General features: G+C 28.9%; 3 protein-coding genes and 1 long non-coding RNA gene across 4 annotated transcripts; 3 read left to right on the top strand and 1 right to left on the bottom strand.

Moving 5' to 3' along the window:
• Positions 1–31,973: 31,973 nt before the first annotated feature.
• LOC131180623 (uncharacterized) lies at positions 31,974–33,290 on the top strand. The gene has a single exon (XM_058147973.1). The coding sequence runs from the start codon at positions 31,974–31,976 to the stop codon at positions 33,288–33,290; it is 1,317 nt and encodes a 438-aa protein (XP_058003956.1).
• Positions 33,291–43,540: 10,250 nt separating this feature from the next.
• Positions 43,541–48,336, top strand: LOC110644490 (uncharacterized). Its single transcript, XM_058148529.1, has 8 exons — positions 43,541–43,703; positions 44,321–44,500; positions 44,663–44,725; positions 44,962–45,028; positions 45,254–45,354; positions 46,176–46,220; positions 46,875–47,345; positions 48,015–48,336. Exons 2-8 carry the CDS (start codon positions 44,366–44,368, stop codon positions 48,183–48,185), a joined length of 1,053 nt encoding a protein of 350 aa, XP_058004512.1. The 5' UTR covers positions 43,541–43,703; positions 44,321–44,365; the 3' UTR covers positions 48,186–48,336.
• Positions 48,337–56,006: 7,670 nt separating this feature from the next.
• On the bottom strand, positions 56,007–60,031 carry LOC131180970 (uncharacterized). The gene is made up of 3 exons (XR_009149618.1): positions 59,776–60,031; positions 58,789–59,361; positions 56,007–56,497 (listed from the first exon to the last, which is right to left on the bottom strand). It is a non-coding gene; the product is annotated as an uncharacterized LOC131180970 (long non-coding RNA).
• A 6,579-nt stretch (positions 60,032–66,610) lies between these two features.
• Positions 66,611–69,865, top strand: LOC110657017 (protein farnesyltransferase/geranylgeranyltransferase type-1 subunit alpha). The gene is made up of 5 exons (XM_058148528.1): positions 66,611–66,930; positions 67,024–67,133; positions 68,568–68,688; positions 68,839–68,934; positions 69,206–69,865. Exons 1-5 carry the CDS (start codon positions 66,688–66,690, stop codon positions 69,635–69,637), a joined length of 1,002 nt encoding a protein of 333 aa, XP_058004511.1. The 5' UTR covers positions 66,611–66,687; the 3' UTR covers positions 69,638–69,865.
• Positions 69,866–72,089: the final 2,224 nt, after the last annotated feature.

The following is a 72,089-nucleotide window of genomic DNA, read 5'->3' as shown; positions in this document are numbered from 1 at the left end:
TTGAAGAGAGAAATGATTAGGCATTCTTTGATTTAAACCTTCTCATTTTAAACCTTTGGTCCTTTTTCCCAATTAAAATTTACCCTTGTAAACCCCTTTGAGCCTTTTTATCCCTAATTTTTCTTGACATCCTTATTGTTACCTAGCCAATGAACCAAACACTCTAACCCTTTTCATGAGAATAATTATTACAACATTAGGTACATATATATAAAAAAAAAAAGAAAAAAATATACAACAAAAGGGAGAAGAAATGCTTATCATCTTGTAAAAGTGCTAGTATATGTGTTTTCACCATTGTCATTCAAAATGAAAGAAATCCACCCAAAGTATTAAAGAAATGAGTTTGGGGGTGACAAATTTTAGGGACAATCATCAAAGAAAATGCAAAATACAAGTTAAAGTATCAAATTGTCCCTCCATCTTTATGTGTTTTGTAAAATATACTAGCATGACAACTCTCATTGTGTATTTCTCTCCTCTATAAATAAATATATATATATAAATATAAATATATATATATATATATATAGATATATATATATAAAGAGAAAAAGAAGAAAAAAATAAGAAGTGTGCCTTATGTTTCAAAATTGAAAATATACTCATGCTTTGAATCATTTTTAAACATATTACTTCTTAGCCTCATTTTGAACCCCCATGGCCCCATTACATCCCTAAAAGACCTTTGATCTCTTGATAGTACTTGCTACATTAGTGGAGATGGGAGTAGGGAATTTGCCTATGGGATTAGAAAACTATTCATTCATTCATTCAATTCCGTCATTCCATATAGAGGCACTTTGACTATTGATTGTTCTAGAATTCCTTTTGAGCATGACTCTCTCTTTTGATTGGTTGGTTTGGGATTTTGAATGATAATTGACTTGATGGCTAAGCAGTGAAAGCTTGGATAAGCATTAAATTCTTTGCACCTTGAAGGATGGGTATATGGATTGTTGGTATGGCTAAAGGTGTGTTAAATTACTTTAATAAGTAATTTTCATAGCTCTTTGGATAAGGCACCTAAAAGTTTTGCATCACATTTTAAAGTTTGCTTGAGGATAAGCAAAGCTTGAGTTTGGGAGTATTTGATGCATACATTTTGCATAGTCATTTAGGTCTAATTTCATAACCATTTTATTTGATTATTAGTCATTTTAGCTAATTTCATTAGTTAATTAGTTAGTTTTTCATAATTGTCGATTTTGGATTAATTTGTAATTTTACTTTGTTTTGTAGGAAAAATGGTGTTTTGAAGGAAGAGAAATTTTGCCATTGAGGAGTGACTTCTACGGCTAAAGATGTCAAAACAAGTTTTCAAGCTGAAATATACATTGACTAAATTGTGCATAACTTGTCATAAGCTATGCACGATCTGCATAAGGAGAAAAATCATTGTTCAGAACTAGCGAAATGTGCATAAGGAAGTGCATAGCTTATGCACATTCACGCCTCCCTTATGCACTCTCACGGAATTGTGCATAACCTATGCACCAAGTCATGCAATTTCGCATAAGTGAACGAGAACAGTAAAGCGCATAAGGAATTTGCATAACTTATCTGATCCACTTATGCGATCCATAAAGGTTTCATTAATGGTGTGAAGATTCCCTCGAAAATTTCTCCTAGAACACACCATTTTAGGGCTCCATGTCGAGAAAATGCTATAAATAGTCTCATTTCCCATTTTAGGGAGACAAGAAGGGGACAAGGAAGCGAGAAAAGGAAAGGAAGAGGAAAGGCAGAATTTGAAGAGTCACTTTCACCTTCTACACCATTTTCAACCAAGATTTGCATATTTCTTTCTTTCCTTATATTTTTCCTACATTTCTAGTATTTAATTTCTTGTTTCTTAGCTTAGATTAAAGCTTGATTTTCATATAAACTCAGAATTTCTTGTAAGCATTATGGATAGTGAGTAGTTTACTTTTGATTATTGAGTAATGGTTGTAATATTTTAGATATTTTGTGGATTTTGATTGGGTAATCCATATTTTGTGGTCTTAATGAGTTTTATTCATTTCTTGTGTGTAATGACATGCTTAGTGTAGGATCCCATTAAGTGATGTTCTTAATCCATGGTTGAGGCACCGAAAGGAGAAGGCCTTGTGATAGATAATCAAGGAATTGGACTTAATTAACTTAGATCTAGAAATAGACTAAGGATTAAGAGGATTCACAGATTAATTAAAAGAACTTAATGGGTCTTAATTAATTCTAACTCCACGAAAGTAGGATTAGTTTGATTAAGGCACTCTTTGTCTCACTCGAAAGGGTATTCAAAGGATTTAAGAATTAATCTCCTTAAAACCCGTAAGTTTCACAAGATTGGATAACCAATTTAAAAATCTCAAAATAGCTCGAATATGAAATCCGAACTCAGAATAGCCTTTTTATCATTGTTAATTTCAATCAAATTTAATTGCTTGCCATTTTAAATTTTGCCATACTTGAACTTGCTTATTTCAATTTGATGCAATTTTAGTTTAATTAATACATTGTTGGATAGATTATTAATTTTACACAAATAGATTTCATACTCAATACCCATCAATTTATTACTTTAATTTCAAAAATAGTCCAAATTAGTTAGAACTTTTATATCAAAAATTCAATCATTAACACAACTCCTCGTGAGCGATATCTTTTCTATATTACTTATGCGACCGTGCACTTGCGGTTGGGCCACATCATGCACCTTATGGAGTTATTGCAGGAGAAGAGGAAGCAAAAGCCTCTAGGATAGTCGATCATGTGTTGAAATACCTCCATAGATTTATCTCTTACACTATTTTAGGAAGGGGACACGATACTTGACATTGTGGGTCTTTGGAGATTTATTTTTCTTGTGGTGCATGAAGGAGAGAAAACAAGTGAGCACAACCCATTTCCTAGCTACTCATTGGCACCAAATTGTCACAAAGCATACCAAAGGTAGTATAGTCTTTGGAGGATATATAACTGCCATAGCCAATTCATTTAGCTTTGATGCTAGTCTGTATAAGCTACTGCCAGTGTCTGGTGAATCATATATAGACAGCACAATGTTGCTACACATGGATGTTTGTGAGAAAGTAGGACATACCTATGCTTTGTTACAGACATCCTGAAGCTTGGTGGTCCGGACCCAACTACCTTTGCACTAGCAGAACCCCAAACAACCACTGCCCCGCAGTTTTCAGCAGATATTTTGTCCCTCTTAAGATCCTTGGAATCCAAAGTAGCCAGTTTCACTGTCCAACCATCTGTTCCCTCACCTGACACCATAGATATCCTTGCTACCTTGAAGAGCTTAGAAGTCAAAATTGATACCATGGGTCAACGAGTTAACCAAAGAAGAAGCTAGAAAAGAAACTTAAAAGAGATTTTCATCTCTTAAAAAGAAGCAAAAGCAGCAATAACTTCAAATGTTGGAGCTCTACAACAAATTGGCCCAATCTTATAACAATTTATATCATTGGGGCCAAGACATGCTTCAGGAAATGAAAGACCCCACAGAAAATTTGGAAACCTTACGAGCTTCTTGAGATCACAATGAACCTACCGCGGAACTGAAGCGGACCACGATCGACAACCAAGCCTTGACAGTGAGTTTAAGCGATGGATGGTTTAGTACTAGTTTATTTTAGTTTTGTTTTAGGTTTATTTTGTAATCTGTTTATTTTAATCTTCAAACTTTAGTAATAGTTGTAATACTTTGGTAATTAGTTTTTATGATTATCTTTGCATCCATTTCCTTTAGTTTAGTTTATTTTATTTTATCTTGATATGGATATAGTTATTCTATGAATGCTCTTTGGTTTAATTCTTGATTTAACTGTTAGATCTTATTTCTTTACACTTTTCATTATTTTTATTATTTTTGCACTTTATCTTTTCTTCAATCCTAATTTTGTTGACATTGATGAGTTGCAAAATTTACTTTGAGTTGCATATATTTAACATCATTTGGAGGTAACAGTTTACCCTTTTACTATTTATGCTTATGGTATCTTTGCCGATTACTTATGCCAATGCTTATGTTTTTGCTTACCCTACGCAACAGGTTAAGCAACATCTTAAGCAGTGTAAATTCATACATTTGGGATACTTTTTCACATTTTTCTCCCTAAAGCTTCATTGTTAATATCATTTTGAGCTAATTTTGTAATTCTTGAGCTTATATTGATTTAATCCCCAATTGTATATATTTCATTAATTGATTAGTTCACACAATTTTGCCCATCTTTGCATTCATTTTAGACCACAGAGGACAATGTTTCATTTGAGTTTGGGGGTGAGGCAAAATTTTTGCAAAATCTTTAAAATTCTCATTCATTCATTTATTGCATTTCATTCATCCATAAATAGATAATCCATACACTTTTACATATACCACACACATGTTTATACCCATATACATACATTTGTATATAGTTTTCATATCGATTACACTTATTTTTAATTTTATTTAAGCATTCATTTGAGGATCATGCATATCATAAAAATAATTTTTTACCTTGTCCTTAGAGGATTGAGAATTGCTTTGAAGAGCAATTAAGCTTACTTTTAGAAGGGTTTGATGGATTAAAAGTTCTAGATAGGTGCAAAGTCATTAGATTCTTGCTTTAGTTTATATCTTCTTAGCCAAGGGCCACCCAATCAATTACATTGACTTTGAGTGCTTAGAGAAAACTTTAGGGTGAGAAGTAGCTAATTGATGTCTCACCAATCCTAGAACAATCTTTCTAAACCTTTCAAGGAGAAATCATAGCATGCACTTGAGAAAGAAATGATCTAGGCATTCTTTGAATTTTAAACCCATATTTTAGCCTTAGCCAACCTCACTTAAAAGTTTCCCTTTGGAACCAATTTGAGCCTACATTTATCTCTCTTATTCCTTTGGAACCCACATTAATGCCTAGCCATAAACCCAAACACTTACCTACCCTCCATGAGAATAATTCTTTGAGTGATAGATAAACTTAAAAAAATAATAATAATAATAATAATTAGTTGGGAGAAGTAATTCACAGTAAAAAAAAAAAAGAAAAAAAAAAGCTAGCAAATTCAATTATGGTATGTAAAGTAATTCACCACCCAAGTACACAAAGAAATGAGTTTGGGGGTGAATTGAAAGGGACAATTATAATTCAAAGTCAATGTTATTTATGTAGTCTCTCTGAAAGCTTCAAAATTATATGCTAGCATTGGTGAATAGTTGTAAAGTTCCTTCTCATTTAATTATTATTATTATTATTATTAAAAAAAAAATTTGTGTCTTGATCTTTTAATAATTTGACTATTCTCATATTTTGTTACCTTTATCCTTTCCTTGTTAGCCACATTATCACCCCCTTAGCCCCATTACAACCCTTGAAAGTCCTTTTGATCTTTTGATGGTGTTTTGCTACATTAGTGGAGATTGGAATAGGAGAATTGCCTATGGGATTGTGATATCATTAACCCATTCATTTACTTCCATCATTATTTGAGACACTTTAGTTTGTGGATTACCCTATAGTCTATTTAGGCATGATTATTCTTTGTGATTGATTGGTTTGGGCTTGATGATATGAATAATTGACCCAAGGCTAAGCGGTGATAACTTTGGTCAGGATTGAATTCTTTGCATCTTGAAAGTGGGTATATGGTTTGTTGATGGCTAAAAGTAAGTTTGAGAGTTTGGATAAGTAATTTTCATAAATTTAAGGTAAGGTGCCCCAAATTGCATTAATTGTTTTTAATTTGCTTGAGGACAAGCAAAGATTTGAGTTTAGGGGAATTTGTTATACTCATTTCATGTAGGTATTTTAGGGTAGTTTTGCATCCATTTTGCCCTTATATTTTAGTATATTTTATGTTTTTAGCTTTATTTTAGCTTATTTGTTAACTTTAGATACTTTATATTTGATTTTTGTAATTTTGTTGTTTTTGATAGGATTTTGTGGCAAATCGAAGATCAATGAGTGCATTAGGAAGTGATTTGAAGAAATTTGGAGTTCTTTAAGCATAGAGGAAAGTTGAAGAAATCAAGCCTTGAAAGAGCAAGTTAGCCGAAATTTGCTTGAGACTTTGCTTAAGATCCTGCTTAGGGTAAAGCGGCAGTGCTTAAGGTGCAGCACAAGTCAAGCATGAGCAGAAAAGTCTATTTTACTCTAAGTCTGCCGAGATTTGCTGAGGGTCTACTTAACCTTAAGCAGACAGTGCGACCAGAAGCTGAAATTTGCTAAGAAGCTGCTTAGGGTTAAGCCGAACCCTAAGCAGACTGCCCAGAACGTGAATAATGCTGCTGACTTGGATAATTTTACACCTCATTTCCTATCCACTCCTTGGCTCTTATTTACTTTTTAGGCAACTTTTTGGGACCATATAAATTCATCATTTCCTAGTTTTTTCCATAAGAGGAAAAGGAAGGAAAAATAAAAAGGAAAGAAAATTTAATAGAGAGAGAGGAGGAGACGCCATTTCTTTTGGGGAGGAGCTGCTGCAACCATTTTTGGAGCTCCAGAAACCAGAGTTTTGGGTTCTTCTACCTGGGTTTTTCTATTTTAGTCCTCTTATCATGTTTTTCTTTACTTTTCCATCAATCTTTCTTGTAAATACCATCATGAGTGAGTAAACTCTTTAGATTTCAGAGTTGGGAAATATGTTTTAGATTAATTTGTGTATTTGGATTGGGTATTTCCTTATTTTACATAAATATGAGTTTTGATTCCTTCTTTGTGTGCTTGATTTACTTGCCTAATGTTGGTACCCATTGGGTATTGTGATAATCTTTTATTGAAGGACCGAAAAGTGAAAGTCATTGATAAATAATCAAGGATTGGAACTTAAAATAACCTAGATTTAGAAATAAACTAGGATTTTAAGAGGAATTAATGATTGGTTACAAAACTTAATGGGTTTTAAAGTAATCAAATAACATATGAAAGTGGGTTTGGTTATTTTAGAACACACTTTGGTTTGCTTGAAAAAGATATCAAAGGAATTTAGAATCAATTTCCTTCAAAATCTATTTTTCCCTAAAAATTGGAATGCCCAAGACAAATCCCAATTAATTTATGCATAAACCCCAACTCTGGAATCACTTTTAACATAATTAGACTTTTATTTAAATTACTCATTATTAATTTAGTTTAATTACAAACTAGATTTAGAATTTATTTGCTCTTTACATATTCCAATTAGATTAATCAATTTACTTCGCTCATTTACACTTACCATTCATTCATTAATCATTAGCCCAAATAATCGTTTCATTCATAGTTTGGTACTCAAGCGCAAATCCTCGTGGGAGCGATACTTGATTCATCACTTTATTACTTGAGGCGACCGTATACTTGCGGATTTGCCACATTAGTATTTTAATTACTACTTACCTCATAAACAGGATGCCAAGCATAGTTTTAAATTGGAAAACTCCATATGAAGTTTTGTTTAACAAAGTACCAAATTATGATCATCTCAGAATTTTTGGTACGCCTATGTTATGCAACTAACATTAAACCAAAAAAACATAAGTTTGAGCAAAGGGCTTTAAAATGTGTTTTCATTGGATATGCTTCTGGTTTCAAGGGCTATAAATTATATGATTTGCAAAACAAGGCAATTATTATTTCAAGGGATGTGGTATTTTATGAAAATTGCTATCCATATTCAAGTGGAAATTCTGATGAGCAACTTGATGATCGTGTCACCCCTCTGTCATTTTAAATCAATCACCACCACCAACATATTTTGACCTACTTACGGTCAAACACCTAACCTACATGAGTCACCAATTACCTCTACTACATCACTTATTACGACATTGATTCACTTCCTTCCCTACCACTAATAACCCTCCCTTAGATTTAGAATCCACTACTATTATACATCGGAAGGAGTACAAGGACTACTACAAGTCCAAGTTGGCTTAATGATTTTGTTGCTCACATTAAAAATGGAAACTCAAGTGCTGCCCCACGTGCTAACACTTCCAATGATCCTACTGGTACAATTTCTTTACGCACTATCCCTCATTTTATTTCTAACCCTTAATATAGTCATGACTTTATAAACTTCATAGCAAATGTTTCTACTATACATGAGCCATAGACTTACCACCAAGCTAGGGAGGGCGACAGCTGGATGCTTGCAATGCAAAGTGAATTAGAGCCTTTGGAGAAGAACAATACATGCGTACTTACCACCCTTCCACAAGGGAAAAAGGCCATAGCATCCAAATGGGTATACAAAGTAAAGTACAAACCAGATGGGACAGTTGATAAATATAAGGCCAGGTTGGTTGCCAAAGGATATAACTAATTGGCAGGGATTGATTATCATGACAGCTTCTCTCCCGTGGCTAAATTAGTCACTGTGAGTTTATTTTTTGCTGTAGCTACAAAGTTCAACTAGCCTATACATCAACTTGATATCAACAATGCATACTTACATGGATATCTAGATGAAGATGTGTACATGCAACCCCCAGAAGGATACACTAAAGCTGCTAAGGGACAAGTATGTAAGCTCATGAAAAGTCTCTATGGCCTTAAGCAGGTAGCGAAACAATGGAATAAAGAACTGACTGCCAAATTATAGAGTTTTGGATTCCACCAATCTGCATTTGATCATTGCCTATTTACTATGGGTTCTGGAAATGATTTTCTAGCCTTAATTGTCTATGTAGATGATTTGTTGATTACAGGAGCAAATGAGTAAAGAATTATAGCAGTTAAGCAATTTCTGGATAAACAATTCACAATTAAGGACCTGGGGTATGCGAAGTACTTTCTGGGGCTTGAAATTGCCGGTCGAGAAAGGATGTTTCTAAATCAAAAAAAATATATCCTGGATATTCTTTAGGATACAGGTTTACAGAATGCCAAGATAGCTACCTACCCCTTGCCCAAGGGATTAAAATTAGACAATGAAGTAGGAGAATTGCTACAAGACCTCGATAAATACAGAAGGCTAGTGAAGATTATTGTACCTGGGGCTTTCAAGGCCTGATATCTCTTATGCAACTCAGCAGCTAAGTCAATTTATGCAAGCCCCTCAAAGAACTCATTGGGATGCTGCCATTCATGTGTTAAAATACTTGAACGAATGTCCATCAAAGAGCTTGTTCTATCCATTAAATAATGATTAAACCTTAGAGCCTTCTGTGATGCAGATTGGGCATCTTGCCCCATGTCCAGGAAATCGATAACTGGGTTTTGTATCTTCCTTGGGCCTTCCTTAATCTCATGGAAAGCTAAAAAGCAATCCACCATTAGTCGATCCTCAACTGAAGCACAGTATAGGAGCATGGCGATGACGGTTTGCGAATTACAATGGATCAGCTATCTTGTGGGTGAATTTGGTTTACAGTTGCCCCTTCCAATTGCTTTGCATTGTGATAATAAAGTGGCAGAACATATTGCTGCTAACCCAATCTTCCATGAGCGGATTAAACACCTTGAAATCGATTGTCATGTGGTCCGAGATCAGCTGACTAAAGGTTTTATCAACACCTTGCATGTACTGTCCCAGCACCAACTCGCCAATATCTTCACAAAGCCTCTGGCTTCAGTTTTATTCAACGAGCACCTCTTCAAGATGGGAGTACATGACATCCATGTGTCTCCATCTTGAGGGGGGGCCCGATGGGATTAAAGTGATGTGTATGAGATGGGTGAAAGTGGACTAGCTGTTATTTTTACAAGCCCATCTAGCTTTGGCTTGGGTCTAGTTCAGTTCTACAACTCCATTCTTCCTTAGGCCCAATTTAGCTCTGCAATTTCTCTCAAAGCATCGAAGTAGCAAAGAATCAATCACTCCGACATGCTGCTCATTTCAGCTATTCCAGCTAGTCATTCCAGCTAAGAATGGCGATACAAGTTGTTGTAAATTAGCTAGAATCACCCGTAAATATGGGAGAGTAGTATAGAGATTTTTTCTAAAATAGCTTCGAGAGCATTCTTTTACTTTTATATGAACATGCCATTATTCAATGAAACAACATAGCTTTTGCTCATTTACAAAATTTATTAGCTAAATTCTTCACTTAGGCAGCCCTTAAATGAAGTCCATAGCAATATCAGTGAATAACCCTTGCAGCAGGGGTAAGGGCTGCAAAGCTCCATGAATAGCTATAGTCTCGTATTTATTCTTCTAGCATGCAGGACAATGCCGAATGTAGTTTCGGACATCTTTTCCAAAGTCCCTTCCAGTAGACAATAAAAGACAACCTTCTGCTAGTAACTGCAAACCCTGAGTGCCATCCTAATGCAGAATCATGATAAAGCTACAACAATTTTAATTTTAGGAAGCTAGAACTTTGGAGAAGTGCTCTAGAGTCAAAGGGTTTTAAGTTAAGTGGAACGAAGACAGAATACATGCATTGCAAGTTCAGTGAAGGCCAAACTGGTGATAAGGAAGGAGTTAGTTTGAATGGGGTGGTACTGTCCCAAAGTAATCACTTTAAATATCTAGGCTCGATCCTTCAAGTAGATGGGGATGTGAGGAGGATGTTAGTCATAGGATTAAAGCGGGATGGTTGAAGTGGAGGCGTGCCACGGGAGTTTTATGTGATCGTAAGATTCCCAATAAATTAAAAGGAAAATTTTACCGCATCGCCATACGATAGGCTATGTTATATGGTAGTGAGTGTTGGGCCTTTGAAAGAGTCGTATGCATCTAAGATAAGAGTTGCGAGAGATGAGAATGTTAAGGTGGATGAGTGGCCATACTAGACTAGATAAAGTCCGTAATGAGAGTATCAGAGAAAAGGTAGGAGTGATGCCAATTGAAGATAAGTTGAGAGAAGGGAGATTGAGGTGGTTTGGTCATGTGAAGCGTAGACATACGGAGGCTCGATTAGACAAGTAGAGCACATTAGGTTAGAGGATAGAAAGAAAAAAGGGGTAGACCTAAATTAACTTGGAGGAGAGTAGTACAACATGACTTAGAAGCATTACACATTTCTGAGGATTTAACCCAAAATCGTTCAGAGTGGAAAAAGCGAATCCATATAGCCGACCCCAAATTTTTGGGATAAAGGCTTAGTTGAGTTGAGTTGAGTTGTCATCATAATTGCCCACCACCAGCTTATCATTTCTTCTAAGCAAACCATCTTTCCAAGTATATTTAAAATGAAAAGCAGCATCTTGCTCTAATTCAGCTGTAAAATTCTGTAAAGAAGATTTAGTTTGCCAAGTGACTCGAATTGCAGCCATTAGTTTATCTAGAATAACATGAACTAAAAGAGCATAAATGCCAGTAAGAGGGACTCTAGAGAGAGCATCAGCTACATGTTCTCCTGGCCTTTCTTATACTGGATCTTATAGTTAAAATGCTGCAACTCGGTAAGCCAAGTCTATTGAGCAGAAGTGTTTAATTTCTGTTCCAGCACATCTTGCAATTTCATTTCTTGCCTCTGCTCCGATTCCAACACCAAAGTAGTAAGTTCCCTTCTCAAATCTTGACGGCGAGTTCCGTCCGCCATGGCCTAGAATCAATGAAACCACTTGATAGAACCAAAAACAGAAATGGGGGAAATCTAAAGGGAAAAGAAAAATTAAGGAGAAACCAAGAAGAAGAAAGAGGGAGAAATCTTACTCATCAGAATCAAGAATTACAGAACAGGTTTTCAACAACTCTTCCGGAATTCCCGCTTTTGTCACCGTACCCATTGGCCTGATCACAACAACTACTCTCTTGCACGCTCGGGCTCAGCGCATGCAAAATAAAACGCACCGTTCTACTAAATTCATCTCTTGCTATCACCTGAACTACGACATCGTATCAATATGATGCCAATAGATGCTATTGTTTTAAAATATTGTTTCTTCTATTGAAAAATATATTAAAAACTAATATATATAAGTAATATGTTAATTTCGCTAATTATTGAATCTATTAGTAAATTTAATATTATTAGATAACTTCAAATTTGATTAATTGAATAATTCTTTTTATCTTATTTTAATAAAATGAATATTGTAAAATTTATATGGAATTTTATTTTGAGTGGAAGTTCTTATGGAAGTTTAACTAAATATTTTTTTTATGTGCTAACATGAAAATGTAAATGTAATATTTTTATTTTACTTGATCTAGATTGAAACTTGAATTTAAAATTTTGTAGTTGTTAAAGATAATTCAAGAATTATTAAATTAAGACTCATTGATTATATAATTAATTTTATTAAAATATTGATTATATAATTAATTTTGTTAAAAGGATAAATTATTATTTAATCCTTATATTTTAACGAAACTAATTAGTTGATCCCTATATTTTGAAAAATACTATATTTAATTTCTGTATTTTGCTTTCATTAAACTGTTTAGTCTCTCTATCAATTTTTCTGTTAGTCAATTCTGGTCGGACTGCTATTTAATTTTTCTATTTTAGTAAAATTAATTAATTAATCCTTATATTTTAGAAAAATACATTAATTAGTCCCTAACTCTATTAACTACTTAGTCTCATAATTATTTTTTTATACCTAAACTATTATAATCCTCTCCTCCTTATTTTTCTTTTATTCTCTCTTATTTTCTCTCTTCTCATATTTCTTCTCCTCTACACCCACACCCTTCTCCCCCTCATTCTCTCTTTCCTTTTATCTGTTGATAAAAATTGTACAAGCTATCTACACAAAAAAGTTAATAAATTTCTTTAAACTTCTAAGTAATCAAGGAAAATTATTTTTCAGTATATAAAATACAAAAATGATATCCAAGGAAATGAAAATTTAAATATACATATATATATATAAATTCAGATTTAAGCTTGATATAGAAAAATTTTTATTTTTATCTTAGAATATATTTTCAAAATACTGTATTTTTAATATACATGGATCAACTATAACACCCTTATTCCTACTGAAAATCATTCTTCCTTTGCATTTCAGGACCATAAAGTCTAGCCAATCTGAGCATCTAAAATCTCAAACTGATAATCAACTGTTCATCCTATATCACCTGCAAAACTGGTGAGTTGGGAGAGATGAGTTTCAGAGAAAGCTTAGTGAGTTGGCATTTACAATACACATTATGCAACGGAAGGAACTAGGAAACAATAAGCTAAATAAATAAATTCAATAATAAAATTTTAAGAGCAAGCTGAATAAAATATATGATAAATTTCAACATGGGTGCTATGCAAATTCTAAAATTCCCATTTCAAACTCAAATTAAATTCTTCCTAAACTCCAATCATTCCTCACATATGTTAAAAAAAATGGCTCTTGACATCTAAGGATATGCTAAGATATCAAAATAGATATCAAAATCATATCCATACTATGTTAATCTTGTAGTGGCAGCTTCAACTCTCTATGAGCAGCCCTTTTCTACTGTAATAATTAAACTACTAACATCCCAGAGCAAATATGCTAAATACAATTCAATAGCTCATATTAATACTAAGGCATATGATTTCAACTCACAATCTCCAATAACATAATTATGCTAAACAAAAATTCATTGCTAGCCAAAGTAGCTAAATAATTAATCAGTCATCATGCTAATCTACAATCTCATAATATTTCTCATAATTCTAAAATATTAAATCATATTTGCTCAATTTTGCTACTATCGCTCCATAACATACTACTAATCTCATTACCATTTCCATTCTTGTAATCTCTTAACTCTCTTTCTAGACTTACTAATATGCATGAAATAAGATTTGAATAATAATGAACCATTATATAATAGAATCAAATTGAATCAAAATGAGAAATCAAATTATTTGAATATAGCAAATGATATCAGAAACAAATAACAACGTTTGAAGGAATAAGAATCAATTAAGAAGCAAACTCATGCTATATATTATAAAATACCACTCACTTGTATTGTAAGATACCAACTCACATATGTCACTTTTCCATCCATATAAATCATAATCCAAAAGCTCCTCCTAAACCATAACAATTTAATAATAAAAATCAACCACAAGCTTTACTTTTCATATTAATAATCTAATAAAAATTCAACATCATTTCCTCTTAAAAATAAATTTAACTCTCTGTCACAAAACTCAAATTCACAACTCTAAAATTATATCAACATATCCAAATTCCCAACTTACATCTCCATATAAATATTATTCCCAACACTTCCTACTCAAATCTCAATCAAAATATTCTACAATATATCCATAACACAAAAAATTCAACTAAACATATATAATTCTTTCTAAAAAATATTCTACAATCACTTAAGAATTCAACAACTTCATATCCCATCTCAAAATAATTTTAATTTCAACAAAATAACTTATTCAACTTAACCCAATCCTTAGTACCTAATTTAACACTTTGTACATTAAAATTTATATAAAATATGTTAATTATCGGATAAATTTCAAATTTTAACCATATGTTGACATCCAAATACAATATCAATAAAAAATTTAGCACCAAATCACTTCTACATCATGAAATATCAAAATATTCATCAAACCCTTTAAAATCTAAATTTTTCAGAAACGATTCTTACTCAGACAACTTATGCAAAACAATTTATACTACAAGTTTAAAATTCACCAAATTTTAATACAACAGCCTCAACATCCCAAAGATCATCTTTGCCAAATTTTATAATTTTCTGAGTATTCTAACTATTTATTTTTCTCAAATTTCAATAGCCAAAATTCAGAATTTCAAATGTAGATAGCCTATGTTCAACAATTTATTTCTCCAAATCCAACTATTGAAAAATTACCAAATTTTAACCATAACTTCTACACATATAGTCCTCAAACATATCCAAAAACCAATAGTGAAAGATGCACTAAACTCACCTGAATGGAAGACAAAGTTGCTGCCCCTGCTCAACCCCTGTTTCTGCTCCTATTCATCATCTTCTCTATTTCTCTCTCAAATTTCTTGGTTTACAGATCACTCTCCCTCTTTTGCCCTTGCCGACATCCATCTTTGCTAGAGAAATCTCAAAAATTTAGCCACCATCTCCGTCCTTCCCTTCTTCTTCTTCTTCTTCTTTCTTTCTCTCTTTTGCTTTCCTTTTCTCTTTCCCAATTCTTCTACACTCTGTTTCTTTTTTTTTTTTCATAATTGTTACTGGAGAAACCAACTCACGTGACAAAATATACCAGCTGTCCCACTTTTTAAACAAATTTTATTTTTGGTCCTTCAACTTTCCAAAAGTTAATTTTCCACTCAAAAGCTCATAATTTATTTATCTCTCTCTCTCTCTCTCTCTCTCTCTCTCTCTCTCTCTCTCTTTTTCTAAGCTACTAGAGAAGTCCATCATGTGACCCTCATCTACCAGCTACTCATTAAAAATTTCATGATCTGATTCTATGGGCCGGATTGACACTAGGACCTGAGCCGGTATAATGCCCCCAAGGCCTGTAATAAGCTTCACTATTCCCAAAGCCATATCCAGGACCAAAATCAAGGCCCAACATGCAACAAAAATAAAATAAAATATTATAAATTTATTTGGGGCCAACTCAACCCGATTTCTATCAGGAAACCAAAATTAGGGAAGCCGAGCTCAACCCTGATATCCATCATGTACAAACCATTTAATAACATAAATTTTTCATTAAATAATACAACATATATACATAAACTATTGTCACAGCGGAGCTCTAGTTATTAAATAAATATATAAATAAATAGACACAATAATCTATTAAACTAAAAAGCATAACCTAAAGAGGAAAATGCAAGTTAAACTCAAAAAATAAACTTGCTCCTCTTGCAATCTGGGAAAAATTTTTGAACAGGAATGAGCTTTCTACTCAAAGAGTTTAGATATTAATTATAGATGTAATTTCTATAATTATCTAAAACCGATGCAATGCTACCATGAAATGCACATCCAACACATAAAACAAATAATTCACCTAATATTCACATGAGAAATTAATTTGGAGCTACTCACACATCTAATGTATCACATCAATATATATATATGGAAGTTGATCCCCTACATAACTCTCTTAATTTAATACCTGCTAGTGAGGTCAACTCAAACTAGACTTTCGCTTAATAATCTAAGTGTGGGGGTCTGTAAAATCAACTCAAAATCATACTCACCCCGACTTATCCATATATAAGCATCGAATCCAAGTGAGTCAAATTCCAACTGCGACTACCCATCTTACCCATATCCATATCCACACCATACTCAGGCCAACACACACACAGAGAGCTCCAAATTATCTTTAGGGTGGCAATCACAACAAATAATAATAATTAAGTATGCAGTAATCAAGAATGCCTCTAATGTATTAACTATTTATATAAAAAATAATTAATTATTTATAGAATGCATGAGCATGCCAGATATATAATTAATATTAAAATTACAAAAATAATCAATATCAAACTCATAGACTGGACAACCCGATTACAATTGGTCCGGCTGGAGAGAAGAAAGGCTAATTAGCACTAATGACCTATACAAACACAACTACCTCTATCAATTTACTGATAAAATTAATCAATTAATTTAATTAAAGAAGCAAGAACAATTCCTACGGTCTTGCTAAAATTTTGACAAAGTCTCCTCTATAACTGGACCTAACCCCCTGCAAGAAAACTCACCAACAGCAACACACAGGGCCTGAGGCCCACCACAACAATTATAATGCGGATAAATTTTGATAACTGTCTCTGAACTTATCTAGTTGTAACATTATAGTCCCTCAACTTAAAAATGTAACATAAAACCCCATCAACTTTCAAATTTTGCACAGTAAAATCCCTATAATCTCCTATTACTGATTTTTCAGTTAAATGCTGACCTGGACAATTCTAGCATGAAACTTAGTCAATACTTCTCCTTTCTCTCTTAAGCCATGTGTAAATTGAATCCTTTTTTTCTCTATAAACAGAATAATTTTTCATACATAAAGAGAATAATTTTACACTTTGCATAAGAAAGGAGAGAGAAATATTGACTAAGTACCATGCAGGAGCTATTCACATCAGTTTCTAATTGAAAAATCAGTAATTGAAAGTCAAAGGAATTTTACTGTACAAAATTTGAAAGTTTATGGGGTTTTATGTTACATTTTAAAGTTAAAGGACTGTAGTGTTACAACTATATAAGTTCAGAGATAGTTGTTAAAATTTATCCATTATAATGCCCATCTGAAGCCTACAAGAAACCAAATCTAGATCCAATCAGCCAAACTCCAGTTCGAGTCCCTAACTCCTCTACAGTCTAAATAATTATGTTCAGCACTTCAAAAATTATAAAAACATTCTTGGAGGGCTTCTACATCATCCTTGTATTAATTAAATTTATTTCACTCAATTTTACTAAGTCAGGAATATTTTATAGATTTATGAGCTAGCTTAGCCAAGGTAAAAATTACACAATTTGAGTTTAAGACTACCTTTGCAAATTCTGGTACCTGAAATGCATTCGGGATGTCTGAAAATAGTAGAATCGATTGTAATATTGACTATGTTTTGGGATGAGCCGCCGGGCAGCTAGATCATGCCGAAAACTCAATCCTAGTTGCTAGTGAGCTATCATCGATCCGATCGCACCTAAACAAAGCCCATAAATTATTAATGATTATTATATAATTATATTTAATTTACAGGCATCAAAAAAGGTCAAAAATCTCATCAAGTAATCTGGATCGTCCGATGATCGCTTTTTTCAAACAGTGTTCAACCGGAGTGGGGCCAGTCCCACCTTGAAGGTTTTGTCACTCTGAATTCAACTGTAGTCTCGGATCTTCGATCCAATGGTCAGATTGCCTGGAATCTCATCGAAAAGCCTTGGAGAGACCCATTTTTCTCTTTCCTCGATTCTCTCTCCTTTGACCACCAAATCAAGCTCCGTTGATTAAAATGAAAGTTGGGAAGATAAGGAGTTGATTTCCACTGGTCTCATCGGATTTGGTTGCTGGACGACGTTGGAATATTGCTTCAAAGTCCAGCCATTTTCTTTTTTTCTCTCTCTCTCTCTCTCTCTCTCCCTTTCTCTCTCAAAAATCTAGCTGCTGCCGCCACCCTTCGCTGTCGTTCAAGTCCCTGGTGCATCGCTGGAAGGTGCTGGTGTTGACCAGTGTGCCACCGGCCGATGGACATTTTCACCGGAAAGGTGAAAGGAAGGGAAGGTTTTGTTTAGGGACCAAAAGGAAAAAAAAAAAAAAAAAAAAAAGTAAGGCGGGGGGCGGGGAGGGGAGAGGAGGGACGATGCACCTAACATTGGGAGTTTGAATTTTGTTTGTTTTTGTTTTTTTTTTAAGTCACGTTAATCAAGTCACTTTCTTTTCTACTTTATTTTATTTTTATTTTTTTAATTCAAATTATATTATATTAATATTAAATTTATATTTATATTCTACCAAAATATCTTCCCTTACTCTCTTATTTATTAATTATAATAGAATCTAATGCCTCCATATATAGGACTTATTTTTCAAATTAATGACTAAATTAAAACTCAACAAAACTTAAATAATAATAATAATAATAATAATAATAATAATAATAATAATAATAATAATAATAATAATAATAATAATAATAATCCCATTTAATAATATTAATGCTTAACAAGTTGCTTAAATTACATTAATATTACTAAAATAATATAAGGCAATATAAAAATTCAAAACTTTATATTTTTGAAATTCAGGTTGCTACAAAAAGAAAACTATCCCTTTTGGTCCTTGAATTCTCTAACCTATTTTCCACACCAAAACTTTTAAAACTTTTCTTTCAAGTCCAAGTTTAAATTAAAATTTTCTCTCTAAAACTTTATAAATTTTATTTCTATTTCTAATGACAACCATTTTTTTTTTTTTTCAAAAATTGGGGTGTTACATCAACTAATTAGTTTCACTAAAACAGAGGGACTAAATAGTAGTATTTTTTTTTAAAATATATGGATCAACTAATTAGTTTTCTTAAAATAGATATATTAAATAGTAGTTTGAATAGCATAAATAATAAAAAATTTAACGGAGGGACTAAACAGTTTAACGGAAGCAAAATATAGGGACTAACTAGTATATTTTTTAAAATACAAGGACCAAGTAGTTAATTTTATTAAAATACAAAGACTAAATATCCCTATTAAAAAATATAATTCAATATTATGTTAAAAATGGTATAAGTTACATACACAAAAAAGTGAATCAGTTTTCTTAAATTATAAATAATTAAGGAAAATTATTTCTCAGTCAAGAAAACACAAAAACAATGTCCAAGGAAATGGACATTTAAAAAAAATGTAAATTCAAATTTAGTCTTCACATAGCAAAATTTCTAATTTTATCCAAGAATATATTTTTCAAAATACTATATTTTTTCAAAATATATAGACCAACTAATTACTTTCACTAAAATAGATAGATTAAATAGTAATATTTTTCAAAATATAGAGGTCAGCTAATTAGTTTCTGTAAAATAGAGGGACTAAATAGTAGTATTTTTTAAAATATAGAGATTAAGTAATTAATTTATTTAAAATGGAGGGACTAAATAATATTTTGAATAGCATGAACAGTAGAAAATGTGACGGAGGAACTAAATAATTTAATAGAAGTAAAATACAAAGACTAAATAGTATTTTTTTTTTAAATACAGAGACCAAATAATTAATTTTATTAAAATAAAAAGACTAAATAATAATTTTTCCTTTAATATATATGTGTATACAAACTTTGAACCGCGCCATGCTTCAGATGTTGTTTTTTCTTATATTTATCATATTAATATAATTACTAAATAAAAAAATATTTAAATCAAAATATATATTTAAATCTATTTTATAACAATAAAAAATATTTTAATTACGTAAATAAAACTATTATTTATCAATAATTATCAAAATTATTTAGTCAATGCAATTGAAATTAAATTTTAATCATTCACTATATTACATATTAGTGATATGCATATAGTTTAGTTTAAGATTAATTAATATTAATAATAAAACATTAATTATTTACTATTGTAATTGATTGAATAAAATATAATTGTTTGCACTAAAATATTTAATTTTATTTGTTAATTATTTTTAGGTCTAAGATTAATTAAATTAATTTTTTTATAAAATTAATTTAATTAGCTTTATTTTGTTGATTAAATTAATTGAAGGTCTGAATATAATTTAATAGATAACTAGTAGAAGTAGTTAGGGGAAGTTGTGAGAGGTTAAGAGAGGTTACGCATAGTGGACGGGTAACCTCCATCAACTGCAAAACATGGAAGTGGGTTTTCAAGACTCTTTCAGCTACCTGCAATGAGAACTATAAATATCAGATGAGCAGCAACATAGGAAACCCCAACAACTAAGCCAACTAATTCAACAATGAACAACTCAATCAATCAACAAAAGACTCTAGCAGTCCATTAATCCAAGACTTCAGTAGTCACTTTTAATTTCCAAACATTGTCTATCTCAATCACCAATGCAATTTCAATTTCTAAGCATTATATACACTTTCAATCAAACAATACAATTTGAATTCCAATTCTTTCCAGTGTGACATCTAATATTTTAATCTACTCTCCAGTCAAAGGCAAAACTGTATTTAGTATAGCATGTTTCTACAATCATCTGATCTAGAAGTTAGAGGCTCATTCTAGTTGATACGCTCAGTATCTTGCACGCTCACAATCAGCAAGCTATGAGCAGCCAAAATTATTTTTTAAGAAAACAATAATTTAATAAAAAAAATTAATTGCACAGTTAACCCATCTAAAAAAAGTTTAACACTATCTCATCAAAAAAAAAAGTTTGACGTTATTCTTATAGTAATAAGATTAGCATATAAAAATAATGTATATGCATATTATTTTAAAATACTTTTAATTATTAAAAATAAATTTAATATATTGTAAATTATATCAGAATTTATAAGCAAAGCAAATTTAATTATTTGATACTCATAAACCAAAATTATCCATTTAATAGATGAATAACTCTGAATAGATATCATAAAAAGTCTATAATTTTTTTGATATTTTTATGATAATAATAGTAATGATTACAATATTATAATAAAGAATAATAGTGTCAATCAAAATCTTACTATTTTAAAGTAGTTTTATAACATAAAAAGGCGTAAAAAATATTAATAAAATAGATTAACAATTTATTATTATATTTGTAATGAGATGAAAGTCTGATATTTTACTAATATAATATTAGTGAATAAATTAAATTTTGTGTTATCATAAAATAAATTTATCAAAAAATTGGTTTAAGAAAATTAAAAATTATTAATGTAAAATTTTCTAAACTTTAAAGAACGCTTAAGGACTAAATTATCAATAAAATAAAATCTCATGAACTAAATTTTTTCATATCAAAAATAAAATTAAGGGCATCTTAATTATTTTTGTTAGAATTAACAATAACTTGACTAAAATTCTAACAGTGTGGACTAAGTTATGGGTTTCATTAAATCTCAGGGACTAAATTACTTAGTTTTGAAAATAAAGAAATTAAATTATAGTTTATCGAAAATTTAAAGAGGAATTGAGAGTTTAAAAAATTTGACTAATTGAAAAGAAAAAAAAATTGGGGTAATATGTCATACAATTTCAATATATATCAGATAAAAAAAAAAGAAATTTATTTTTAATAATAACATAAAGAATTTATAAATAAAAATATTAGAAATAAGAAGCCACAACAGGGTAAAATTATTATAATACTGTTATTAGAATAGTGAATTACACTTTATTACAAATAAAATTATTTCAGTAAAACAATAATGATTAAGTAGTTTAAAAAAATTAAAAAAAAATTAAAATGAAAAATTAATTTGAATATATATATATATATATATATATATATATATATATATATATATATATATATATATTAAAAAGAAAATAAAAAGGTATATAAATGAGAGATTCTGTTACTCTAACAAAAAACAACCGAGAGAAGCAGGTGCAGAGTCATTGTACAGTGAAAATTCAGGATGGTAAAAAGACGAAGCTCGCATTGGGTAAATAGAATAAGGGTAAAGAGGGGAAGATTATATGCTAAAGCTGTTGTACCGATTCGGAAATACTTGCTGGTATGACAAGCCAATTAATTTTTAACATGTGTGTTTATTTAAAAAAAAATTAAAAAAGACTGAACTATAATTTACCTGTAATATATCTCTAAATAAGGTTGTACATAAAGATCTTCTAGGAATGGGTCCTCATCAGTTATACTATGTATTTGATTTGTAATATTCTGATAAATATTTGCTGCATATATTGAATTAAATTAATAAATTGTTCTTTACCTAATGATTTAAGAAGTTTATCTATAAAAATTATTACAAAAATCATAAATTCATAGAGAAGTTTTTTTGAATCATTTGGTAGAAAATAATTTATTAATTTACTCTAGAATACAACAAATGCTTATCAGGATGTTGCAAATCAGATACGCATAACTGTTGATGTAGACCTTGTGTACTAGAAGATATTCGTTCATAGCCTTAATTACATTATTTATATTAGAGGCGAATCATAGTTTATTTTTTTTTATTTATTTTTAAAGTTAAAGGAAAATTTATCTCCAAAATTATAAAATGACTTGTTTGATCTATTTTTCAAATTTTAAGAACTTACTTAATCTTTTTTAAAAATTTGAAGGGTTAATTTAGACCCTCAAAATATTTTAAGAACTTATTTAATTATTTAACATAACTTTAATGGCCAAAATAAACCTTTTGCCCAATTTAATTGACCAAGTCAACTAATCAAATTAGGAATAATCAATAAAATACATATTTATACTGATTTATTAAAAAAATATTGATATTATTTTAATATCCAAATTTTCTAAAATCAAAATTATTTTTCTATCATTGGATTTCTTGACAAAAAAGCACTTTTCACAAAAAAAAAATTTAATGCGATTAAAAAATAATTTAAAAAATTATTTTATTATTTTAGTATTTTATTATTAAAACATTTTAAATTTTAATTAATTTTTATATCATCTAATTGGCATATTTAAAAAAAAGTATTTTTTTAACTGTAATTTTAACAATAACACCAAATATACCCTAATTCTTTGAAAATTCAATGCAGCACTTAAATTTAAAATTGGGTTGTTTATAATATAATATTTTATATAGTTTTTATTTCAAATTTTTAGTGATTAAAAGGTTATTTTAAAAAATTGAATTAAAAAGTTAATGATCAATGTGCACAAAAAAAAAATAACAGTAGATTATAAATGATAAAAAGTAGATGTTAATGAGAATTAATAGCATTAAAAATTATATTAAATATTATATAATACATAAAAATTAAAAATTATTTCAAGTATTGCACTTCATGTATTATAAAATACATGAAAATTCCACAAGTAAATAAAAAATTTTAATAGTATTATCACAAAATATTTAATAACACTAGTTTTTTTAACATACTATATCCATTACTCGTGATTTAATTTATTTTCATATAATTTTATATTTATTTTTCGCATATGACTATAAAATTAAAGATTATTACTCCTATCTTTAGTTTTATATGTTGATTTAAAATGACCTAAAAAAATCTATATAACAAATTATTAAATCAATATAATAGAATATAATATAAGCTAATTTTACAATTTAAAAGGGAAAAATTATAATTTTATTTTTTTTAGCATAATCATTTACATCATCAAAAGTCTTGAAGTTGTATAACAATATTTCTTAAAGAATTAGTATAATATATTTTTGACCACCACACCATTAGTTATGGTGTAATTTTTACCTTTTGAAAAGAATTTTCTCTCCTTCAAAAAATTCTTTAAAAATGTCAACTACATTATTAAATATAGAAATGTCAATTTTAAATTCCAATAAAAAAGTTAATTAGTTATATAGATTATAAGTGAAAAATTAAATATAAAATATAAAAAATAAAGTTTGTAATAAAGGTTAATATTTACCTTAAAATAATCTATGTTAACATAAAATTTATTTGTAGAATTAAAAATTAGAGAGAACTATTAAAATATACCTAATGATTTAAATTTTTCATACTTATAATTTCTTTTTTGATTGATATACTCATACTGTAGTTAGACATTTATAATAATATATTCTTAATTCCCCCTCTCTCTCTATATATAATAGTTTGTAGAAATAATTTCAAAAATTGTAGCATGTGATTTGAAAAAAAAAATTTATTTTTATCAAATTAATATTATGAGATTTTATGATGTTACAATATGTTTGTTTCCATTTATGTAATGCTGACATAATAATTTTTTTTTTTTTAAATTAGTTTAACGTCAAGTTAATATTTTGTTAAAAATTATTATAAAAATATATTTTTCTTAGAAATTAAGAATATATATATATATATATATATATATATATATATATATATATATATATATATATATATATATATATATATATATATATATATATATATATATAGACACATACAGATGTATGTGTGTTGACAAAAGTAGACGTATATCAATTAATTATAAATGAAAAAATTATTTTTTATAGTATTTTAAAATTTCAATATTATAAATAATATAAAAATTAAAAATATTTCAATATTTTCACAGTTTCACTTATTAATTAATTAATTAATTAAGTTTATAGCTTTTTCCGTTTCACTAAATTCTTAATTTAGTTATAATTTGGTATTAAGAATTTTAGCTTAATTATAATTTTTATTGCATTGTAATTTCTAATAATTTAGGACTAAAATTTATATTTTGTTTATTTAAACGTAAATAATTAATATTAATTTTATAAAAAAGCAACTTTATAATTATATTAAAATTATATAGATAGATAGATTATATATTATAAATCAAAATTAATATTAATTTTATAAAAAAGCAACTTTATAATTATATTAAAATTATATAGATAGATAGATTATATATTATAAATCAATTGTATTTTTTAGTTTTTACTTATTAATTTTTTTTAATTAATTACTTCTTTTAAAATTTTATATTTCGATACAAAAAATTTTAAAAATAACTACGAAAATTACTAACCACAGAATTTCGTTTGTAATTTACTGACGATTTACCGATGCTTTACCGATAAAAAAGAGAAATAAAATTTAAACCAATTTGTACCGATAAAATTACCGACCGATTACCAACGAGCCATTTACCAATGACGCAATTTCATAGGTAAAAATTATGCTTAATATTGACGCCAAAATTAGCAACCAAATAAAAAATATATAGACAAAACGATTCATTGGTAATTACTGACTAATTCATATTTAGTCGGTAATATTAAAATGAAAATTAAAAAAAATTCAAAAACTTAAAAAATTTTATCTATGAAAATTTTTCATCGGTAATCACCAACGAACTCGTTTTTTGTAGATAATATTAAGAAAAAAATAAAAAATAAAATTTTAAAATAAATACTTACGAAAATTTTTTATCAGTAATTACTAACCAGCCATATTTAATCGGTAATACTAAGAAGAAAATAGAAAAGAAAATTTTTAAAAAGTTTTAAAAATTTTACCTACGAAAATTTTTCATCGGTAATTACCAATGAACTCGTTTTTGTAAGTAATATTAAGAAAAAAAAAATTAAAATAAAATTTTAAAATAAATACATATGAAAATTTATTATTGGCAATTACCAACGAACCATATTTAGTCTGTAATACTAATAAGAAATTAGAAAAGAAAAATTTTTAAAAGGTTAAAATATTTACCGACAAAAATTTTTAGTCAGTAATTATCAACGAATTCGATTTTGTCAACAATTCATCAGTAAATCACAAAAAGTGTGAAATTCTCACATCATTTGTGAATAGACAAGAGATGAATAAGTTTCTCTCTAAAAGTAAAGCATTTGTGAACAGATAGGAGAGGAGTAAGTTTTTCTATAAAAGGAAAGTCACTCCCCAACATAAAGCAATTGTGGCATAGCTACTATGTGGGGGCATACTTTGAGCCTCACTGGTAATTTTTTTTTAAATCATTTAAATCTTAAAAAATTTAAAAATAATTTTACATTTAAATTAAAATATTTAATATTTAATTTAAAAATAATAAAAAATTTTAAAAAATAAAAATAAATTAAAAATTTAAATTAAATTAAATTGAAAATTTTAAATTAAATTCAAAAGTTAAATTAAATTAAAAAATTAAATTAAAAATATGAAATAAAATATAGCTATGAAATGTCGTTGGTAATTACGTACAATAATTTGTTGTCGTTGGTAATTACTTACAATAATTTGTTGTCGTCAATAATTATCAATAAAAAATATTGTCGGTAAATAATCAATAATTTATAATTACTTACAATAATTTGTTGTCGTCAGTAATTATCAATAAAAAATATTGTCGGTAAATAATCAATAATTTATAAGTGTACAATCTTTATGAAATTACCTATAAAAAAAAAATTCTAATTTACCTACAAAATAATTCGTTGGTAAATTCAGTAACAATATTTTTTTCGTCGGTAAAAATTACATATGCTAGAATTTGTTGACGAAAAAATTTTATCGATAATTCGTCAGTAATCCTGATTACCAATAAAATGTAGGCATTTTTAGTTGATAATTTTTGTAGCTATTTTTTTTAATTTCTATATAGTGTTTAATTGAAGTTAAATATAGGTAGGATTAAGAATTTTAAATTTATATGAATTCTAAAATTAAGATTTTTAAATTTATATGAACATTAAAATTAATTTAAATAATAAAATATAATTATAATTAATTTGAAAAATGAAAGATATTTTTAGTAAAACCAATGTTCTCCTTCTTCACACATTTATATATAATATAGATGTAAATATTAATAATCATTAATTTAATATAAAAAAATTTAATGATGTTAAAATACTACAATTTAATATTTATAATACTAAAATTTAATATTTATAACAATTTACATCTTAATTAAAATATTTAAAAAATTAATAAAGGGAACACAAATTTCAAAAGTTAAAGGTGGTATAATATAAGGAAAATGCATCGTGTACAAAAAAAAAATGCTTATAAAAGTTGTATAAATGAAATGAAATGTCCACTTTATCCTTAAGTTATTTAGGCTTCAAATTAATTTGATTTCCCACCAAAATCATTTCCCTCTAAAATTCAACAAATCATAATTCTTCTATTTTTTTATCAATTAACTCTCATTAATCTTTAACCAATCATATCTCACCAATTTTTTAATCAATCAAAAACTCTTATTAATCTCTCAACCAATCATAGCCCATCAAAAATTCAACCAATTAAGTCTAACCACACTAGAAATTTAACTAATCATAATTGATTTTATATAGTGTATTAAAATCGAACCAAATTGGATTAGTCAAATCCATTTAAATGAGAACCGCGTCAATGACTGGTTCGGTTCAAGCTTTAATCTATTTATTTAGCAAATTGAAGTTGATCCATCCAAATCGGGTGAGTAACTGATGAACCAATTAGAACATAAATTAAGCAACTATAATCAATTAGATTAATTAATCAAGTAACTATTAATAATTAGATCATGAATCAAAATAACTATGTTCAGTTACAATATAATCAATTGGATAAATAAATTAAGTAACTAATAACAATTAAATCAATTAATTAATTCGATGTTAAATAAGTAACTATGATCAATTAGATAATAATAAAGTATTATTGAGTATTTTATTAATTAATCAAGTAGATCATAAATTAAGTACTATAATCAATTAAATCATAATCAAGTACAATCGGATATTCTATCAATTAATTAAGTAGATTATAAATCAAGTAATTATAACCAATTACATCATAATCAAATATTATTAGTTATTTTATCAATTAATCAAGTATATCATAATCAATTAGATATTAAATCAAGTAATCATAATCAATTACATCATCATCAAATACTATTGAGTATTTATCAATTAATAAAATATATCATATTCAATTACCTCATAAATCAAGTAACTATAATCAATTATATCATCATCAAGTACTATAATGTATTTTATTAATTAATCAAGTAGATCATAATCAATTAGATCACAAATCAAGTAATTATGATCAATTAGATTATAAATCAAATAATTATGATTAATTACGTCATAATCAATTAATCAATTAGATAAGAGTGAGTATTATTCGGGTCAAATTGAAATAATCGATTGAACCAAATTAATTCAAAAATTGAATTAGGTTTTTATAGAAATTCGGTTCGGTTTAATTTTAATTTATGAATTTTTCGATATATTTGGTATCGTTTTGGAAACAACATAATATTTTTTTTTGTCCTCTTGTGAAAATCAAATCGCTTAATCAATTAGATCATAAATAAAGTAACTATGATCAATCAGATCATAGTTAAGTACTATTAATATTTTATTAATTAATCAATTAGATTATAAATCAATTTATTATGATTAATTATATTATAATTAAATACTATTGAGTATTTTATCAAAATATATCATAAATCAAGTAACTCTAATCAATTATGTCATAATCAATTAGATCGATTAATCAAATAACTATTAACAAAAAGATCATAATAAAGTATTAATGAATAATTAATTAATTAATTAAATAGATCATAATTAATTAGATCATTAATTAAGTAATTATGATCAATTACATCATAAATAATTAATAAGAATGAGCATTATTTGGTTCAGATTGAAATAATTGACTGATCGAACTGGATTAATTTGAAAATTCGATTATATTTTTGTTGAAATTCAGTTCGGTTCAATTTTTAGTTTTGAATTTTTTGGTTTATTCAGTTCGATTTTGAATATTACATAATATTTTTTTCTTTTTTCCTTCATTTCATAAAAATCGGACTGCCTAATCAATTAGATCATTAATCAAGTAACTATGATAAATTAGATCATAATCCCCTAGATCAATTAACAAGTAACTATTAATAATTAGATCAATTGATCAAGTAACCATTAAGCTATTAGATCATAAATCAAGTAATTATGATTAATTATACCATAATCAATTAAAACAATTAATCAAGTAATGATTAATCAATTAAATTTTAAAACGATTAATTATGATCAATTAAATTATAATAAAGTACTATCGAATATTTTATTAATTAATCAAATGCATTATAATCAATTAATTATGATCAATTACATCATGATTAAGTATTATAGGATATTTTATCAATTAATCAAGTTTATCACAATTAATTAGATCATAAATCAAGTAAATATGATCAATTATATCACAATCAATTAAATCAATTAATCAAATAATTATTAACAATTATATCAGGTACTATCAAGTATTTTATAAATTAATCAAATAGATCATATTCAATTAGTGCATAAATCAGCGATGATCAATTACAATATGATCAATTACATAGGGGTGAGTATTATTTGATTCAAAAAGAAATAACTAATTGATTGAACGTAATTAATTTGAAAATTCGGTTTAGTTTTTGTAAAAATTTAGTTCGATTCAGTTTTATATTTGAATTTTTTGGGTTATATGGTTCAATTTTAGAGATAACATCATATTTTTCCTTTTTTTTCTCTCTTTTGTGAAAATCGAATCACCTAATTAATTAGATCATAAATCAAGTAACTATGATAAAGTTGATTATAATTAATTAGATTAATTAATCAAGTAACTATTAGTCAAATAAATCATAAATCAAGCAACTATGATCAAGTACATCATAATTAATCAATTAGATAAGGGCAAGTTTTATTTAGTTCAAATTGAAATAATCAGCCAGACCAATTTAATTCGTAAATTTAGTTTAATTTTTGTAGAAATTTAGTTCAATTCATTTTTATTTTTTAATTTTTCAGATTATTTGCTCTAATTTTGGAGACAACATAATATTTTCTTTTTTTTTTTCCTCTTCTGAAAATCGAATCATCTCCCATTGTTATAGAACTTGAAAGGTGTATGAGATGAAAAATATAAATTTAGTTTGGAAAAAAATAGAAAATAGATACATGAAGAAGATACTTCAGATGAGTATAGAGTCTTTACTTGATAATAAGTTATAAAATTAGAGGTTTGAGATGTGCCAGTATTTGTTAGAGTAATGGCACACTCTGATAAGTTAAAGGAATTGTAGGTTCTCATAGGTTAAATAAATAGTGGGATATTCTCTTATTGATTGAATAATTGGTGGAACATGATAGATTAGAGAGTTGGTGGTATTTGATTGGATGATCAATAATAAAAGAGAGAGAAATTGTAAATTTTGAAATTCAAATCATAAAGGGCTAAATAGACATTACATATCAAAAAATTGCCATGAATTTACTGAATTACCCTCATTTGTATATTTTGTACACAGATTTTTGTACACCTAGTCAAGTCCATAATTTAATTCAATTTAATGATAATGAATTAATATTCAAATATGCATTAATTAGCAAATCTCATAAATATTTTTTCGAGTTTACTTAATGTTTTATTGCAAGACATTCTCTTCGGAGATTAAAAGAAAATCTCTCGCTGTCTCTATCGTTGTCTCGTCTGTCCTTGACATTAGGGTTTCCTGAGTTACTCTACATATTTTTCTCTCAGATCCATAGTGCTCCACGAGTCCAAAAGGTAATACTATTTTCTTCTCTTTATTATTTCTCTCTCCCTCTTAACATATTTTATAAAACTGATATATGATGCGTAAAGTTTTTTTTTTTTTTTTTTTTTCTGAAAGATTTGATATGTAAATCAATTCTAAGATGATGTAATTTCCTGTTTTCTTTTTATTCTGAAGCAGTGGTATTTTAATTTTATTTTTTATTTTTAACTATATTACTCATAGCGATAAAAAAAAAAAGGCTACTGAATCTCTAGGATATTATTCAAAATGTTTAATATTTTTAAAAATTTGAACATTTGTAAGTTTTAGCGTTTTAATTCAATTTTTTTAATGTTGGATTATTGACCAAATTTTAAAAATTTAGTTAAATTTTAAAATTTTAGTTAAATTTTATCAAATTTTGAAATTGTGATCAGAGGAGCCTGTCCAATCTAATGTGGCAGTGACATAGCAATCTAATAACATTTTATTCTTATGTTGTGGGACTCGACAGATTTGATGTGATGTGGCATAATAGCTTGAGATTAAAATTGGGATCACATTTAGTTAAATTTTATCCAATTTGTCCGTAACTTTATAAAGTGATCAACTTGGATTATAGCTTCAAAAATGAAGTATAATTAAGGATAAATAATTCAGAGAGCTGAAAAATATAAAAGAATTGTGAAACAGATTAATTTTTAAGCCCCCTCCTAATTGATGATTGAAACCATTTTATATTGCTTTACATTTATCCTTAACATATAATTGGCAGTGCAGTCAGGTCTCTACTGGTGTTAAAGATGTAAAATTATTCTTGTAAATTTCATTTATAAATTTATATTATTAAATTGAATGATTTATTGATATAATTTTATTAAATTGACATCTCCCTTGTAGTAATGTGTCCACAAATGATTTTCATTAGTTCTTATTTTTCAAAGGAAAGTTTCTCATTTGACCTAGTCTAGCTTAACCAATTTCTGGTTGGTTGGGTCCTTAATTCACTAATTAGCCTTGACATATTCATCCTTTATTTGAATATTAGGGTCACATTCTTGAGACCTCTCTTCTATTAACTATCTTAAATATCAACATCTTGTCAATGCCCCTTGTTTTAGTCTGTTATCTCCAAGATCTTTTAATTCTCTTGATATCAACATGAAATCATCTACTTTGATCTTCTTATAAGGAACTATATATTATTCTTTTAAATTATGCTCGGTTTGGCACTTATTTTGTCTGCTTTTTCTTGGTTTTACTTGCCTGATTTTAGTTTAATCTCTCTGCTTGAACTTTTCCTGGTTGCCGGTCTTGCTGAGCTTCCTTGGATTATTTGTTTTCTTTGTTCCTTCCCTTCTTTCAAATGTTGCTTGTTATTCTTGTGCTTAATCGGTTAATCCAATGTAACAGTGATTGTTGCAGGAAAAATTAACAGTGGGAAACACTGGAAGAGAGCTTCCAAGACAGACAGAAGGGTGCTGTTGTTTTTTTCTCAGTCTACAATGGAAGAAGACATTGATCTTTATAAACAGCTTGGCAAGGGTAGTTGCTATGGTGATGACGAGTGTATGTGGCTCTCTTCAGTTGTTTCTTCTCCTTCATCACTCTTTGAAGACTACAGATCTTCTACTTCAATGCATGTTTTTGTTGATGACAAATTGTTGATTTCATGGTTGTCAAGATTGGAAAACTCTTTTCTTTATCTAGATAAAGGAAGTGTCCTTTTTGATGATCCAAGAGTAAATGTAAATCCTGAGGAGGAGGAATCATGTTTAACTGCTCTTCAGCGGACAATTTTGGTCACAGAAGATATTTTGAAGGACGATTTAATGGAAGAAAAGCAATTGACTTCACTATTGAAATCACGCAGGAATGCTACATCAGATTCCACCATGAACAATTCAGAGAGTTCCAGGTCTTCTTTTGAGCAGTTCTGTGAGGACTCATTAAGTTGCAACAACTTTTTGATACCTTGTAGCACCGTCTTTGATTTTCCTTCTTCTTGCTCTCAGATATCAGATTCTGACAAGACAAGTTTCTTGGTATCTTTAGTGAATCTTGATGGTGAAGATTCCCAATGGATTTCATCAGATACAGAATTGGAGTTAGATTACTTCCAAACAGGTTTTCCTAGCCCATCTTGCAAGAGTTGTGAGGTCTCTTTACCCAGTTCCAATGTTTCAACACCTAGTGAAGTGAAAGATGAACAACCACGGTACTGTGCATTATTGGAGCATACATTTTCAGATCAGGAAGTAGATTTGGAAGATTTCGATACAGATGAACCTCTTTTCTGGCCTTCCCAGTGGAAACAAGATTGGAATTGTGAGGATACTTGGAAATGCTTTTCAATGTCTCCTCGTAACTGTATGACAAAGCCTGGATCTCTTCAAGAGACCTCTTCTAAATTAGTTAAATCAAAATTCCAAGTCACAAAAATGGATACCAAAGAGGGCTGTAGGAAAAGACTTGAGTTCAGCAAAGGTTCAACAGCGTCAACTTTATTGGAATGGAAACAAAGAAGCAAAAACAACTGTATCAAGAAAATCAACTCTGCCCCTTCAGGATTGAGAAAATCAAACAAAATTTCAATGAAAATAGTACCTATGGAAATGGAAAATGATCTGAAAGAGAGAAAAGATAGACAAGTTCCTATCCCACAATCAAATTGTTCAGATAGAGATTTCTTGGAGGATGATATCACAAAAAATGGAGAACTTCCAATTGAGACGCTATTAGGACTTGGCGAGTTTGACGGGCATGAAGGGGTGGATTCAGAATTCAATGAAGATAATTTCTCACTGGATGAATCTCTGTGAGAATTCAAACAGACTGTTTTATTAGTTTTCAAAACTACTCACAGTTATGTTGGCAGGGCCATTTGAAGCAATCAGCAATTAAGCATATAGAGGTAAAATTAGACATGCACTGATATAGGGCCTCCCCAGCGCAAGACTCTCTGCTTTGCAAGCAAGCATAACTGATGTATGAATACAATATCAAATATGCTCTTGTTGGGTGAAAAATTAAGGAAAATTAAAATTTTGCATGGAAAACTCGTCAGTTTCTTCTTACCCTTGAAACAGAATTACAATTTATAGCTAATACATGGGAATTTGAGGTGATATTTTCTGCATCAAATATGAAGAAGTCCAATTGCCAAATTCTATCCCAGTATACCTGATGAATGATTATTCTCTAATCTTTGTTTTTGATGGATGTTATACTCCAGCCTTTTTGGTGTAGGATTTGCTGGCTATTGATAATTAAAATGATGCAATCCAAAAATAATAATTTACTCTGTTGGACATGAATGTCAAAAATCTGCAGAATCATGTTAGCTCTTACGTATATTCAATTGCAACGCAATGCTTGAACTAGGAACTTGTAGGCCTAAGCCCAAGAATTTGTTTCTGCTGATTGAAAAAGGTGCTGTATATTTTGTTCCATTCGGAGAATAACAGACTTCTCCCACATAGCTATTCCATTCTTTCTGATATTTATGATGATATTTTCAGGCTAATTTTGACGCATCAAGATTGAGTCTTTTTCTTGTGGGCCGATTTAAAGAATGCAATCCCTCACATCAATTTGATGTTATTACGATTATTATTCTTGTCGTAATCCTAGTACCCTGATTGATAAGAGATACAAATTACCATCCCAACTTGTTGAAAGTTCACAATTTATAATATGCATTTGGATTTTATTTTTCCTTCTCTAAGAAAGTTGACAATTTCCTTCTCTTTTCTTGAAAAAAAAAAAATACTAAATAAATTGGTTAGAGGGCTCGCTTCCATTCTCATTTCTTCCCTTTCAATTCACTAATTTAATTGAATTTTTACATAATTATACTTAATTTCTATATCTTTTAAATTATTTTTTTTTAAATTAATGAGAAAAAATACAAATAAATAAATTAAATTAAATTTTTATAAAATTTTAGTTTCTAAATAGGGAAATAATGTTAAGGAAGTTGGATGTAATATTGTATATTTTAAACATGAAAAATATTTCTATTGAACATTTCTTGTCCACCACCCTTTCCCATCACATCCAACCTCCTTAATCCATGGCAAATCTAATTATACAACTCAAAGTCAATGCAAGCATGAACAATTCTAATTTGTGTTGTAATCAATAGAAAACAAAATTAATGTTGTGGGTCCATCTCTATCAAAATGTCAAAAATGTATGCCTGCGAATTCTTTACAATTCTCCAAAATTGAATCTTGAATGCCAAAAATCAACATGATATCATCCCCTTTATATTTTCATATCTAATTTTTTTATTGAATGGAAGTTTAATTAATTGAGTAACTATTAAATGATAATAGTTGAGAATCAAACTTGAAATTCAGAGGGTGTTTAGTTTAATTTATAAAAATTAGCTTACAAGCATCTAATATTTATAAGCTAATTTGAATTTATAAATATTAAAATTTTATATAGTTACATATTTAATTATAGTACATATTCAGAGGGTGTTTAGCTTAATTTATAAAAATTAGCTTACAAACATCTAATATTTATAAGTTAATTTGAATTTATAAATATTAAAATTTTATGTAGTTATATATTTAATTATAGTACATATAAATGAATAATAAATGATTAATTTATTTAATAAAAAATAGTTTATGAGCACATCTATTATTAAAATAACTAATAATATGTCAAATAAGTTTATAATTAAATTTTAAAAATTAAATGAGAATAATATAGTAAAATACATCATCAAACTAGCTTATAAGTACTAATATAAATTGAGTCTCTAATTTATTTTTTATAATTTATAAATTTAATTTATATATCCAAAAATTATTGTAAATAAATTAATTTATTTATTTTTAAAGCTCATAAATTAAAACAAACACCCTATTAAATATGAAGGAAAAATAATCATCTTATCTTTTGATTGGCATTTTCATATCCAAATTTCGCATATCAATCCCAAAATAGAAATAATTCAAATTTTAATTATTGTTTCATGTGCTTGATAATTAAGGATATTTCTCCTTTTCTATTTTAATCTTTTCCTCTATTCATTTTTTTTTTTTCTTGTTGGTAAAGCTGCGTTTTCTGACCGTTTTATAGCACTGAAAGAAAATGCAGGATTAGAATTTAGACTCAACCATATATGATAACCTCTATTGGAGGTCGATCTAACAAGCGTAGACCGTGAGGAAGGCCATATAATTAATGAAAGACTTAAAAACTTAACTGCGCCTGTATATTTATTAGAAATTTTTAATTTAATTTAAAATTTTTAATTTAATTTAAAATTTTTAATTTAATTTAAAAATAACGAAAATTAAAATTAAGCTTCTTAATTTTAGATTTATATTAAGAATTTAAAAATATTAATTCTAAAATTGAGAAATTAAACTTTTGAATTTTTTATTTAAATAAAAAATTAAGAGATTTAGCTCATAAATTTTAATTTTTAAGTTAAATTTAACTTAAATTGAAATTTTTTGAGTTAAATTTAAAAAAAAATAAAAAAGAGCTAAATTAAACTTACCAATAAATATAGGGACTAAATTGAACATTTAGCAAAAAGCCAAATTTACTTATTTTTATAATTACATATTACATATTAATATATGAGAAAAAGTTACTATTACATATTAATTATCATGATTTATTAATAATACTTGGTCATCTCAAAATTTACTTATTTTATAATTACATTGAATTTTTTTTAACGTATTTTATTGATAACTAAATTGCTGGAAATTAATAAAACTGTCACCTCAATTATGATTTAATGGTGGTACTTAGTAAATTTTAATAAATTAAGACATTACTAAGATAATAATTTTATTAATTTCTAATGGTGTAGTATAATTATATTATTGTCAATCATTCAGAATATAATTATTAAAAAAAATAAGAATACAATTATAAAAATATGTCAAATTTGAGATTTTTTTGATATTTCTCCTTATAAAAAAAAAAGTTGTGAGTTTGCATTTTGTGCCATTTAATTAAACTTTATCTAATACTAATAATTAATTTTAAATACATAATTTTAATATTACATTGATATATTTATAAAAAAAAATTCATTGAATTAATTTAATTAAAATTTTTATAAATTAAAATATTAAATTAACATGTAATTAATTTAAAATTTATCAAATCAAACTCATTGAATTAATAGGTTGGATTTATTTAGTTTTAATTAATGGAAGAAGAAATCTCGGTGCATTACTTGGTCAAAATTTCACATGGTTTTGAATAGTCAAAGGCTCACATACTTGGTTGACCAGATTGTTGAACGACTCGGCCAAATTATTGACTTTATTTAAAATTGGTCATTACTTGTCTCCCGAAATTAAACTATTAATTTTATTATTAATTAATTTTAATTTAAAAATAATAATTCTTTAAAATTATAAAATTTTAAATTTAAATCTCAATCAAAATTAAATTATTCAAAACTCCTAATCCTATTTCACCTCTGAAGTTTTTCATCCTTTTTTATATTTATTTTATTTATTATAAAGGGGTTACTGATAAAGATATATTTTTATTACTAAAATTATTTTTAAAATTATGAAATTTTGAATTATTTTTTGATAGAATTAAATTTTAGTTTTAATTTTAAATTAATTTAAATAGAAAATTTAAAATTACTAAATTGGACATTTTTTAGTAGTGAATTTAAGCATTAACCATTTTCCCCAACTGCACGCTGAGTACGGTGCAAGTAAACTCGATGCTAGTTGTAGTATTGTACAAAAATTTGAATAAAATAATAAATAATAAATAGAAATAAAAATAAATAAATAAACAAATATAAATATGTGTCCACCAACTACTACCGCACGTGTTACACGTGGCGGCCAGCTTGATGGATGCTCCGTTGTACACGGTGGTACCAGAATGTAAAACCAACCCGCCGCTTTCTTCCCACTTTTCATGAAGACTTACCAAAATAAATTATTCCATTAAATCCCCCCTTCATTTCTATGATATCACCATAATGCCATCCAAAGTTTTTGTTTTTTTCCTAATACACAAATTAATATTTAATGCTCAATTTAAATATATAAAAAATTAAAAGGAATGAAAATTTTAAAATTTTATACCCAAAATTAAAATTTTCTAAATAATAGTTTTTGAAATTCTTCAACCTAAGGAGGGATATGAGTTTTCATTTCTTATTCAATGTGAAGTTTATGCCTACAATTCATTTTTTTTAGTAGAGTAATTAGAGAAGTAGAGATTCGAGTTTGAGTATACTAAGCAAGTAATATGTTTTTATTACTAAATCAAGCTAAATTATACATCAATTAAGACTTATATTTAGGGATTATAATAAATTATTTTTTTTAAGTAATTGATATAATTCAGCTCTATTGAAATAAATTTTGATAATATGTAATAAAAATAGCAAATGGGCAATTTAGGGCGGGATCACTCCTTTTGTCCTCCCCCGTAAGAGTTTAGGGTCGGAGTAAAGACTTTCCTGTCGAGGTGTGGGGGAGGTGGGTTTCCCAGTAGGATTTTTTTTATTTTTTTTTAATTTATTAGTATATAATATAAATTTATGTATTAAAAAATAAATATAATTAGAAATGTAAATTTTATACATTATTTTAATAATATATTTATATATTTGTTAAAATTATAATATTTAAATATATAAATATGTAAAAATAAATTCTTTTTTAATAAAAAATAATAATATATTAGTATGCAAAGTGGGTTAGGGGATTCAGGGAGGAGAGAAGGTCTTCTCATTCCCGTCCCACACAAATCAAGATCAAGGCGGAGTTGAGAAAATTGATAGGGTTCAAGTGAGTCGGATCGAATTCGAGAATTTTTGTCATCCCTAAAATATAATTAAATTTGAAATATATTTGATTTTATAGATTAATACTTAAATTGGATTGGAATCTAAATCAAATTTGAGTTTTATGAATTCAATGTTCACCACTAGAACACGTTTATAGAAATAATTAATTAAATATAAAATATATTATATAATAATATTTATAATTTTTTGATAATTAGATTTTAAATAAATATAATTTAAATATTTTTTAGATTATTAAATTTTTAAAATATAAATTATTAATAAAAATATATTTTATACAAATTATTAATTAAAATATATAAAATTAAATATGTTAAAATAGTATTCCGATAATGATAATTGTATTTAAGATAGGTATTGATAATTTAATATAAATTTTAATTGAGTTTAAAAGAAATTTAGATATTAAAATTATTAATCAAATTTGAACTGAATAATTTTTATAGGTATTCTATAATCGCCACTCATGTTTATTATGTAAAAAATTAAATAGTTAAATTAATAATTAATGAATTGCATAATAAGAATAATTATTTTTAACTATTAATAATTAAATATTAATAAAGAATGATTAGTAATTAAAATAAATAAAAATTGATTATTACAAATACTTTTAATATTTTGGTCATAATTTTGAACCATTTTTATTTTAAGAGAGTTGAAAATAAATTGAAAAAGAAAAAATCAAAACACGTGCCCTTCTTAATATATTTCTTTAGATAAACACTCAAAATATTTTAATTTGTATACCTTAGAATATGAAGTACGTAAGAATCATGCACATGTTTGCGTTGAAAGAAATTAATGCAAAATTTTCTATTATGAATTAAATAAATAATTATAGATTCGTATCTAAAATTAATTAACAACAGATAATGTTCCTTTAATTAAGAGATTATATCAAATATGATGCTCACAAATCATCAATCGAGATCATAAACACTAGAAAATTACATCAAAACTTTTAAACTCAATTGTGTTTTTTTTTTTAAATAGAAAAAAAATTAAAGATTTAAAAACATTTAAATTAATTCTAATTACAGATATTATAAATTAATTTTTATATATTGAAATAAAATCTCTCCTAAATTGATTTTTGCCATATTAATACACTAAAACGGCTAATTGAACATCCAACTATTGAAGACCTGAACCATCTTAACTCTTTAACATTCAGAGAAAAGCATTGTTCAGCTATCAAGTCTTAAGGTGTTGAAGTTCAAGTCCAATTAAAATTAGAAAATATAATTAGTTTATAAAGTTTAATAGAATTTAAATTATGGAATTTAATAATTATAGTCTTAAAAGCATTAATTTTGGTGGTCTATAATTATATATATATGTAGTTGGTTGGTCATTGTATTGTATTGTAGAAAGCTCATAAAGTGGAGAGGTGTGTTGAATTCTGTGAGTTTTGTTTGAGTAATTTTGAATATGAGAAAAATAATTAATAGTCATAATTATTTTTTTTTTCTTGATAGTAAATTTATTTAGTAAAGTAGACTTATGCCAAATCACCTTAAATTTTATGTTCTTTAATTTATGTGAGTGTGGATATTCACAACAAGTGATATCAGAGCTGTGGCTAGAGATATCAAAGATGACAGACACAAAATTTGAGGTGAAGCCATTTGATGGAAAAAATAATTTTAGCATGTGACAAAGGATCGTGAAGGATGTCCTTGTACAATAAGGATTAATTAAAGTATTGAACAAAAAGCAACCGGTAACCATGAAAGATGATGATTGGGAAGAGCTTCAACAAAGGGTGACGAGTATGATTAGATTGACATTAGCCCTAAATGTGAAATACAATATCTAAGAAGAGAATTCGCTAGATGTTCTATGGAAGAAATTAGAGAGATTGTACATGTTAAAGTCACTCACAAATTACTTATACTTGAAGAAAGAGTTGTACCAACTTAGAATGGATGAAGGTACTGATGTAAGGGATCACCTCAATATTTTTAATAAATTAATTACCCAATTGGCTGGTGTTGGTGTGAAGGTAGATGATGAAAATAAGGCCCTCTTACTTCTAACCTCTCTCCCACAATCTTATAAAAGTTGGTGATAGCCTTAACAATTGGGAATGAGACTTTGAAGGTGGAGAAGGCTATTGCAGTTATCTTGGATGATGAGAAGTTCAAAAAACTAGGTAGTGGCAATGAATGTAGAGCTTTTGTTGTTGGTTTTAGTTGTAATAGAAGCAATCCACGTGAAAATAATTGGAGAAGAAATAGTATATCGAGTTTGAGATCATGGGTAGACCTTAAAGATGGAGAATGCTACTATTGTTATGAGAAGAGCCCAATCAATACCATTGTATAAAGATGAAGGAAGATTTTGCAGAATTTAAATAATTCAAGAAGAGTCACGGAAAAGAAAAAGAAGGAACTGTTGTAATTGCAATGGATGATGGTGTTGATGGTAAATGTTTGAATGTGGATGATGACACGAAAAAGGCAAAAGATCCATTATAAGATGAATGGTTAATGGATTCTACTTGCCCATTCCATATATACTCAAAGAAGGAGTGGTTTGAATTGATTGAAGAAAAGAAAGGAGAGAGAGTGAAGCTAGCCAATAGGAATAAGATGGAAATTGAAGGTGTTGGAAGAGTGAAAATCAAGCTACATGGTAATCGAGTAAAAGTGTTCAATAAAATGAGATATGTTCCTAAATTTGAAAGGAACTTAATTTCCTAAGGTAAGTTACATTCTTTGAGTGGGTATTCAATTCATGATAAGAGTCATGAGAGGAAGGTGCTCTTGTGATATGAAGGGTGAGTAGATTGGTGTAAAAAATCTCTACAAATTAAAAGAAAGCGCATTGATTGCAAGAATGCAAGTTGAGGTAAGAGGCAACATTAATAATCAAAAGTGCAAAGAAGTACCCAAGAGAAAATTCACTTTTATAGAAGTTAAATCCATTTGACTTTGAGATACAGATTGTTAGAGTCCAAGTCTAATTGGAATTAGGAAATGTAATTAGTTTAGTAAGTTTAATAGAATTTAAATTATGAAATTTAATAATTAGAGGCCTAAAAGGACTAGTTTTTAGTGATCTATATATATGTGTAGTTGATTTGCCATTATATTATATTATAGAGAGCTCACGAAGTAGAAAGGTATGCTGAATTTTGTGAATTTTATTTGAGTGATTTTGAGGGTGAGAAAAATAATTAGTGGTTATAATTTTTTTTCCTGATAGTAAATTTTTTTTGGTAAAGTAGGCTTACACCGAACCACGTTAAATTTTGTGTTCTTTTAATTTGTGTAGGTGTGAATATTCACAACATAAGGTTTGGACAAAAACATCATTCAACTACTAAGTCTTAAAGTTTGTACATTGAAATATTTGCTTAGCTGAATAAGAGTTCTAACCAAATACAAAATCTAATAGAGGATAAATATTACAGGAAGCAGAGAAGCTGAAGGCTTCAATAACAAAGAAGAGTTGAGTTGAGTCACAAGCAAGTTTAATTAAAAGGCTATTTATTCTATAAGAGTAGTTAGTTATAGTTGTTATGTCACATGTATTGTTGTAGTTAGTTTCAAGCAGCTAAAGTAGTTTCCTCTCCCACCCTGTAAGACCACATCTTTCCCTTTCTTGATCAATGAATTCTTTAGTTTCTCCAATTTCTTGTTAATAGTATCAGAGCAACTTTGATAACCGCTATTCTTGACTAACGATTTATTCCTTATTCTTGACTAACGATTTATTCTTTTTTCTTTTTCTTTTTTTCATAGTTCATTGATTAATTAGCCATGGCCACTACAAATCAAGCTCCATAGCATTTAACAAATTCATCAATTCCCTATTTTCTTCACCTTAATGAAAATCTTGCTTTAGTTCTAGTGTCAACGGTTCTTGTTAGTTCGAATTATCATTCATGGCAAGAACGAAGACAATGGCACTACAATCTAAGAATAAACTGAAATTCATTGAAAAAAAACTAAATAATACCTGTTTTTAATCAATTACTATCTCAATTTCCTTTATGACCTAAACATACATGCAAAAAAGTCCCATGAGCACATCATATATTAAAACACAAGATTAAATTAATCACCTCCCTGTCCTGGATCTAAGCCTCCAAACAACTCCTTTCTGCTGTAAATATCACTGCAAAAGCCGAGAAATCTCATATTCAAACATTATAATATGAAAAACTTGGCCTTCTTGCCAGCTATCATAAGTAAATAATGTTGTAATTTAAAATGCCTATATAAGTTTGCTTTTATTTTTCTCATTAGCCCATATAATATTAGAGCATGTATCACAATAATATTAAAAATAATTTTCTCTTTCTATTATTTATTTATTTATTTTGAGAATCATATGATGTGAACAAGAATAGCTGTGTTTAAGGACAGAAATGAGAAAGCAAAATTTATTAATTATAGTATCTTACCAAAAATAGAAATGAATACAGCTTCCTTTTAAAATAAACGCGTTTGGTAATGAATTTTAAATATTAAAAACAATTTTGTTAATAATGTTATTTTTAATATTATTAATTTTTTAAGTATTTTATTATTTTAATATTATTATAATAAAAAATATATTAAATTTGTATTTAAATATTATATGTCAAGTTTAGTCTGATTTAATTTAGTGATTAAAAATATATCATTCAACTTTATATCCAACGAAATTATTGTATATACTTCAATTTTACTAAATAAAATTTTTTTAAAAAACTATACAATAAAACTAATATACATACAATAATTTTCTCACTAAGATTTAGTATTATAGTAAAATTATTGTATGTATATGAATTTACTAAATGAAAATTTCTCAAAAAATTATATAATAAAATTAATTATATATTGTGAGAGTCCTGTCATAGTAAATAATTATAATAAAAAAATTATCTACATTAATTTTATTAAATAAAAAATTATTAAATTTTCAATTAAAAAATATTATAGATAAAAAGTTTTCATTAATTTTTTAATAAAATTAAAAAAAATAAAAAATATAAATTTCTATATCTGAGTTAAATCTATCTTAATATATAAATAATTTATATATTTAATAAATAAATTTCATTATATATTTTTCATCTCGTGTTTAAGAAGAATTTCCCTCAAAAAATAAAGAAGCCAATGACGTTATTATGGGAAATGCCCAAGGGCATTATGGGAAACTAGCGGCTGATACAGTCCTTCGTCCTGAGTAAGAAGCTTCTTTGTGTTCTCCCTTGGGTTTTTGGTATACAGTCCGCTTTTTGACTTTAAATGTAGACGATCTCTTTTCTTTGAAATTGCAAGCTTTCATTATTCCTCTTTAGTTTTTGCACCTTATAACATAAGTGGGGTTCTTTGTTACAATCAATTTTTCCATAGAGAAATTCCTGCTCATAAATCACTGCCCTTTTTCTTCTTCTTTCTGGGTGAGTTTTTATTTTCATGGATGATTTAATTTTGTAATGCATATGCAAATTGCAGAAGTTTCTGTTTTAATCGCATATGGTAGAATTCTGGTTTCTGGGTTTTGTTCTTGAAGTTAATTCAAGAATTGAGGAGTTCATAATTTTTTTTTAGATTTTCATTGTGTTGAATTTTAATATAAAGTTGAAGTTCTGGGTTTATAGACATTAAATAGGTGCAGATTCTTCCATTTCTTTGTTATTTGATTTTCATTGTAGCTTAATTAATCTGTCTGATTGTTTTACACGCCTTTTCCAATATTTTTATTAATTATTCCAAATTCTGAGGATATTCAAGTGTATTTAAAGTGCTTATATACTTATATTCTCAAGTTTACTGTATTGGGTTGGGATTGCATACGTTATACTTATTTTTCTGGGTATCTTCGAATAATCTACTCTCTGTTGTTTTTGCCCTCTATCTCTCTCTCTCTCTCTCTCTCCCTCTTCTCCTTAGGTTTCTTGTTGGTTTACTGAATGATAAGGAATGGTAGATGTTTTGAATTTCTCAGAATTCTGTGTTGGTACCATAGCTCAGATTCTTTTTAAAGGCTGGTGATGTGAAATGTTGATATTTGCAGGTTGTGTTCTTGCTCAAAAACTCTTCTTTTAAGAATTAAGGCACAATGCGTGCACCATCATTGCTTGCACAGTGCTTACTTGGCTTGGTGCCTCAAGACCGAGCAAGTCACTGCATCGCCAATGTTTCGGATAGAGATGTGCATCTCCCTTCTCCTGCAGTTGAGATTCTCCCTTCAAAGGTAGGCCTCCTCTTATTATTTTCAAGTTAATTTGAGGGTATCATCCGGTAAAAGAAATGGAAGTTAAGACTTACCATATCATAATTGTTTGGAGTTTTTGGTGGGGAATGGGAGGTTAGGATTTTTCCTTAATTGATATGCATAATATTTTCTGCTTTGCAGATGGCGCACCCTTATAAGTATGCTGGGGAGAATGTAGAATTGCAAGGCCTTAATGTGTTCAAGGTATGTAAAATCCTCTTTTGGTGATTTCTTTTACATTTAGCAGTTGGTTGTCATTTTTGCCAAAGACTTTAATAACAATGGGAATTTGATTCTTTTTAAAGAGACCATCTTGTCATTTAGTTGTTATAAAACCTTTCTTGCATAACTCCTGAATGCCGTTATTGATAAATAAAAGAACTTTTTCTTTCCCTTTGGTAGAATTTCTTGTGGTTTATGAGCTTGAATCTTTCTTACAGGGAAAAGTTAGTGTTGCTGATATTATTGGGTTCACTGGTTCTGAAACTATATCCTCAAAATCTGATGGTAAGTATATCAGATTTTCAACATGCACTTCAAAATAAAATTGATCAATTCAATTTTCAGAGTCTCTCTCTCTTTCTCTCTCTCTCTCTCTCTCTCTTTACACACACACACACACACACACACACACACACACACATACAGAGTACAATGATATACTTCAGTGTACAAAAATTCAAATTATTGGATCAGCTCAGGTGGTGATGGCTATACCTTCTGATTTTGCAGGGTCTATGAAATATTGGGACAGCTCTATTGATCTTGTAAATGTCCTTAAGCATGAGATTCGTGATGGACAACTGAGCTTTAGAGGCAAGAGGGTACTTGAGGTAATTAAGTTACTGAAATTTTTTGCTGCTTGATATTTCTATACTTTGACTTTATGTTTTAAAGTCCTACTGGTTGCATTCATGGTCTAGAGAGGTCTTAATAAGTTACTGAACTTGCCACAACACATATGCCTGTGTGTGCATGCAGATAGACATTTTTAATTATTTAGCAAAATCCAGTATTTGATAATACATTGGATACATGAGATACCATCGTCTTATCATGAACAATCATATTCTAATTATACAGATGCTATGAGAAACTAGTTATTTTGGCAGCATTATATTAGATGGAGAAGAATTTGTTGGCTTTTGTCTAGGTTAAATTGGTTTGAAAATATTTTATCGGTTACCTATATCTTGCTGGAAAGTCAAAACGTTATTAGAGCCTGCGGTTATTTCTATGTTCTCTAATTTGATATCTTTTTTGTGGCATTATAATAGACTAAAAGCAATTGGCTGGCATTGCCTAGATTAAACCTAATTCAGAATTTATTATTTGTTATCAATATCCAATTTCAAAAAATACATTGTTGGAGCCTGTGATTGGAAAGTTATATTTTTATGTTTTCTTTATTAAATATGTTCCGGATTCAGATCAATGTCCTAGTTGTGCATCTGATCTGTACTTTTAAATTTTCTTATTAGTTTTCATCTGTCATTTTTGAACAATCAAGTACTGTTATTACTTTCCTTTCCTGAGGAGATGTAGGAGCTGCAATCTTTCCTTGATATCATGCAGCTATAATAACTCTTTTTTCATTTAAAGTAATGAACAATATCGGCTGACAGTTGATCTCCTTATTTGGTGATTTTTACAGCTTGGTTGTGGCTATGGACTTCCAGGGATTTTCGCTTGCCTCAAGGTATATGCCATTGACCATATTACAGCATTCTTTCTATTAGTTGTTGATTCTCAAGTTATTATCACGTCTGAACACATGAATATAATGGCTCATTTCTTGTCAAATTTAGCCTTTTAACTTTAACTAGCTTTTGTGTCATAGAAAATTCAGTGCTTTTTATTTTTATTTGTTTATGTGGGAGCAACTATTATTTGGGTCATAAGCTGAATGGAGATTTTGCATATTGTCTTGAATGTTAAGTATTATTTGCTTGTAAACCACTTGTTTTACTAAGTTCCTCACTTCCTCTTAAGACTCTTAAGATGGAAAGCCAAATGATCGTTCTGAGTTTCATATAGATAGCTAATATGCTTCGGGTATTGTTTCATAATTGAAAGCACTTGTACAATACATATAATTCAAATAAAACTAATCTGATGTTCCCTTCTGCAATCCCTTTAAATCTGAGGAGGTCACGCAGTTTTTTTAAGTTTAAATTGAATGATTTAAAAGTTATTCCTATCCTTGTAAAAACCAATGAATTGAATGGGATTGATTTTTTTTTCCTGCTCTCTCTTATCTTTTCTTAAATGACACATGATGAGTATAGACTTTTATGATATCTTCATTCTTCATTGACATTATGTCAGTAGAAGCTAACTAGCTGTTTGACAGGGAGCTTGCACAGTACACTTTCAAGACCTGAATGCAGAAACCATAAGGTGCACAACTATACCAAATGTCCTTGCTAATCTTGAGCAAGCTAGGGACAGGCAGAGCCGACAGCCAGAGAGCCCTCTTACTCCATCAAGATATCCTCTTTCCCCATCAGTGCATTTCTATGCTGGGGACTGGGAAGAACTTCCAACAGTCTTGTCTATTGTGAGGAATGATGCCTTCGAAGTGACAACAGGGATGAGCCAGAGCTTGTCCGAGGAGGATTTCATGGATGGGTGTAGTAGCCAAGATGGTAGCATCATAGGTCAGGAAACTTCCTCAAGGCGATCAAGAAAGCTTTCAGGAAGCCGTGCATGGGAGAGGGCTAGTGAGACAGATCATGGTGAAGGCGGGTATGATGTTATTCTGATGACAGATATCCCATACTCGGTGACCTCTTTGAAAAAGCTATATGCTCTCATTAAAAAGGTTGGTTTCTTGTTGCATAATTCTTTTGTTTTGTTTATATGAAAGCACCATCTGCATTAGCAATCCATTGACTAAGGTGACAAGACATATAACATGGAGTTTGAGAGAACATAGGGAAAAAATTCTTTATTTGGTATAAGTCTTGGATAGCAAAAACTTAGACTTCATTCACCTTTTATGTGAATCATTGAAAACACTGTATGTAGTTGGTTAATTTCCTGATGACTAAAATTTCAAAACTTGATGAAAAACTATACAAGTTCAGTTAAGTTTCTGTGACAATAACAGACATGGCCAATGATAAAATGAACAAGTAAATTATTAGGTTCTGAAGTTCAATAATATATCAATGGTAGTGTTGGTAGCATACTGCCGAATGCTGGAATAGGAAGCTCACTTGCCTGTGTGGTTAATTAAGCTCTTTAGATATCCATAACTTTTCCCCTAGCTCTCAATCTCTGGATTTGATGTTACTGATAAGTATTTTGATCCTGATAATGTAAAGTGTAAATACCCTAGTTAGTATCTGATTAAGTTGAAAATCAACACGGATGTTAGCCATGGATAGATGACTAACTGCAAATAATGTTTTTATAAATCAAAATTTGGATGCTAATAGTGTGTTTTGTATAGTTCTATATTTAATTTTATTTATTTTTGAATAAGCAGTGCTTGAGGCCACCATATGGAGTATTATACTTGGCAACAAAGAGAAATTATATTGGTTTCAACAATGGAGCAAGGCAACTGAAGAATCTGGTAGATGAAGAGGGCATTTTTGGAGCCCATTTAGTGAAGGAGATGACTGAGAGAGATGTTTGGAAGTTCTTTCTCAGGTGAACTGATAATTCAGAAATGCCCAAAAATTTTCGGATTCCATTTTGCTCTAAATACTATATTTGTATATTATAGATCACAAGTTTCCTTTATTTTTTTATGTTCCTTAATTTTTTTATGTTTCATAATAATGAAATGAGAATTTAAATGTTCAGCCAGTAGGTATCTAATTTTGCTGCCACGCCTTTATTCTTTTTTTTTTTTTCTCTAAATTCTTTGTCAGATTCTTTACAATTTTATATGTAAATCTAAACGTTCAGTAAATCCAAGGTTGTTTGCATACACTTATTCATTTATTTATTCCTTATTTTCTTGGCTTTTTATTAGTTTTGCAAAGTGAAACAACAGTAATTTATGGGTTTTGATCGTAAATTTGTCATGCAATAACATTTGTGAGGAGTTTGAAGAATTGCCTAATTGCACCATATTTCTGTCTTTGTTTTCACATCACGCTTCCCCCAGTTTCCACCACCTCTTCCGTGTTTCTCTCTCTTGATCTCTCTCTTTTGATTAAATTCCAATTTTATTAATTTTCTTGCTTGGTTATTTTTTTTAAATAGGGGTAATTTTTATAGTTCATTTTTAAATTTTATCTTATATTTCGCTTTTGTCCTTTAATTTTAATTTATTACTAAAAAATTCTTAAATTTAATTGTAAAAAAAAAATCATTTTAACTTACAATAAAAGGTCTCTATATTAAAAAATCTCTCAAAATACCGTATGATATTTACAATTGTAGTTTCGCCACTTTCTGATGAAGGATAAATTCTCATTTTCAAAAAACAGATCATAGTAATGACATTAGAATTTTTATAATAATTCAGGTGATTGAAAACGGCCAATATGTTTTGAATGTGGGAAAAAATGAAGTAAAAAAGAGAAAAGTAATTTCATTGTTTTATTAAATTTGAAACCTACCAACATTAAAGTTCAGGAATTTTTTTTTTAACAAATTGGAGTGAAAGAATGGGAGTGAAATAAGGACAACATTCAGGGACGGACTATAAAAATTAAAGTTCAGGAATTTTTTTTTAACAAATTGGAGTGAAAGAATGGGAGTGAAACAAGGACAACATTCAGGGACGGACTATAAAAATTACTCAACAATCAGTGAAAAAAGTTGAAAAATATTAAAGGAAAAAAAAGATTTAATTTAAGAGTGGGCAAAAGGCCCTTGATTGTAGATTTTCTATATATATATATATATATATATATATATAAGGTAATGAAATGGAAAATTCAAATGTCATCTCAAATGAGTATTTATAAATCTAATTTCTGCAGTGGAGAAGTAGGAAAGTGGACAAAGTGATATAAGTGAGTAGTTATAGAAGGTTATGGTATAGGTGGTTATGGATAGTAGAGTAGTGGAGAGAAATATGTGTAAGTAGTGAAAAAAGTGGACATAAAAGACTTAGCCACCAAGGAGATCTTCTCCTATAAATTGATGTGCTAGGCTTCATTTAATACACATATAATCAATTAATTAATACCAGACAGACACAATGTCTTAGCTCAATTTTTCTCTAGTTCAGCTAATTTCTTTACATTTTCAACTAATCTTTTACTTTTGGGTCTAGTATCAAATTCAATTCCAGTCTTTTAATTTCAATTCAAGCAAGTAATTTACTTTTTCTCTGCAAATATTTCAATTCTTGTGAGCAGTCTCTAGAGTTTTTAATGCAATTTATAACTTTTTTGTCCATATTTCAATTTTTGCAAATCTGCTTTTAATTTCTAATGCCAGTTTATAATTTCTGCACATATTTACTTTTCAAGCAATCAGGTCATTTAATTTTTGGTGCACAATTAACTTTTCAAGCAATGATTTCATTTTCTCAAAGCGATCATTACTTTTCATGCAAAGATTTACGTTTTCCAAATAATCAATTTGCTTTTTTGCAAAGCAGCTAATTTACTTTTTTGCAAAGCTATCAATTTACATTTTTTATGCACGGATTTACTTTTCCGCAAAGCTTTCAATTACTTTTCAGTCAAGTGCTCTATTTACTTTTTCAATGTAATCTTTATATTTTTTGCAATGATCAATTTACTTTTCAAGCACAATTTTACTTTTCAATAAATAAGCTTCCTTTTAAGTTTTCTTTAGCGATCAAGTCCTTTTCCATTTTCACAAAAGTTGAACAAGTAGAGATTCTAACAAAGTGCATTCTAGTGAAGTTAGAGAATCCAAGACAAAATTAGGTCCTTTAACTTTTCTCAAGCTATCAAGTTCTTTTCATTTTCACAAAACTGAACAAGTATAGATTTTAACAAAGTGCATCCTAGTGGAGTTAAGGAACCCAAGGGAAAATTATGTTATTTCTTTCCTATCGATCATAATATTTATAAGTCAGACCGGTGCACATTTATTTCACATTGGGATTATACGTGTCTAACATGCTCGTAATCTATTTCACACGTGAGAAAAGGCCATACATATTTTTGATACATGTAAATTGACTAAAATCACTTGCATGAGAAACAACAATTTTGCACACTCTGTGGGACACCATTTTTGCTTTATTCTTTCTACACCATACTCTCAATTCTCATTTGCACACAAGTTTTAGTCATCATGCCCAAAATAAGAAGTTTTTATGAAAAAGAAGCCACAGGGTCAAACCCTAAAGGAGAAGTTGATGAAGCTAAACTCACTTTCAATCTCAATGAGAACAAACAACAAGCACAAGCCAATGAGTCAACTGCAGGATAAGGTGGCTCCAATTGCATTTAACCTAGCTAGCATTAGCGCTCAAATTACTCAACAAGTCGTAGAATAAATTGGAGCCAGTATCAAGATTGCTTTTGAAGCTGGTTTCAAGTCTTTGTTTGTTTAACTTGAACATATTAGCAATGGATCCAGAAGAAATTCACCTGAAACTAGACCACCCAGGGGGCAGACATCAACTTCAGCTAGTCAAGCATTGGCTAACCAACCTGAGTTCAATGAGGTGCAAACAACTCCAACCTAGGAGGAACCACGCTATCAGCCACCTCATAGGAGAGAAGCAACTCAAATGTCTACACTTACTCAAGTACTGAGGTCATTAATTGGTCATCAATGAGGTAATATGTCTACGAATAGTAATTCTTACACTCACCCACATGTATATAATGTTGCACATGTAAATACTATCCTGAAAAATGTAGCCAATAATACAAAGAATGCTAGGATTAATCACGTATCACCAACACCGATGCATGCACCCATAGTTCATCGCCCATAACCTCATGTTGGCAATGAAGCCCTTAGGACTATAGTCCAAGAGTTGTATGGACGTAGCCTTTGTCAAGTACGCCATCCTGAATTTCACAAATCACATCTCACCTAGGTGGATAAGAATAATCCCTACCCTAGAGGTTATAAGATACCTGAGTTCCCTTTGTTCTCAGGAGATAAGATACAGACTTTCCTAGAAAATATTGGTAGGTTTATTGTTCAATGTGGTAAGCTTGCTAATTTCAACTTTGACATGTTTAAGTTAAGGATGTTTCCAAATTCCCTAACTGCAGTTGCTTTTTTTGGTATGCTTTATTATTTAGAGAATCTGTGCACACTTGGCAAGACATGGAATACTTGTTTCACACACAATTTTACAAAATTGAATATAAAGTGTCTATTGCTAAGTCATTTATGAATTACCAAAGGCCAAAAGAATCTATGAACTCACATATTGCTAAATTTAAGAATATGCACAATAGGTGCAAAATATTTTTACTTGAATGTGAGTTTGTTTAGTTGGCCCAATGTAGTTTAAATATTGAGCTTAGAAAAAAGTTTCAAGGCATGGAGTTTAAAGATTTCTTTGAGCTTACTGCGAAAGTAGCAGGCCATAAAGAGCTGCTTAGAAAAAAAAAACTAGAAAAGGAAAACTTCAATGGGTACATATTTTCAAAAAACATTTTATCATTTGAGTATTGCTGATTTTGTTAACATGGGAAGTTTTCTCCATCTTGTTTTATCTAAACCAGTAAAAAACCTCTAGAACCATAGAGAAAAGCCTCTCTAACCCTCGGCTGCCCCAGCAATAGTATTCTTTTGACATAATAAGGGTGGAAGAGATTTTTTTTTATTTTCTTTTATAAGAAAAGTTTTTTACTCTTCCACAAGGACACAAGATGCCATACAAAGAGGAGGTGAAGAGCAAAGACTACTGCAAATACCGTGACGTTTGGACTCATCATACCAACTACTGTTGGGCATTCAAAATTTTGTTTCAGGACAAGATCAACAAGAGTGTTCTCAAATTCTTAGAGAAAAGTGAAAACTCAAAGTTGATAGATGATGATCCATTTTCACCAGTGGCAACAATCAATATCAATAATATTCATCTGAAAGTGCTTTGGAAAAGCTGAAAATCAAACAAAAAGACTATGGACCAAAGTTGAAGAGGTTCCTGATAGACAGCAGATGAGACCAATAAGGAGGGTTGTACCTGTGAGCCAGATCACAAGACATAGGCACTAGAAGCTAAATGCAACAAAACAAAAGGTTCGATTGTAGTACCGTTTGGAGACATACCTGCTGGTGAATGGAATCTGGCATGGCACAAGAAATTTCCTAAGCCACTAACTAGGACACAGAAAAGAAGGTTATAGCGATTGAGGACTAAACAACACCATAAGAGAGACCATGGTGGTATGTTAGCTGAGGGTGGTTTGGAGTATTTGACATAGAGTCAAACTTGCCCAATAGCTGACCAAGCAAATCCCAATCATGAGCTGATATTAATTACGAATTTTTTTTATCTAGATTTTGATATTCAGTGTTGTCCTTGGTACAAAAATCCCTTTTGCGGCATTATTTGGCCCTCATTTGCTATAACCTTTTTTTTTTTGTGTCCTGGTTAGTGGCTTAGGAAACTTCTTGCACTGAACCAAATTCCATTCACCAATAGGTGTGTCTCTAGACGATACTACAAATCGAACCTTTTCTATTGTTGTATTTGGCTTATGGCGCCTAAAGTCTAGCGATCTGTCACAAGTGCAATTTTTCTTGTTGGTCTCATCTGCTGTCTATTAAGAACCTTGTAAATCTGTTGCTTAAGAACCAAAGCCAACATCAGCTTTGGTCCATAATCTTTCGGTGTTTGATTTTCAGCTTTCCTAATCCCCAAAAGTGCCTTCAAATCAATATTGTTGATATTGAACCAATGAAAATGGGTCCTCATCTATCAACATTGAGTTTTCACTTTTCTCTAGTAATTTGAGAACACCTTTGTTGATCTTATCCTGGACCAAATTTTTGAATGCCCAGTAGTAGTTGGTATGATAAGTCCAAACATCATAGTATTTACAATAGTATTTGCCCTTCACCTCTTCTTCGGATGGCATCTTGTATCCCTGTGGAAAAGTAAAAAACTTTTCCCATAAAAGGAAATAAAAAATCTCCTCCGCTCTTATTATGTCAAAAGAATATTGTTTCTGGGACGACAGAGGCTTAGAAGAGGCTTTTTTCTATGGTTCTAGAGGTTTTGTCGATTAGATAAAATAGGACAGACACAACTTCCCATGTTAACAAAATGAACAATACCCACATTATAAAATGTTTCCTGAAAATATGTGCCCATGGAAGTTTTCCTTTTCTGGTTTTCTTCCTTAAGCAATTCTTCATAGTTTGCTACTTTCGCAACAAGTTTAAAGAAATCCCTAAATTCCATTCCTTGAAACTTTTTCCTAAGCTCAATATCTAAACTACCTTAGGCCAATTTAATAAACTCACATTCAGGTAAAAATATTTTATACCTATTGCGCATATTCTTGAACCTAGCAATGTAAGTGTCCACAGATTCTCCTGGCCTTTGGTAAGAAATTCAGAATGGCCTACTTGGCGAAGGCTAGGTCCATACAACTCTTGGACTATAGTCCTAAGGGCTTCATAGTTAACATGAGGTTCTGAGCAATGAACTATGGATGCATGCATAGGTGATGGTGGTGGTGCTACATAATTAATCGTAGCATTCTCTGCATTATTGGCTACATTATTTAGGATAGTATTTACATTTACAATATTATACACATGTGGGAGAGTGTTAGGATTAGTATTAGCAGACAGATTACCTCATTGACAATCAATGAATGACCTCACTACTTGAGTAAGTGTAGACATTGGAGTTGCTTCTATCCTTTGAGGTGGCTGGAAGTGCGGCTCCTCTTGAGTTGGAGTTGTTTGCACCTCATTAGACTCAAATTGGTTAGCCAATACTTGATTAGCTGAAGTTAATGTTTGCCTCCCAGGTAGTCTAGCTTCAGGTGAATTTCTCCTGGATCCTTTGCTAACTTATTCAAGTTGAACAAACAAAGACTTGAAACCAACTTCAAAAGCAACCTTGATAGTGGCTTCAATTTGTTTTGTGATTTGTTGAGAAATTCGAGCATCAATGCTAGCTATGTCAAATGCAATTGGGGCCACCTCTTATCCTGCGAGTGACTCGTTGGCATGTGCTTATTGTTCATTCTCATTGAGATTGAGATTGAAAGTGAGTTCAACTTCATCAGTTACTCATTCAAGGACTGACCCTGTGACTTCTTTTTTATAAAAACTTCTTGTTTTGGGCATGATAACCAAAACACTTATGTGCAAACTATGATCTTTGATTGAGAATGGGAAAGAAAAGTGATGAGAGATGGTGTCCCACTAGACATGCTAAATTGTTGTTTGCAGCGTTTTGGCTAAGAACAATGGTGTAAAGTCTATGATGTTGACACTAAAGTATAAAAGTTGTCCCATTAGGCATACCAAATTGTTATTTCAGTGTGAAATTGATTTTACTCAATTTACACATGTCAAAAACACGTATAGCCTTTCCTCACGTATGAATTAAATTTCGAGCATTCTAAGGATGCGTATGATCCAAATGTGAGATAAATGTACACCGATTTGACTTTTAAATAGAGCAATTGGCAAGGAAGAAAGGACCTAATGTCCCATTGGGTTCCCTAACTCCTCTAGGATGTGCTTTGTTAGGATCTCTACTGGTTCAGCTTTTGTGAAAGTGGAGAATGACTTGATTGCTTGAGAAAACTTAAAAGGAGGCTTGTGCATTGAAAAGTAAAATTGTGTTTGAAAAGTAAATTGATCATTGCGAAAAAGGTAAATATTGTGTTAAAAAAGTAAATTGAGAGCTTGACTGAAAAGTAAATTGGGAGCTTTGAGGAAAAGTAAATTTGTGCATTAAAAATGTAAATTGATTGCTTTGCAGAAAAATTAAAGGACTGGTCACTGGAAAATGTAAATTTGTGTAAGAAAAGAAAATTGAGTTTTGCAGGAAGAGTAAATTGATTGATTTGAGAAAATTAAAGTATTTCTGGAAAAGTAAATTAAGCATTGAAAATTAAATGAAATGATTGCTTGAAATGTAATTCTGTACAAAAATTATAAATTGGTATTGAAAACTAAAAGAAGATTCGCATGAATTGAAATATAGACAAGAAAACTGTAAATTGCATTAAAAATTTAAAAGATTGCTTCCAGGAATTGAAATATTTGCAAAGAAAAAATAAATTCCTTGCTTGAATTAAAAATAAAAGACTGGAATTGAATCTGATGCTAGACCGAAAAGTAAAAAATTGCTTGAAAATATAAAGAAATTGACTGAAGTAGAGAAAAATTAAGCTAAAACATTATGGCTATCAGGTGTTGATTGATCGGTTGTGTGTGTTGAATGAAGCCTAGCACGTCAATTTATAGGAGAAGAACTATGCCCACTTTCTCCACTACTTGGACATTTTTCTCTTCACTACTCCACTATCCATAACCATCTGTAACCACCCATAACCTCACATAACGTTAAATATCAATAACTGTCCCATAAATAACATCCATTTGTATATGCAATTATTTAATTGGTCTAGCTCCAATTAATTAGTACCCACTGACTCTGTTGGTCTTGTGTCAGCTTGAATTATGAGCCATGCCATATTAAATAGGCAACTTAATTTAATATTTCAGACCTATTACAAAAAAGCATCTTTGAATGAGTCTTTGGAGCTTCTGCAATTTGTGATGATAAAACTATAAAATAATGTACATACTTGGATCCTGTGGGGTACTACATGGACAAAATACTTCTTCAATCTGCAAAATAATAATCTTCGGTGCTTTTCCTTGTACATTTCCGCAGCTACTACCAGGAATAAAGATGATAAGACTACAAAAATTTATTCACTATGAATCACCCACTCTGTGTGCTTTGACTTTCTGTGTTCTTCTCTGTATCATTTTACCACAACGCAATAACGTCAATATTGTCACAAGATAGAGAAGAGGAATCCCAACAATGCAACCCCCAGATGCTAAATTGGCCAGTGTCTACAAAGATTAAGACAAGAATTGCAAAAATGAGCAGTAATCAAATTGCATGATAAATATCATAAGCAATCTTCCAATTGAAATGAATATTTTAGAATAAGATAACAATAAAAGGTCACCTATATGACTGTTCACTATCTCTCTCTCTCTCTCTCTCTCTCTCTTACCTGCCCCTGCACTTCACCATAGTTTATAGAATTGCAGTACCAACCTGCACTTCACCATAGTTTACAGAATTGCAGTCTCCAATTAATGTACTTGAGGTTCACTTCCCCTTTTCAAACTATTTTATTATTATTATTATTATTTATTTATTTATTACACACCCTGAATTTCTGATCCTCAACCAAATGAAGGCAGATCTATCTAAAGAAGGGAAATAATTTCACACATGAACATGCACATGCAAACCATATCAACATCGGCATATATATTGTGTTGTCTTCCTAGTCAGTACCTGCCCCTGCACTTTACCATAGTTTATAGAATTGCAGTACCAACCTGCAAGTCTCCAATTAATGTATTTGAGGTTCACTTCCCCTTTTCAAACTATTTTATTATTATTATTTATTTATTTATTTATTTATTACACACCCTGAATTTCTGATCCTCAACCAAATGAAGGCAGATCTATCTAAAGAAGGGAAATAATTTCACACATGAACATGCACATGCAAACCATATCAACATCTGCATATATATTGTGTTGTCTTCCTAGTCAGTCTGTTTTTATGTATCATTTGAGCTGCTTCGTAACATAACAATCTCTTTCTTGTTGAAAAAAAAGCACATGTATCAATCATGGGAAGCCAAACCTGAATTAAATCATCTTAAAATTAGTTAAATAGCACTAATAACAATACTTTAGGTTTTTGAATTCCATAAATCCCCACAAATTTTTAAAGAACTTCTGAAGTGAAAACAGCAGCCTACGACAATCACATTCCAACATCCAACTTTAATGATTCAAAGTTTCAGACTTTCCAATGTTAAGGTCCATTGGCTGGATTGCCAAGCCTATGCAACATATAACATCATTGGTGCTTAAGTATTGCTGTTTAGAAATTATTTGCTTTCCATTTTCAGCTTGCTAAGCACCTATCAAATACAAATCAGGACAAAATTTATACATGATAAATGGAATGAATATGCAAAGAAGGGAGAGCTTTATGCTTTTGCCACCAATTAGAGAAAATCAACACAACAGCAAATTATCAAGAAAAGATTTAGAAACAGAAAAGGCAAAATGATAGTTTTTTAACTTGTACTTTCTCATAAAAAGCACCGCACCCTGTACTTATAGACCATAATAGTATGAGATTATTCCCAACTCTTAGTTTGGTCCTCATCCAACTCGCTATATGATTTTACGAGTGTACACTGTAAGTTGAAATTCACCATGATATCAGGATTGGTAAATCCTGGCCCAACAAAAGCTCAGTAGTTTTAATGAACATTAAGTCAAATTCTATTTAGAACAGGTCGGTCAATGAAATCTAAAGTTCTGTTATGATAGATCAATTGAGACTCCCGCTCATATTGTAGGAACCATTTGTGGGATCAGCTAAAGACAAGACATATGGTTGAGGAACTACCCTACTGTAGATGATGATGCAAATAAACCCAGATTTGAAGAAAGCCATACTTTTAATTAGAGGCTTTTACCTCTTTTTTCCTTTTCCAATTCATATGATTGAACCTAAACAATTTGCACTCTCAAATATATGTAACAGCAAACATCATCAACTTAAGAGTTCACATTCGTCCTTTTCACAGGCTAAGTGGAAAAAAGGGAGTTCAAAGTTGCAATTTTGAAGGGAAGTTACAAGGCTATCTCAATTGGCATTATAAAAGCAAATTTGATAGCTCTTCAAATCTTAACTAGAGCAATCAGCATCTTATCTGTCAGAAATAAGCGTGGTTTGGAGACCCTATCAGCAAAAGAATCTGTTCCAACCACTTATTATAAGTCCCCAACAAAAAGATGTTACAAAAGCCAAAAGAAAATTATGTAAAGGATATCACAGACTTCAGTATCTATGGAGGATTCTAAAAAATAAGTTCTTCACCACATATTTACCCAATATCCATATGTATATCCATCATAGACACCATATATTAAGGTTAAAAATTAAAGAAGGTAAAAAAGTGAGTGTTCATGTTTTGCAACATGAAAGGGGTGGAGGGAAGCTTAACCACCTGAATATAACTATGCCAATTGCAAGAAAATGGAAAATATTGACAAAATTTCAACAGATATATAACTAGCAGCTGCAGGCGTTTGTACTTACAGATTCTTTCAAGCTTGCAAATTTTGTGAAATGTTCATGATAAGCCTTGAACAACTGTATATTCTTTCTTGCCCCATATTCACTTTATTTTATTAAAGAATGGTCAACAAGATCTCTCAATTAAATCCAAATAATGAATTTTACTTGCAGAGCCAAGTAACTTCAAAGTCCAATCTTATCCATCATAGGAATACAAAATCTCGCAGTAAATATGAAAATTTCACTAAAAGCACATGTTTTCATCAGGGATATAGCCTCAATTGTGAACATAACATACAATTAACAAGCACATGGATCACATTCCATTAAAAAGGTGCTTCCACTATGCTAATGCCAAACTAATGCTCCAAGGAATGAATGTGCTTAAATGCACATTAAGCCCAAGTTACATTTAATGCCAACAAAAACCAGACTAAGAAAAACTACAAGGATATAAAGCGTGAAATTACTTGTAAACTTTCCAAAACAGAACCCGAAGCCCTTCCTGGAAATGCTATTAATTTTAGAGGAAGAAAGGCCCTCCAAAGTCCAAACTCCCGATAGCACAATGAGACTTACAGCCATAACAGCGTACTACATGAATTGATTGCAGAAACCCATGAGAGGCCAGCAAAAACAGATTGAAATCAAATAAAAAAAGGAAATTAAAACAATGCCCATTTCGGTTTCTATTTAAGAGAAAATAAAATCCTCACTAAAATTGCCACCTTTAAGTTAGCTGCATTACATACTGGTAGTCTATATCCATAAACTTGAGTGGACATGCACCATAAGAATCAGAAAACCCGAGCAACTAAAAATTCAATCCTCTTTTAAAAGTTTGAATTATCCCAAAATACAATGTAACAAAGCAACAGAAAAAGCTTTTCTTTTCTTCAATTTTCTTTTCAATTTTACAACTTTTTCTAGGGAATGTTGATGAGAAAAGAAATGAAAGAAGAGACATTATTAAAGTGAAATCAGGTGGTGGGTTAGTAGTGTATGAACCTGGAGAGAACGGTGAGGATCAAGCAAGCGGAGCGTATCCGATCCCTGCTGCTACCGTCATTTTCCCTCTTCTATACTGAATCTTCTCGCCTGAAAGATGGGCGGACTAGCAGCTGTTAGCTATGAAGCCCAAAACAAAGGAACCATGGACACAGCAGAAATTTTAAAATACAACGAATAACCGTTAAATCTATCCGTTATGCATAAAACAGTTGCACCAATAATTTTTCTAGGAAAAACGGAAGATTCGGCAATAAAAATTGATGGGCGTTCTAAGGATTGTCCATATTGCATTGATTAAGAATCAATTATTTAATTTATATAAAAAAAATCTCCTTTAAAAACTCCTAATTAATAAATAATTAATAAGTTATTAAAATATAAAGTTGTTTTACATTTTAGTATAAGAAAGTTTACAATTTCAATATGGATTTTATTCTATATTATATTTTAATATCTGAATCTTAAAAAATTAATTATTTAATTTTTAAATTTTATATTATATTATATTTTAATTTTTAAAATTTTAAAAATTAATTATTTAATCACTAAATTTTACATTATATTATATTTTAATCATTATAATTTTAATATATAGATTAATTTAGTCTTTTTATTAATAGTTAAAATTATTATAAACATTAAAATCATAAGGACTAAATTATTCTATATGTTAAAATTAAAAAGATTAAATAATTTATTTTTTAAAATTTAAAAATTAAAATATAATATAATGTAAAATTTATAAATTAAATAATTAATTTATCAAAATTTAAGGACTAAAATATAATATAGAGAAAAATTAAAAAATCAAATTATAATTTCTCTTTAAAATATATTATTTTATTTTATTAATATTTATAATTAAAAGTATTCTCGACTAATTCTTTAAATACATAACTTTCTATCTATTTATTCAATTAAATGATTAAATTATATATTTTTTTCATTAATCATATTAAAGTGTGACCATTTCATCAATTAAAATAAAATATAAATGAATTTCATTTACAAATTTAGATTATTAATAACCACACCCTATTAAATATATATTTTAGCAAAAACTTTTAACAATTTTCCCACAACTAAAATGCAAATATTTGTGCTTTTTTTTTATATTTCCTATTTTAATGTTTCTTTTCAATATTTTTAATATTATATATAATATGATAATTTTTCACATTTTCCATTTTCTTCTTTTTCTACACACAATTGACAATTTAAGAAGATTTCTCTCGAACATTACAAAATTATAAAAATTTAGAAATTATAAAAGAATAATTTTATTTTAAATAATTTTATTTAAAAAAAATCTTACTTTACTCAAACAGAATATAAATGCCTATATATATATATTGGTTGAAACTGCCTATACTTCTCTTATTATTATTATTATTATTATTATTATTATTATTATTATTATTATGGAAAGGAAGGGTTCGAATCGGATCTCCCAAATTCAACTTATATGTAATTATTATTGAACTATGCACAGTGCTGCCAATATTTACACTTTTTTAAGCACAATTATTTTATGTATTAAAATAATTTACAATTTAATTTTTTAAAATAACAAAAAAAAAATTAAATCTTTTCATTAATTAATAATTATATTTAAATGGTTTAATTTTGGATCACACATCCTAATTTCTAAGTTTGGAAATAACGATGGACAAATCACAAAATTAATTTGAGAAATTTAAATTTTATTAACAAAAAGAAGAAAAAAAAATATCATTTATAGTTAATCCATTTTATTGTGTATAAGAAAAGGAATTCAAATAATTGGTTTAACATTTTAAAATTTACATTTTACTGCTATTTTTTTAAAAATGGGGGAATTTTTTATTAAAATATAAAAGTTGAGATATATTAAAAAAAAAAAAAAAATAAAAAATTACTTAACAAATTTTTAGATTTTTTTTTTTTTTTTTTTTAAAATAAAAAAAAAAAAAAGTCAGTTTTTTTTTTTTTTTTTTTTTATGAAAAAATTTAAAATAAAATTTTTTTTTTTTTTTAAAATTTTTTATTAAAATTCACAAAAATTATAATAATTTAGTGCATTATATTTTATTTTCTGTAATGATTTATTCATTGTAATTTTAACATTTATAATTATAATACATTTTTATTAGCAAAATAATTCTATTAAAATTCACTACTAATAAATTGAAAAATTATAATAGTTCAGTGCATTACATTTCATTTTAACAATTTAGTCATTATAATTTTAATATTTATAATAATTAAGTGCCTTGAATTTGATTAATTATTTTAATTATTGCTGACTAATAATTAATTTTAATAGAATGACGATTTTATTAATAGAAACATATTTTATAAACTAATTTATTTCTTATAAAAGTAAATGGACTATATTATGATTTTCACCTTATATCGATTAAATTACAAAATATTTTAAAAAATATAAAAATTATTATTATTATTATTATTATTATTAATTTCTCACCTGTCACCAAGGAATAGTGAATGACGTTAAACCCACTCCACCTTATACATGATCATTCCATTTTATATGTATTTTTATAAAGGTTATTAAATTTTAATTTTTTGTTATAAAACTTATTGAACTTAAATTTATTTTATAAAAGACAGTGTAATCGAAAAATAAAAGTTTTTATATTAACCTACTGACTTGTCAAATATTTTATAAATAAAATTATTTTATTTTATTAGTTTCTTAAAAATAAATTATGATACATAAAATGTAACAAACTACCTCTCTCGTTATCAAATCCCTCTCTTTTTTCTATTTCTTCTCCATCAACAATCACTAGTTAAATAATTTTATTTTGTAAAATAGTTGACAGGTTAATAAATTAACCTTAAAATATTTAATTTTCAGTTACAGTAACTTTTATGAAATTAAATTGAAGTTCAAGAAGTTTTGTAAAAAAAATTAAAATTTAATGACTTTTATAAAAAACTCATAAATTTTAGTGACTGCATGTGATAATTACCCAATAAAAAAAAACTATCCTAACAAGAACATGAACAGACTAGTGTTAGTAGTATGCCCTAGAGCAATGCCTTTGTGTTGTGTACTGTAAACATTTATTCCTATTAAATAGCAAATATTATTTTTATTTATATTCAAATGGTTGGAATTTAATTGGAAAAGGTTCATTAATATCTTATTAAATGTTCTATTTTTAAGTTGTTAATAATATGAGTGACAAAATATTCTAGTACAAGATATTATGAATTCGGTTCACAATCTATGATACTTCATTGGGCATGACTTATATGAAAAGATTGTCATTTATATTTATTTCCATAGATTAGTATAAGATACTAATGGGATAGAATAGTGAGTCTCATGCCATAAGACAAATATGGTGGGCACTTATAGGATAAGTTGGCCAGACCAGTGACATAAGATGACTTACACATGGAGTTTACTCTTGTCAATACAAAGTCATTTAGATCATAATAGTGCATATAATCTCTTAAACTGAGATAACACAATTATTTTATATATAGGTGGTTTGATTTTGATACTACTTTTATACTTGTACTATGTATGAGCATATGAGCATGTGTTGGGTCTAACTAGCTATGCATGGAGATAGGTGTTAGTCAAAATGGGATCCATTATTCTAAGTAAATAAGGATAAAATCCTACGTTCATTTAATTGTTCTTGATGAATTCAAATTCCTGACCAAAATAGATAGACTTAGTCAGAAAAGAGTTTTTGACAGAAAAGTCTTATTAATCAAAAATTAAAAGAGAACATATGATTTGAAACAAAAGAGTTTGATATTAACTATGACTCTAGCTAAAATTGAGATTTTATAACGGAGAGATTTTAGTGTATAGTACGTATAATCAAAGTTCATGAATTGGGGAATTAATTCAGAACTAATTGGGTGGTCATAGCACATTATGCTAGATGTCAACTATGACTTATGAAAACTTAAATGAAAAGGAAATTTTATTTGAGTTTGGAATGGTTCCAATAATATTAAGGAGTTAATATTTTTTTTATTGCTAATTAGTAATAAACCTAGTAAGTCACACACATAAGAGCAACTTGATTAAAGTAAGATTAATTTGATTAATTAATTAAATAATTTAATTAATTAATTAAATTAATAAATTTAGTTTGTAATTAGATTACAAAGTCCCTAACATGACTTGAAACTAAATTTACTTATGGAAGTATTCAAGTTAATATTTAAAGTGTTTAAATGTAAACTTGAAGGATTAAGTTTAAAGGAAAAAAAAGATTATGAACTTGGTCAAAATTTTACATAAGTTTGACTTGTCAAATTTTGACAGTTTGACCATTTGACTTGGTCAAAAATGGGAGGAAAATTATAATTAATTAATGGTTAATTAATTAGTTAATTAGTATTTAGAATACTAATTAATTATGTTTAATTTTCTTGATTAGTATTTAAGTATGATAAGTGTTCTGGATCCAATAAGAGGTTGAAAACTCATTTAATGGTTAAATGAGAAACTAACACTTGGAAGCTTAATTTTTAATTAAGGAAATTAAATAAAAGGAAAAGAGAAGAAGACAAATGAATCAACTAGCTTGCTAATCTTCTAATGGAACAAACTGAAACATTAGGAAGCTCCTTGATTAGAGCTCTATGATCATTAATAATCAAACCAAAATATGATAAATCTATTGAAGCTCGATTAACCACAATAGCTATAACAGAGGAATCAGTTTCCACTATAACTTGCGAAAGTCATTGCCCCTTCAACCAACTCAACACTTCTCGAAGTGAAAGAGTTTTCACACTAGAAATTAGAGGTGTTCAGTTTCGATTCTAGCACAATTCTAGTTAAGAATTATGATTGGAATCAATCTTTTGGTTCTTTAACTTTTAAGAACTAAACTTGAAACCAAACTTTGATTTCAGTTTAGTTCTAAGCAATTTCTGTATGATTCCGATTTTAGTTTTATTTTGGTTTCAATTTTAGTTTTAATTTCATTTTAGATCTTGATTTTTACATCTAAAATTTCAACACTCTTGTGTTCATTTTAAAATAGAAAATATAATTTTAAATTTCCAATATGAAAACAAAAATAAAATAATAACATTTATATTAAAATAATAATATTAATATCAAAAATATATTCCTTAATAAAAGTATTATATTATCTTTTACATATTTTTTAATTATGTAGTTTTTAACTAAAAAAATACATATATAATTAAGAATTAAAAAGTACAATATATGGCTAATATGTGATTTAGTCATATAATTAAAGATTATAAGATGATTTAATGTATTTAAAACTAAAATTATTTTATTTTTAAAATTAGAAAAATAAAAGATAATATTAAATTATATGTACTTATAATTAAAAAAAAATTAAGTTATATATATATATATATATATATATATATTACAATCTTAATTACATATAAATATATAATTTTAATGAAATTATAAAAATATCTAAAAAACATATGTATAAAATTGAATTTTTGATTTGATTTCAATTCGGTATGGTTCTGGTTTGATTTCGGTTCAATTCTTGATGAAGAACTAAAACTGAACCAAAATAGTATATATAAGTTTTATTTGATACGGTTTGGTTCGTACAATAACAATTTTTTTTTTTTTTTTTGATATGGTTCTTTAGTTTGATTCAGAATTCCCAATAATTGTGCCTAGAGCAGTAAATAAACCAAACTGTTCACGAGTTGCTCAAAGATAGGCTTGATAAAAGTTTGACTTGTTTAGAAAATGAGCCGTGTTCAAACTTAGTAATATTTGACTCGTTAATGCTTGAGAGTCGACTCATTTCGTGAACAAGCTCATTTATAAAAAAAATATTTATATTAGTTATTATATTTTATTATATTATAAATATTTATTATTTTATTTAAAAATATTCTAAAAATAATATATTATTTAAATTTATAATATAATTAATATATAAAATATATTTGTTAAATATAATTATTTATAATTTAAATTTATTTTTTATGAAAATTAAGTTTTTTTTTTATGTAACAGCTAATGAAAATGACATAATTTAAATTTCATAACTATGAATTTAAAACTTACTTCATAACTCTAACACCATGTTTGGTCTAATTCAAAAACACAATTTTATGAAATTTAATTGAATTTCATATATTTATGTGTTTGATTTAAAAAAAAAATCAATTCTAAGAATTTATTATAATTAAGACCAATCAAATTTGGTGAAATATGAAATGAATTTCAGAAAATTTGCTTAACAATATTTTATGGACTAAAATACTCTCATGTCTACCCCATCTTTTGTTTAGCTATATATTAATTCTACTTGATATTAATCATTGTGCTTGTATATATCATAATAAGATATAAATACATGTTATATAAGATAAATAGTTCATTAATATCATTAATATAATTAATAAACTATGTTGTTATATAAATCTTATATAATACGAGATATATGGATTAATTTTATATTTATTATTATATTATTAATTAATTTATATGTTATAAGATTTTTTTTAATTACGTAAAAAATTATAATTTTTTTATTTTACTATTAAGAATAGAATAGGAAATGAGTATAAATAAATTTTAATTCTGAATTATACCAAACACAAACTAGGTGAAATTTAATTTAAATTCTATATTTTAATTTATATTATACTAGATAATGATATTCATTTGAAATAATAAATATAAATATAATATAAATAATAATATTATTTAATATAGAATATAAATATAAAATATAGAATAAATATAAAATAATAATATAATATATAATATATAAAATTAAAATTAAAATTAAAATAATAAAAATTTTATTTTTAAAAAACTAGGAATAAAAAACTAAACTTCATACTATTCTCTTCCTCCCAGAAGGAGTTTAATCCTAATCTGGAACAGAGGTAGAGTGGAAGAAGCAGCAAGCAATGGATTCCGGCGAAGACCTGCGGCCGGAGGAGATTGTGCCACTGAGCCAGAGACCAGAGTGGTCGGACGTCGTTCCCGTCCCCCAAGACGACGGTCCCAATCCAGTGGTTCCCATCGCCTACAAGCCAGAGTTCGAGGAGACTATGAACTACTTCCGCGCTATCTATCTCTCCGATGAGCGATCCCCTCGCGCCCTCCAACTCACCCACCTAGCCATCCTCGTCAATCCCGGCAATTACACTGTAAACCCCTGTTCCTTTTTTTTTTTTATCTATCAATCTATCTGTTCAAGCATTCAATTGAATTGAATCGATTCCACCACTTTTTGGGGGAAGGTTTGGCATTTCAGGCGTCTTGTACTTGAGGCACTCAATACAGACCTGTATGAAGAGCTGGATTATGTTGAAGGGATTGCCAAGAAAAACACCAAAAACTATCAGATATGGTGAGGAGTTTTTGTTATATAATTGCAAGTTTGTTTATGTTGATTAATGAGAAGAGAAGAGGTTGAAATTAGTGAAATTCTTTTGATGGATCAAAAGAGCATCTTTAATGATATAAATTACGGATCCGGAAAGCTCCTACTTTTGTTTGATATTGTTAGAAAGGGCAGCAACTTGATTCCAATTACGTCTTGAAGTTGAATAGCTTCCTTCTAGGGACTGGTGGGTTAATACATTGTGAAATTGCATACTTACGTATCTGTGTTTATACCCTTTTGGGCTACTAACTGATATCCTGAACTTGAGTATTAATTCTCTAATGGAACTTATTAAGTGCTAAGCAATGTGAGTGGGGTGTGTGTTTATTGTGTGTGATATGTAGATGCGTTGCATTTGCATTTTTATGCATCATCTTGCTGTTTTTCACTGCAGTTCAATGCGCAAATACCAACGGGTGAGTAGGCTTCTGTCAACATATTTTTTGTTTTGACTTTTAGAAACTTCTATGTATTTCTTTTGTAGAGTCATGAAATAAACGCTAATGTTGCTTATTGATTCTCAACAAGATATCTCTACATGTATAGATCTGCAAAACCATCAAGAATCAAGAACACTGGTGGTTGGTTTAGGCGACCTCCCAATGCTTAAGTCAGTAACTCAACTCAACTGAACTCAACTAAGTCTTTATCCAAAAAATTTGGGGTCGGCTATATAGATTCGCTTTCTCCACTCTAAAATGCTTAAGTCATTAATGGGAATAAAATGATGAAATACTAAATGAATGATAGAGAATGATTCGATTGTGGTACGTGACAGCTTCCATATATATATATATATATATATATAGGCGTCGGTTAGATTTCTACTTGGATTAGGAGTTTGAGTTGAGATAGGCTTAGTCTCTGAATATCTCGGATGTCCATTGTCAGAATCCCTCTTGGATTAGGATTCTAACCCTGTCAAGTGAGTATCTCAGAATCCTGTCCAGGCAAAGGAGCTAGTTTTCCTGTCAACAAGGGTGCCCAGGTACCCAACCCTTGCCCAGACATGTTGCTCGGGCGGGCGAGTAACATACTGTCAGGTCATTTGGGGGCGAGTAGCATCATTAAGGAATGTAGAATCAATTGCATGAATGTGAGGTTTCCTATAATTATTCTGTTAAGAGTATAAGAATGATGCCTTAAATTAAATGCCAAAGTCTACTCATTGAAGGGGTAGATAATGGGAACATTGGCTGGTAATTTTCTTCTGTAGGTTAATTATCAATGGATTTTGTTGCAATCCCACATATTTTCGTTCCAGTATTTATTTTAGGTCATAGCATTTGAAAGTCAAGTTTAGCCAACTTTTAGGGCATCTCTGAATTTACATGTTCCAATTAATATTATTAACTTACCAATAAGATAATTTTCGTCCTAATGATAGATGTTTTGCAGGCATCATAGGCGGTGGATTGCTAAGAAGTTAGGGACTGATGCTACTGCTAAGGAACTTCAGTTTACCAAGAAGATTCTTTCCCTTGATGCTAAAAATTATAATGCGTGGTCCCACAGGCAGGTTTGTTATTCTTCTACTATCCCTTGTATGCTGAATGCATGTCACCGTCTTCTTTTGTATGAGATTTTCCTTTTTTTATTTCTTTATTTTGGGTTTATCTCCTGTTATTATTTTAAATGAGTTATTGCATTTTCCCCTCCCACTGTGCAGTGGGTATTGCAGGCTTTAGGAGGATGGGAAGATGAACTTGACTTTTGTGGGCAGCTCCTTAAAGATGATGTGTTTAACAACTCTGCTTGGAATCAGGCAAAGATAAAATATTCTAGCACATGCTATTTATATATTAAAACTATCGCAACAATAAGATGTTCTGTTTTCCGCTTAATCTCATAAACAGAACATCTCAATCATGTTCCGCTCATATGATTGGTTTCTTTTGCATACCTAAAATGTTTCAGGAATGACTCGTGTTATCATTCACATTACCTTTTATGGAAATGTTTGATTCTACATCAAAATTTTCTTCTCATTTCCTTTTAGCTGCGAAATTTATGCATATATTATTGTCTTGTAACAGAGATATTTTGTTATAACTCGATCTCCTTTGCTGGGAGGCCTAAAAGTCGTGAGAGAGTCTGAAGTAAAGTATACAGTTGAGGCCATTTTAGCTAACCCTGAGAATGAGAGCCCGTGGAGATATCTTCGAGGCCTCTACAAAGGTGACACCCAATCTTGGATTAATGATCATCTAGTCTCTTTTGTATGTTTGAAGGTTTTAAATGTCAAGACCAACCATGTATTTGCTCTGAGCATGCTCTTGGATCTTCTCCGCCATGGTTTTCAAGCAAACCAAGAGTTTAGAGATGCTGTTGATGCTCTGTGGATATCAAACTCAGAGCCACTGGAGACTGACTTGGCAAAAGCAGTATGTTCTGTTTTGGAGTCTCTGGATCCAATGAGAGTTAACTACTGGACTTCGCGCAAGAGCAAGCTGCCTGTGTCGGCCTAACTAATTACTGAGTTGAGCATTATCTGTGGCTTCTTGGGTTGGTTCTTTACCCTAGTAGATTTGCAGAGTTGAAGACATAGCTCTCAATAGTGATTTCTTATAATTTGTATTATTATAAAATTATAGTTTAATTCAACTTGTAGTATATGAGGATGTATTTCCTTGCTAGTCAAATTCACTGTGACATGACACCTCAAAATTGAGTAAACCTTGTACTATTATTGTTAATTTTTATGTCCTTAAGGTTGCGTAGACATTGAAGTTCATCTTTGAATCTGTACCAATTCCAAGTGATAAAATGTCTATAGCTCCTGCAAGATTCCTACTCTGCGGGGCAGATTTTGGCTGGAGATGTGAGAGGTGAAAATGGCAGCAAGAAACAGAAGTCCTCACGACCTCACTCCAGCATGGAGATGCAACTGTTGAATCTCGGCTGCAATTTGTGATTCCCACGATGCACGCCTAACAACATGAGGTTTCATCCTATCTTGAGCTATGGTAAGATAAGCTTTCAACAAAGAAAGCAGCAGCCTCTCTATTCCTTAAGAATAGGGGTGAACCAGCAAACTTCGGATATAACTGAAAAAACTGAATTGCATTGTTTTAATTTACATTTTCAGTTCTCTTTTTTAATATTTCAGTTTAATTTCAGATATTATACTTAAAAAATTTTAGTTATTCAATTTGATTCAGTTAATTTAGCGAAAAATCCGAATTAACCAAACCAACTGAATTAAGCCCAGCCTGCCTATTATTCTTTCCCCAACCTTTGCCCAATCCCAGGCCCATCCCGAAACTCCATCCTTGCCGTGTTTTGAGATTTTTGGACGAATTTGGATAAGAACCTAAGGTGGCATCTAATGAGATAAGTTATTGGACAATTCGTTATCTCTTACTATTGTACTTTTAAGTAGAGACAATATTTAGTCATTCAACTAATGCGAGAAATCGAATCGAGGTGGAATAAAGCCATCTCACTAAGTTAACCATCAAGTTATTACGTTAAGTAATAATTAAGTTAATCCTTAATTAAATAAGAAGTTATTTAAATATAAATAAAAATGGATTATGTATGACTTTGAATTTTGGATTTTCTTTTTCATTGAGTTTCGACCAAAATCCAAATTTAAAATGTAATAATTTTAGAGACAATTCCCTAAAATACAACTTTTCTTTCTAATTCTTGAGTTTTTATGATGTTCTGGTTAGAAGTAATCTCATGAGAACTCTTGATTATCTGGAAAGCTTTTTACTGCTGTAAATGAAGTTAGTATATATGTTGTTTAAAATTTCTATATCAACATTTTCCTTATTGGCTTTCTTTAAATCATATATTATATCTTATTACTTTTGCACACACAGTTTGCTTTTTATTGAATACTGAAAATATAAATTTAATATTCTATAATAAAAAAGTTAACCTATAATCTATAATTAACATTTCCTAATCCTTTTTTTTTTCAAATTTAATATAATTTTTTTATTATAAATCTGCGTAAATTTTTATTTTAGTGCTTATAAGCCTTATACTTATAAATTAATTTTATTAAATATTTTACCATATTATTTCACTTAATTTTAAAATTTTATCAACGATCCCATTTAATATCAATTTTAGTCATTATAATCATAAATATACTTATAATCTATTTTTTTTACTAAACAAATCAACCGTTATTTATAAAAACTTTTAATAAAATATATAATTGCTTAAAATTTTAAATACTTATAAGTTTAAGTTAACTTATAAGCATTATTTACATAAGCTAAATCAAACACTTTTTCAAACTAAATAGAAATGGAGATGTGAAATCAATGACTTATCGAGTAGCTTATTGAACATGGGAAAAAAAATTCTACCCCATTCTATTAATTTGTGGAAAAAAAAGAAGTAAATTATTATATTTTGATCACCTAATATTTAGAACTTGCCAAGTTTTCTTTAGGATAAGAAGTAAAGAATTGTTTGTCTTTTGCAATATTCCACAAATTGGAAAATGACTTTTGCATGCTTGTGGGTTTATTCCTAACCACCATTATTTAGGTGTGATTAGTTGTTTGATTTGTTTCCATCCTAAAGCCAATGTCTATAAATCTCATAAGATTTTAAAGCAAATGGAAATCTCAATGAGATCTCTGATATTGTTGCTGTGATTACTTTTCATCAAAGTTATTTTATTTTATTCACAGCAGCATGGAAATCTTCAAATATTTTGTTGGTAGGAATACATGATAAAATTAAGTAAAGTCTTTGGATTTATATTATTTTTATTGATCCCAATGATAAAAAGAACTGGTAATCAATAATATTTAATTTAGTGATATTAAAATCATTTTTAAAAAAAAATTTGATTAAATAAATTTAAATCTTTAATTTTAAATAATTTAATTATAATTTTTAAAAATGAAAAATTTTTATTCACAATTTAAAATTTAATTTGGAGATCGTGAC

This window comes from Hevea brasiliensis, chromosome 6 (assembly GCF_030052815.1).
Source record: "Hevea brasiliensis isolate MT/VB/25A 57/8 chromosome 6, ASM3005281v1, whole genome shotgun sequence".
In the NCBI taxonomy this organism is placed as follows: Eukaryota; Viridiplantae; Streptophyta; class Magnoliopsida; order Malpighiales; family Euphorbiaceae; genus Hevea; species Hevea brasiliensis.
The sequence above is the reverse complement of the archived record's forward strand: the minus strand, read 5'-3'. Positions and strand labels throughout refer to the sequence as shown.

Bases quoted from the DNA above. Each gene is read 5' to 3' on its own strand.
- LOC131180623 (XM_058147973.1), top strand. From the start codon at position 31,974: ATGGAAGAAGACATTGATCTTTATAAACAGCTTGGCAAGGGTAGTTGC.
- LOC110644490 (XM_058148529.1), top strand. From the start codon at position 44,366: ATGCGTGCACCATCATTGCTTGCACAGTGCTTACTTGGCTTGGTGCCT. The intron at 46,221-46,874 runs GTATATGCCATT...GCTGTTTGACAG, and splicing joins GGATTTTCGCTTGCCTCAAG to GGAGCTTGCACAGTACACTT. The intron at 47,346-48,014 runs GTTGGTTTCTTG...TTGAATAAGCAG, and splicing joins TATATGCTCTCATTAAAAAG to TGCTTGAGGCCACCATATGG.
- LOC110657017 (XM_058148528.1), top strand. From the start codon at position 66,688: ATGGATTCCGGCGAAGACCTGCGGCCGGAGGAGATTGTGCCACTGAGC. The intron at 68,689-68,838 runs GTTTGTTATTCT...CCCACTGTGCAG, and splicing joins ATGCGTGGTCCCACAGGCAG to TGGGTATTGCAGGCTTTAGG. The intron at 68,935-69,205 runs GCAAAGATAAAA...GTCTTGTAACAG, and splicing joins ACAACTCTGCTTGGAATCAG to AGATATTTTGTTATAACTCG.